The sequence below is a fragment of the Phyllobates terribilis genome, unplaced genomic scaffold (assembly GCF_046119375.1).
Source record: "Phyllobates terribilis strain yellow unplaced genomic scaffold, ASM4611937v1 Scaffold_3__8_contigs__length_932513732, whole genome shotgun sequence".
NCBI classification, from domain to species: Eukaryota; Metazoa; Chordata; class Amphibia; order Anura; family Dendrobatidae; genus Phyllobates; species Phyllobates terribilis.
This window is the reverse complement of record NW_027362763.1, coordinates 838,369,780-838,441,868: the sequence shown is the minus strand read 5'-3', so window position 1 is coordinate 838,441,868 and position 72,089 is coordinate 838,369,780.

The window sequence follows — 72,089 nt, the reverse complement described above, 5'->3', positions numbered from 1 at the left end:
CTCCAAACAGATCAATTTTCTAGACACATTAGTCATCAAGGATGACCAGGGTCTCCTACAAACCGATATCTATCGGAAGCCGACTGACCGCAACACTCTTTTACATTTCTCCAGCAATCACCCGGAGTCAGTCAAACAAGCTATCCCCAAATCCCAGTTCCAAAGGGTCAAAAGAATCGTTACCGACCCAACATTACGAGATCAGCGACTTCGTGAGATGTCTATTAAATTTCAGGAACGGGGTTACCCACTACAACTACTAAAACAACAACAACATCCTCATACACGTCCAAAAATGGACAACTCCAACCGCATCCCCTTCGTGCATACGTTTCATCCTACAGCTTTCATATTACACAGAACGATCCGTAGACATTGGAATATCCTCAGGACAGGATACCCCACCATTATTGAATTTCAGAAACCGTTTTTACCTTGCTTTAAAAGAGCGCCCAATTTAAAAGATTCACTAATACCAGCTGATGTGGGCTCAACTGCTCCCAGCACACGCCAGAGACTGTTGCAAACACAAAAAAGAGGCACATACCCTTGTCTTCAGTGCCATCAGTGTAATAACGTCCAGAAAGGTGACATGATCAATCATCCCCACACCAGCAAAAGATACTCGATAAAAGGTTTCTTTACATGAGACACAAGCTTTGTGGTCTATCTCATTAAATGCCCTTGTGGTCTGGTATATGTAGGCGAGACGACACAACCTATCAAAGACAGAATATTGAAACACAAATCCACCATCAGATGTAAACAGTTATTACTATCCATTCCTCATCACTTTCACACATCAGGACACCGTGTCGCGCAATTGAAGTTCCAGATAATTGAGCATGTCCAGCAACCCCGTCGCGGCGGCAACCGCATTCAAAAATTAAAACAACGAGAAGCGTTTTGGATACATGAACTACAGTCCTTAGCCCCAAGAGGACTTAACAGGGACTATGACCTCCTGTCATTTATGTGAACTCGCATACTCGAAAATGTGAACTCATATTATGTCTCAATTGACACCATAAGGATACTGTTGCACTAATCATGTTGGGGTTTCCTGGTGTTATATTATCTGTTTAACCTGCATTATATACTAACATATTTGTTCTTTATTATAGATCAACATCAGGGCCTCCACTCAACTCTCCCCTGCCTCCTCCCCTTCTACTTCATATGCAATCCACAGCTTCTCTCCCACACAAGGTGAAACGCTTCCACATTCCTGTACCAAACGCCTCCCACCTGGTGGAACGCATCGTCACACTCTGTGACACGCAAGGTTCTGAGCATGCGCGCGCTCTGACCAATCACGTTCGCTTCCTGAAGTTCGCTACGACTTCCTGTGGCGTCAACGGAAGACGCGCACTGCTGAGCACCCGGGCGATCAGGCATTGGCCATTTCCCTGTCCTTAAGCCTGCCCCCCTTCTAAATCTTCCTGCACGCCACTCTCCTCACCAGCAGACCTTTTACAAGCGGTGGATACCGCGTTTGTCTGTCTGGAGAGGCATCTGCACAGTGCACCAGGTATACAGGATTAACCAGGTAACTTCCACACCCTTTAGAATACCCTATTCATATTCACCTTGTACATCATATCCACAGGACATCCCTCCAAGGACACTGCGTTCCTCATTCCTCCTTCGTCTCCCAATCTCAATAACATCAGGGTACGTTACTACCTCCTTTGTTATGTCTATATACCATGACTGCTTACATACCATGTCTGATATGCTTTGTGATACTGTGAACCTTTGTCGTTGTTAAATGTGCATACATGCATAGGCACTCTGTTGATCCAATGTGATACTTCGCATTTTATTTCCAATTTTGACCCATGCATATTAATGAATTTATGTTATACTTTTTTCTTTCCCTGCAGTACACTGCCGAAGGTCTGTAAAAGGACCGAAACGTTTGATGTGGACTGCTATAATAAAAATTAACTAATAATCAGCTATTGGTGTGCCGAGATTTTACTACTAATTTCATGGTCTTGGATTCCTCTCGAGCACTCTGGTCCAGTTGTGCTGCGTGTTCTATCTTTAAAAAATAACTAGACTCGGGAAGACCTAACAGTTGTACTGGCAACTTCCGTTGTGTTGGCGTTATGAGGAACGCTTTCCCGCCTTCTTTCTGCAGCCACCACACTGCTTCTTCCTGCCTGTTGCGGTGCTATGCTCCCTCCCCCTGTGTGCTGCTTTCTTTGCTCTGTATGTCCCCCTGCCAGGTTGGGTCAGTTACTATATCATCCACCACCTCGTCTTCCACTTCCGCACCCTGGTTTTCCTCCTGGCTTTCTGGCAATTGTGTCTCATCATCATCATCATCCACCTCTTGCGGCAGTAATTGCACTTTCCCACCATCGCCTTCGTGTGACCGTGGCTGCTCCAATCTTTTGGTATCGCTACAGGCGTTCTCCTGTTGACTTGGTTCAAGCTGGCCGGGCGAGAGGCCCGAATCTAGAAATGGAAAAGTGAACAGCTCTTCTGAGTGTCCAAGTGTGGGATCAGTTGTCTCCGGGCATTTGGCATGGTGGGAGGAAGGAGAATCAGGGTGAGGAATATGCAGTCCAGACTCACGGCTACTGAGACTTGACTGTGTGGAAGACAGGGTGTTGGTGGTGGCAAAGTGACTGGAAGCATTATCTGCTATCCAACCAACAACATTTTGACACTACTCTGTGTTCAATAGTGGTGTTTTGCTGTCCCCTAGTAATTGGGACAGGAAGGTCGAGCGACAAGATGTGGGTGTTTGTTGTGATATAATTTCAGCTTGCCCACGGCCATGTCCTTGGCCTCTGCATGCAATATCACCACCACGTCTACTTCCCCATCCCTTGCCACACACCTTGCCCATTTTAAATGGAGGACAATATTTTCCACGTTCACGAGAAATGGCTGATTTTGGAACGCAGTTATATGTGATACGTCTGACAGAGAACCACAATTTTAAATAACAGGTCTGTAATTTACTAATATTATTCTACACAGAGACCTAGTGTGAATAGCTTGACTGATACACTGCAACAGAATGGAAATGGAAGAAATGTCTGATTTTGGAACAGTCTTAATGGTGATATGTCTGACAGAGAACCACGGTTTTAAATAGCATGCCTGTAATTTGCTAATACTATTCTTAACAGACACCTAGTGTGAATAGCTTGACCAACACACTGTAACAAAATGAAAATGGAAGAAATGTCTGATTTTGGAACAGTCTTATAGGTGATATGTCTGACAGAGAACCACTGTTTTAAATAGCAGGCCTGTAATTTACTAATACTATTCTGCACAGACACCTAGTGTGAATAGTTTGACTGACACACTGCAACAGAATGGAAAAGGAGGCCAATATTTTCCACATTCAGTTTAAATTTCTGGATTTTTATAGCTGAAATATGGAACAGATCTGGCTTTATTCTGAAGTGAGAACAAGCAAATGGAGCAGAAAAATGGTGTACTCTGGATTGCTTTTTAAGCAAATAACCAGGATGAAGGTAAAAAAAAATTTGACCTGGCCCCTGATATCTGGGGCTATGTCTACAATTATCTGTAATTATTACAGCAGCAGACAGGACGTTCTATGGCCCCTCTTGTGCTGTATCATACACTGCAGTTTGCCACATACACTGCCTGCCTGCCTAGCACTGATTATATGCAGCTGGATTATTCCTCAGAAGGACTGTTAGTTCAGATGGATATATATACTGTACATACATATACAGTGCTGGCCAAAAGTATTGGCACCCCTGCAATTCTGTCAGATAATACTCAGTTTCTTCCTGAAAATGATTGCAATCACAAATTTTTTCGTATTATTATCTTCATTTAATTTGCTTGCAAGGAAAAAACACAAAAGAGAATGAAGCAAAAATCAAATCATTGATCATTTCACACAAAACTCCAAAAAAGGTCCGGACAAAAGTATTGGCACCCTCAGCTTAATACTTGGTTTCACAACCTTTAGTCAAAATAACTGCAAACAACCGCTTCCGGTAACCATCAATGAGTTTCTTACAATGCTCTGCTGGAATTATAGACCATTCTTCTTTGGCAAACTGCTCCAGGTCCCTGATATTTGAAGGGTGCCTTCTCCAAACTGTCATTTTGAGATCTCTCCACAGGAGTTCTATGGGATTCAGGTCTGGACTCATTGCTGGCCACCTTTGAAGTCTCCAGTGCTTTCTCTCAAACCATTGTATAGTGCTTTTGGAAGTGTGTTTTGGGTCATTGTCCTGCTGGAAGACCCATGACCTCTGAGGGAGACCCAGCGTTCTCACACTGGCCCTTACATTATGCTGCAAAATTTGTTGGTAGTCTTCAGACTTCATAATGCCATGCACACGGTCAAGCAGTCCAGTGCCAGAGGCAGCAAAGCAACCCCAAAACATCAGGGAACCTTCGCCATGTTTGACTGTAGGGACTGTGTTCTTTTCTTTGAATGCCTCTTTTTTTTCCTGTACACTCTATGTTGATGCTTTTTCCCAAAAAGCTCTACTTTTGTCTCATCTGACCAGAGAACATTCTTCCAAAACTTTTTAGGCTTTCTCAGGTACGTTTTGGCAAACTCCAGCCTGGCTTTTTTATGTCTCGGGGTAAGAAGTGGGGTCTTCCTTGGTATCCTACCATACAGTCCCTTTTCATTCAGACGCCGACGGATAGCACGGGTTGACACTGTTGTACCCTCGGACTGCAGGGCAGCTTGAACTTGTTTGGATGTTAGTCGAGGTCCTTTATCCACCATCCGCACAATCTTGCGTTGAAATCTCTCATCAATTTTTCTTTTCCGTCCACATCTAGGGAGGTTAGCCACAGTGCCATGGGCTTTAAACTTCTTGATGATACTGCGCACGGAAGACACAGGAACATTCAGGTCTTTGGAGATCGACTTGTCGCCTTGAGATTGCTCATGGTTCCTCACAATTTGGTTTCTCAAGTCCTCAGACAGTTCTTTGGTCTTCTTTCTTTTCTCCATGCTCAATGTGGTACACACAAGGGCACAGGACAGAGGTTGAGTCAACTTTAATCTATGTTAACTGGCTGCAAGTGTGATTTAGTTATTGCCAACACCTGTTAGGTGCCACAGGTAAGTTACAGGTGCTGTTAATTACACGAATTAGAGAAGCATCACATGATTTTTCAAAGGGTGCCAATACTTTTGTCCACCCCCTTTTTTAGGTTTGGTGTAGAATTATATCCAATTTGGCTTTATGACAATTCTTTTTGTGTTTTTTTCATTGAAGACAAATTAAATGAAGATAATAATACCAAGGAATTTGTGATTGCAATCATTTTCAGGAAGAAACTGAGTATTATCTGACAGAATTGCAGGGGTGCCAATACTTTTGGCCAGCACTGTATGTTGTGGAATACTTATACTAACTATAAAGAAGCAAATCTCTCCCTGACTCAGCAGCACCTTTCCCTACTCTGCCTGATTCCCGGGTACACTGTGACGAGCATAGTGGCGCCAGGTCTTATATAGACCTGATGATGCTGTGCGGCCAGCCAATCACTGTAATGCCCAAAACCAACATGGCTACAGCATTACAGTGCGTGGCAGGCAATCCCTGCATGTTCATTGGCTCTCTAAAGAGCATCAAACATGCAGGGAGGGGACCGAGTTCCCGCCCGAGCAACCTGGAAATACTCGCCGAGCTTGTCGAGCACAGTGATGCTCGGGAAAGTACCAAGCTGTGGTGAGCACGTTCGCTTATCACTACACATGACATATTCATTTCACTGGATGTGATTTCTTCTCTTCCCACGCACTGACTCTATATACATATAAATTTGCAGATCATTTGCAGCTTTCCTGTAGAACAGTAAACCTGACAGGTAACTTACTCATGTCTCTCATATATCTGTTTAGTTTGTAGCTTTACAGAGGGCTCTTATATTCCAGGGCCTATATCTCCCTACTTGGACGTGGATACATCGTGGTGTCTATGTATGTGTACATATGTACAGTACAGTCATGGCCAAAAGTATTGAGAATGAGACAAATAGTAATTTTTCCAAAGTTTACTGCTTCATTTTTTGTAATGGCAATTTGCATATACTCCTGAATGTGAAAGAGTGATCAGCTTAACAGCAATTACTGTACTTGCAAAGTCAATATTTGCCCAGAAAATGAACTTTAACCCCCAAAACACATTTAAACATCATTGCAGTCCTGCCTTAAAAGGAGCAGCTAACATCGTTTTAGTGATTGATCCATTAACACAGGTGTGGGTGTTGATGAGGACAGGGCTGGTGATCAATCAGTCATGATTAAGTAAGAATGACATCACTGGACACTTTAAAAGGAGGCTGGTTCTTGGTATCATTGTTTCTCTTCAGTTAACCATGGTTATCTCTAAAGAAACACGTGCAGCCATCATTGCACTGCACAAAAATGGCCTAACAGGGAAGAGTATCGCAGCTACAAAGATTGCACCTCAGTCAACAATCTATCGCATCTTCAAGAACTTCAAGGAGAGAGCTTCCATTGTTGTCAAAAAGGCTCCAGGGCACCCAAGAAAGACCAGCAAGCGCCAGGACCGTATCTTAAAACTGTTTCAGCTGCGGGATCGGACTACCAGCAGTGCCGAGCTTGCTCAGGAATGGCAGCAGGCTGGTGTGAGTGCTTCTGCACGCACTGTGAGGCGGAGACTCTTTGAGCAAGGGCTGGTTTCAAGGAGGGCAGCAAAGAAGCCACTTCTCTCCAGAAAAAACATCAGGGACCGACTGATATTCTGCAAAAGGTACAGGGAGTGGACTGCTGAGGACTGGGGCAAAGTCATTTTCTCTGATGAATCCCCTTTTCGATTGTTTGGGACATCTGGAAAACAGCTTATTCGGAGAAGAAGAGGTGAGCGCTACCACCAGTCTTGTCTCATGCCAACTGTAAAGCATCCTGAAACCATTCATGTGTGGGGTTGCTTCTCAGCCAAGGGAATCGGCTCACTCACAGTCTTGCCTAAAAACACAGCCATGAATAAAGAATGGTACCAGAATGTCCTCCAAGAGCAACTTCTCCCAACCGTCCAAGAGCAGTTTGGCGCCCAACAATGCCTTTTCCAGCATAATGGAGCACCTTGCCATAAAGCAAAGGTGATAACTAAATGGCTCATGGAACAAAACATAGAGATTTTGGGTCCATGGCCTGGAAACTCCCCAGATCTTAATCCCATTGAGAACTTGTGGTCAATCATCAAGAGACGGGTGGACAAACAAAAACCAACAAATTCTGGCAAAATGCAAGCATTGATTATGCAAGAATGGACTGCTATCAGTCAGGATTTGGTCCAAAAGTTGATTGAGAGCATGCCAGGGAGAATTACAGAGGTCTTGAAGAAGAAGGGGCAACACTGCAAATATTGACTTGCTGCATTAACTCATTCTAACTGTCAATATAACCTATTGGTACTCATAATATGATTGCAATTATATTTCTGTATGTGATATAAACATCAGACAAACACTAATAAAAACCAGAGGCCAGCAGATCATGTGAAAATATAATTTTGGTGTCATTCTCAATACTTTTGGCCATGACTGTACAGACCAAGAGTTTGGACACACCTTCTCATTTAAAGCTTTTTCTGTATTTTCATGACTATGAAAATTGTACATTGACACTGAAGGCATCAAAACTATGAATTAACACATGTGGAATTATATACTTAACAAAAAAGTGTGAAACAACTGAAAATATGTCTTATATTCTAGGTTCTTCAAAGTAGCCACCTTTTGCTTTGATGACTGCTTTGCACACTCTTGGCATTCTCTTGATGAGCTTCAAGAGGTAGTCACCGGAAATGGTTTTCACTTCACAGGTCTGCCCTGTCAGGTTTAATAAGTGGGATTTCTTGCCTTATAAATGGGGTTGGGACCATCAGTTGTGTTGTGCAGAAGTCAGGTGGATACACAGCTGATAGTCCTACTGAATGTTAGAATTTGTATTATGGCAAGAAAAAAGCAGCTAAGTAAAGAAAAACGAGTGGCCATCATTACTTTAAGAAATGAAGGTCAGTCAGTCCGAAAAATTGGGCAAACTTTGAAAGTGTCCCCAAGTGCAGTTGCAAAAACCATCAAGCGCTACAAAGAAACTGGCTCACATGAGGACTGCCCCAGGAAAGGAAGACCAAGAGTCACCTCTGCTTCTGAGGATAAGTTTATCCAAGTCACCAGCTTCAGAAATCGCAGGTTAACAGCAGCTCAGATTAGAGACCAGGTCAATGCCACACAGAGTTCTAGCAGCAGACACATCTGTACAACAACTGTTAAGAGGAGACTTTGTGCAGCAGGCCTTCATGGTAAAATAGCTGCTAGAAAACCTCTGCTAAGGACAGGCAACAAGCAGAAGAGACATGTTTGGGCTAAAGAACACAAGGAATGGACATTAGACCAGTAGAAATCTGTGCTTTGGTCTGATGAGTCCAAATTTGAGATCTTTGGTTCCAACCACTGTGTCTTTGTGCGACGCAGAAAAGGTGAACGGATGAACTCTACATGCCTGGTTCCCACAGTGAAGCATGGAGGAGGAGGTGTGATGGTGTGGGGGTGCTTTGCTGGTTACACTGTTGGGGATTTATTCAAAATTGAAGGCATACTGAACCAGCATGGCTACCACAGCATCTTGCAGCGGCATGATATTCCATCTGGTTTGCGTTTAGGTGGACCATCATTTATTTTTCAACAGGACAATGACCCCAAACACACCTCCTGGCAGTTTAAGGGCTATTTGACCAAGAAGGAGAGTGATGGGGTGCTACGCTAGATGACCTTGCCTCCACAGTCACCAGACCTGAACCCAATCAAGATGGTTTGGGGTGAGCTGGACCGCAGAGTGAAGGCAAAAGGGCCAACAAGTGCTAAGCATCGCTGGGAACTCCTTCAAGATTGCTGGAAGACCATTTCCGCTGACTACCTCTTGAAGCTCATCAAGAGAATGCCAATAGTGTGCAAAGCAGTCATCAAAGCAAAAGGTGGCTACTTTGAAGAACCTAGAATATAAGACATATTTTCAGTTGTTTCACACTTTTTTGTTAAGTATATAATTCCACATGTGTTAATTCACAGTTTTGATGCCTTCAGTGTGAATGTACAATTTTCAAAGTCATGAAAATATAGAAAAATCATTAAATGAGAAGGTGTGTCCAAACTTTTGGTCTGTACGGTATATGTATATGAATGTGTGTATTTGCGCCTCTCTCTTTCATTATACAGTGGGGGAAAAAGTATTTAGTCAGCCACCAATTGTGCAAGTTCTCCCACTTAAAAAGATGAGAGAGGCCTGTAATTGACATCATAGGTAGACCTCAACTATGAGAGACAAAATGAGAAAACAAATCCTGAAAATCACATTGTCTGATTTGGAAAGAATTTTTTTTTCAAATTTTGGTGGAAAATAAGTATTTGGTCAATTACAAACAAGCAAGATTTCTGGCTCTCACAGACATGTAACTTCTTCTTTAAGAGGCTCCTCTGTCCTACACTTATTACCTGTAGTACTGGCACCCGTTTGAACTCGTTATCAGTATAAAAGACACCTCTATAAAAGAAACCATGTGTTGACAGAGAATGACCTACTGTTTTAATCAAGTTTTTGTCTTAAATGTATTTTAGAACAATAAATGGACAATGTCTTTTTTATACATCGTAATGTGTAGAGATATTAAGAATTTTATTTTTAGTAGACTCATAATTACTGTTGTTTCAGGAAATTCACATATACGGTATATTAACAGCAATAAATGGCCCCGACCCTATCTTTTGTATTGAAGCATCCAGCATGAAGCGTGTGCAAAGGACATTGTGAATGGAGGGGAGCAGGGTGGGCTATGATATTACATATTGTGAGTGGTGGATCCTTTATCAGCTGTGTATAGAGGTGTTATCTGTCATTGTAATCCTGCCTGTGATGATAATAAGCAGAAAACTCTTCCCGAAAAGACTGGAAGTATAAAATCTAAAATTGCCCCAATAGCCAGTGCTAGTAGGATACAATGTGTTAGTAGGATACAATGGTTCCTGTACATAGGACTTAACTAAACTGACAGACTGTTCCTCACACAAATCCCTCGAAAACTTTTTACTGTAACTTTAAAATGAAGGTCAAATCTGTGATTTAGTCACTGCAAGATGTTGGAATATGACAGTATTAGCTCATCTTAATTAAAAAATTTCCAGTGAGAGAAATGCTTCCCCTGAGCTGAACATAGGCACAATCTGTATTTTAATTAAATGTCAATTAATTTTTGAAAACATGGTTTTAAGTTTGAAAATTAACATCTGAACAAGTTATGGCATTTGTTTGATTTGTTTCCGTATCTCCAGTGACTTTTCCAGATTAGTCATACTTCATATGCCCTTTATCTGTTCTCCTCTATCTAATTATGGAAATATCCTGGCTGCATGGATCATTGGTGCTGCTTAGATCTCGCTGACCAGTGTGCACGTGAAACATGATTTTCCCTCAGTGAAACATTGTAGTCAGGCCATTAATATCAACCTCTTGAAAATATCCCTGTGTGCATGACCATTTGTATCCTTTTGACATATTATTACATGAACACATCATAATATTTATTGCTTTAATTATGCTGATTTGGCTGAGGAAATGTGTGACAGTTACCCGACAATCTTATTTTCCAACTCCTGTTTCAGATGCTGATCATTTCTAATCTTTTTATTCTTGCTGTTATGAAATCAGCTCACAATGGATTCTCGGGGAGCTTGTGACAATACAAAGCAGCCAATCTAAAGAGGCAGAGCTGCAGTGTAAGGCCACAGCCCCACTATCAGTTTCAGGTCAGTATTCGGTCAGTATTTTTTCTCAGGAGTGGGAGCCAAAACCAGGAGTGGGTGATAAATGCAGAATTGGTGACTTGTTTCTATTATACCTTTTCTCTTATTGTTCCTCACCTGGTTTTGGCTCCCACTCCTGATAAAAAATACTGACCGAATACTGATAGTGGGGCCGTGCTCTAAAGTTTCAGGTAAGAACTGGACTTCAGAATATGGATTTCACACTTCCTCAGATAATCTTTATATAATGAAGTTAAACTATTATCGCTGAACATGTTGTGTTCAAGTGGAGAACAGCCGTGCAGACAGAAGTGTTCCTTCAAGCTCCTGAACCCTGAAGGAAAATCAGTATTAGATCCCCCAACAACCATTTGACATTTGTAATACTGGTATAAGAAAAGGAGTCAGAGGAATCTTCAACCCTCAACAGGCACAGGGATCGAGGGAGGACTGTTCTCCACATTCCCTATAGCTAAGCCCCTGCAAGTATCCTTTACTGAACCTGGTAAATAAAGCTTAGGCCACATTCACATATTCAGTATTTGGTCAGTATTTTACATCAGTATTTGTAAGCCAAAACCAGGAGTGGGTGATAAATACAGAAGTGGTGACGTGTTTCTATGATACCTTTCCACTGATTGTTTCACTCCTGGTTTTGTCTTACAAATACTGATGTGAAATACTTAATGTTTGAACGTGACCTTACACTGATGTACATATATCTTAATTGCTGTTAAAGATATACATAATTATATAGATCCGATTGACTTCAATCCTAGCTCTACAAATCTGTATACAATTGTCACCTACTATTGGTGGCTGTAGATATGCTGAAGTAGTATAGATTATGGGAATGGAGTAATTGAAAATTTTAAGTTTTCTTAAGGCTCTTTTGAATACCCTTTCCCCCTATACATCAAAGAGGTTTTGCCAGCTTTCTGGCATAAAACACTTTGAAATATTTTTTGCACACCTCAAAGTTTAAAGATGCACTCTCACTAAAATTTTTACCCTCTTAATATTTCATAGTTTTAAGGTTGAAGGTAGAATTAAATGGGTATTCTCAACTCCAAGATCTTATCCCAATATGTAGTAGGTGTAATAATTGGTGCAAAAACCGCCAATTAGAAATGTACTATAGTTTTTTCTGATTCGCTGTGTCTCTTTCCTCATGTGCAGACATTGCAGGACCTTAGGTATCCATGGTTATGACCACTGGCAACTAGCTAAATAACTGTCACAATATCAGTGGTCGTAGCCATGGATACCTAAGGTCCTGCAATGCCTGCACATGAGGAAAGAGACATTGCTAATCAGAAAAACTTTACTACATTTCTAATTGGAGGTATTTGCTAATATTATTATTATTATTATTACACCTACTACACATTAGAGTAGAAGCTCAACCTATAGCCTAAAATGTTGATCCAGAGGAAGGCAAAAACACCATGGGGCAGGCATATATTGCAATCATATTATATGGCACTGTGTACTTACAATTGCTCATTTTGCCCTTCTACTCAGATAATTGTTCTCATTTCCATTGGGTCTACGACATTACAATTAAAAACAGACTAGCTGAATCCTTTTAAGCTCTATGTAGAGACATGAAGTCTCTCTTCCATGCATGAGTCATGAATCACTGCAAAAGTCATTGACAGAGGGAAGAAGCGGAGCAGCTGAGTCAGGGATTAAAGAGTTGAAGAGGGGGATGACTCATGGAGGGAAAAAAGACTTCCTGTTTCTACATAGAGCAGAGAAAAGAGAGGCATTTGCTGGGTAGAAAGACAAAATGAGCAATTGTAAGTACACAATGTTATGTAATATGATGACTGCAATATATTAAGAGAATAAAACCTTTGATGGGAGTGCTCCTTTAACAAAATTTTTGTGACTTTTTGTGTTTTTACAGCAGCCCTGCCCAGATAGTGGCATAGCTCATGTCGGAAATGTACTCCAATCCATGACTGAAGCCACATTTTCTCGCAATAAGCATGGAGGCGCACACCAGTGATAATTGATGTAATTGATGTATTAAGCACATCTTACTCTAGCACGTAATAAACGATAGTCTTAATGAATTGGACACTATATTTCCAAATTTTGACATGCAGATATAAAAAAAAATATGTATTTTAAGCAGTTTTTGTCATTTTTGTATGCATTTTTTTGTGGTTTGTGCTTTTAAAGTTCTTTGTAGAAGTATATGGAGAAAAATACCAGAAATAATGCTTCTGACGCTGTATACAAAAGTGCAAAAAGCCTCAAAAATGTTACTGGAAAAATTGCTGTTTAAAGGCAGTCTTACATGAAAATAGAGCTCATCTCCTATATTCACCCCCACCTCCACACACAAAACAAACAAACAAAAAACAAAACAAGACAGCAGAGAAGTTTGTAAAACTTCAGTCAATAACATGACACATCAATGGAAGAAACAGTAATTAATTTATGTAATATTAATAATAATTTCTACTTAATCCTATATGTCTTAATGGTATGCTAAATCAATAAGATAATCTCTAATGCAAAACAGTCTATTGCATTTAGTTCAAATGTATTCAGTGGTGTATGTTATTTGTTGCAAGTTGTAAATAATTTGAATTATTTGTACAAAAGGCTATCAGAAGCTTCCCAACTGGGTAAAGATAATACACCAAACTGACAATGTGTGCTACATTTTTTACATGTTGAAACAAGTGAGAAAATAAAGAATCAAAAGTCATTGAGATTTTTTTTCCTCTTTTTTTTATTCTTTTTTTTCTGGCCAGATGACTAAAGAAAACAGGATTCTGCTAAACAAGACACAAGACTGTTTGGAGAATGTGCTGGTGGTTCATTATCACTAGCTAAACACTTTCATAACAAAAATTTCTTAACTTAGCAAATCTCACTTGGGGATTTTCCACTGCATATGCCAATGGAAAAAAATGTAAGAAAAAGCACAGTGTTTCGATTTTCTTCTTTTGCTTAGAATTTGTAAGTCTGTAAAATGATAAAAATAAAAATAAGTAAGAGTTAGAAAACTTTACCAGTGGCATTCATTTAAAACCAGGTATAAGCTGGGAACTTATTATTTATTTTAGAAAAGGTCAAGAGATTAAAATGTAAATCTAATAGATAAAGCTGAATGTGTGTGTGTGTGTGTGTGTGTGTGTGTGTGTGTGTGTATGTATGTATGTATGTCCGGGATTGGCATCTGCACCGTCACAGCTACAGCCACAAAATTTTGCACAGTCACACGTCTGGACCCTGAGAGCGTCATAGGCTATGTTGTGAGGCTAAATTTTAACCCTGCGCGTTCCAATTCACCAAACAATTTTGCCCCTATCTACATAATGGGGAAAAAGTGAAAGGAAAAGTGTTGGAGGCAAATAGACAGCTGCCACATGTGAACAAGGGAGAATTAAAGAATGAGGGCGATGGCACCAAAGAGTATATACCATACAGTTGCTAAGGTGGGGCCCCGACATGGGATACTCATACTCACCACACACGGGGATATGAACACACACACAAAATGCGCAACACACTACCACGTGCTTGAACACATACACCACCCTCAGCACACACAAAACTCATCTCACAAAGATTTATCAGGCTGCCAATAGCAACCAATCACAGCTCAGCTTCTATTTTGCTACAGTCAATTAATCTGAGCTGTGATTGGTTAATATAGGCAACAAAGGACATTCTCAGTATAACAAAGCTTGTGTAAGGTAATAAGATGTCAGTTAGGGTGTGTTGGTGGAAAGGCTGATGTCAGTCACATTACTTCTATGTGAGAGGATATAGAAACTGCCAGTTACAGACTATTTTTACCACATTAATGCCTCATAAGAAAAGGAATTTCATGGCACGAATGTCAGCTGATGCGAAAAGAGAAGCTGCATTATGGGCCAATGAAAAATGTGAAGACCGAGAAACAAGGCTGATACACATGAGAACAGCAGCTGCTTCCTCAAGAGCCAATGAACTTTCTGAGCAGAGGGAAGCGAGGCTTGCAGACAAGAGAACAAGAGCTGCTTCCTCAAGGGCCAATGAACTTTCTGAGGAGAGAGAAGCGATGCTTGCAGACATGAAAACAAGAGCTGCTTCCTCAAGAGCCATTGAACTTTCTGAGGACAGGGAAGCAAGGCTTGCAGACATGAAAACAAGAGCTGCTTCCTCAAGAGCCAATGTACTGTCTGAGGAGAGGGAAGCGAGGCTTGCAGACATGAAAACAAGAGCTGCTTCCTCAAGGGCCAATGAACTTTCTGAGGAGAGGGAAGTGAGGCTTGCAGACATGAAAACAAGAGCTGCTTCCTCAAGAGCCAATGAACTTTCTGAGGAGAGGGAAGCGAGGCTTGCAGACATGAAAACAAGAGCTGCTTCCTCAAGGGCCAATGAACTTTCTGAGGAGAGGGAAGCGAGGCTTGCAGACAAGAGAACAAGAACTGCTTCCTCAAGAGTCAATGAACTTTCTGAGGAAAGGGAAGCGAGGCTTGCAGACAAGAGAACAAGAACTGCTTCCTCAAGAGCCAATGAACTTTCTGAGGAGAGGGAAGCGAGGCTTGCAGATAAGAGAAGAAGAGCTGCTTTCTTAAGGGCCAATGAGTCATCTCAGCAGAGAGAAGGCCGACTTGCCACTAAGAAAATTGCTATTTCTTCCACCAGGGCACAGGAAATGGTTGGAGATTTGAAACATGCTGCCTTTTGTTACCAGTCAGACATAAACTATCAGGATAGTCCTAAAGTTCAGATAGGAAAAATGGATGTGGTCTGCATGTACTGCAGTGCCCTGAAATGGAAAGATGAACAACAAGGTTTATGCTGTGCAAATGGCAAGATAAAACTTCCATCTCTCCTGTCACCACTAGATCCCCTATAGTCTCTGATGACAGGTACCAGTACAATATCAAAGCATTTCTTGGACATTAGGAAGTACAACTCCTGCTTCCAAATGACATCATTTGGTGCAACAAAAGAAATGTTTACAACAGGATTTATGCCGACATTTAAAGTTCAAGGACAGGTTTACCACTCAATTGGCTCACTGCTTCCATTACAAGGAGAAGAACCTCAATTTCTTCAACTCTTCTTTATGGGAAATGCAGAAGCAGAGGCTCAGCGGAGATGCTCTTTAATTCCTAACACTCACCTTGATATTGTCACTATTTTGCAGCAGTTCCTTCACTCCAACAATCTATATGTTCAACTTTTTAAGACTGCACTTGAATGCATGCCAAATGACGATTACAAGGTTGTCATTCGAGCTGACTAAACACCACAAGGTGAACATCAGCGACGTTTCAATGCTCCCACATTTGATGAGGTAGCCATCTTGATTGTAGGTAATGATTTTCAAAGCCGTGACATTGTGCTTCAGAAAAGGAACAATAGTTTGCAACGAGTAGCAGAAACACACAGGTCCTATGATGCTCTGCAATATCCAATCATCTTTTGGCAGGGACAGAATGGCTATCACTTTGGAATACCTCAGACAGATCCTACAACAGGCAACCCTTCAGGAAAAAAAGTGTCTGCCATGGACATCTATGCATATAGGATCATGACAAGATTTGCTGAGGAAAATCACATCTTGAAATGCAAACACCTCTTCCACCAATTTATTGTTGACATGTATGCAAAGATTGAGAGTGAACGTCTTTTATATATCCGACTAAATCAAAAGAAGCTCAGGGCAGAGGAATATATTCACCTTAGAGATGCTGTTGCAAATTATGCTGATCCAAAAGAGTTGGGGAAAATGGTTATTCTTCCATCAACTGTCACTGGAAGCCCACGACACATGCATGAATACACACAGGATGCAATGACTTATGTGAGAAAGTATGGCCGTCCAGATCTTTTCATCACCTTTACTTGCAATCCTGCCTGGGAGGAAATTGGAGGGCACCTGTTGCCGGGCCAAAAAACAGTGAATCGCCATGACCTTATTGCTCGGGTTTTCAAACAGAAACTTTCAAAAATTACTAATCTCATCACAAAATCACAAATTTATGGTGAGACGCAGTGCTGGATGTATTCAGTTGAATGGGAAAAAAGAGGCCTTCCTCAATCCCACATCTTGATTTGAGGAACCAGGAAGAACCAGCTGAACAAATCTTCTAAAATCCATATTGCAATGATTAAGAACTTATAGTTCGAAACGCGTTTGCTGTTCCTCTCCAAGGTGGACTTTTAATATTTTTTGCATGACCCAATAAAATATGGATTTTAGAAGATTTGTTCAGCTGGATCTTCCTGGTTCCTCATGTTCGTCTGGTAGCACTCCTGGCTCCGTGCTGTTGATCTTCTAGGTGGGTGAGCTGATTTTTCCCTTTCTTTTTCTGCCACATCTTGATTTGGCTGAAGCAAAAAATACAGCCTACCGAAATTGACAATATCATCAATGCCGAATTGCCAGACCCTCAGATTGACCCATTGCTGTTTGACACCATCACAAAAAACATGATCCATGGTCCGTGTAGGAGTCTGAACAAAAATTCTCCCTGTATGATTGATGGCAGGTGTTCAAAGCATTACCCACGATCCCTGGTCCAAGAAACCCAAACAGGACAAGATGGATATCCAGTCTACCGAAGAAGAAAGCCAGGGGATGGTGGTTTCATAGCAAAGCTCAAAATGCGTGTTAGATCATCACTCCAAGAGACAGAAATTGACAACAGGTGGGTAGTGCCTTACAACCCTTTGCTCTCAAAAATCTTCCAGGCCACATAAATGTCGAATCTTGCCACTCTGTGAAATCAATCAAGTATATCTGCAAATATGTCCACAATGGAAGTGATCAAGCAGTTTTTGAACTCCAGAAAAATGGACCTATTAATGATGAAGTGGAGGCATTCCAGATGGGCAGGTACATAAGCAGCAATGAAGCTGTTTGGAGAATACTAGGATTCTCCATTCATGAGCGCTACCCACCAGTTGTGCATCTGAGTGTGCATTTGGAAAATGGACGGAGAATTTACTTTAACCCAGCAAACTTGCAGCAGCAGCTCCTAACACCACCTAAGACCACCCTCTTGGCATTTTTTGAGCTGTGTCAACAAGACCCTTTTGCAAAAACAATTCTCTACTGTGATTTACCAAAGTACTACACTTGGAATGCCTCCAGAAAAACACTGGAACGGAGGAAACGGGGGCTTGGTATTGAAGGCTATCCAGGGGTGAATGCAACTGATACTCTTGGTCGCGTCTACACTGTTCGTCCGTCAAATGCAGAGTGCTTCTACTTGCGCATGTTATTTCATGTTGTCAAAGGCCCTACATCATTTTCTGACCTGAACACTGTCGGAGGCCATGTGTGTGAAACATTCAGGGAAGCTTGCCAAAGAAAAGGACTTTTGGAAAATGATGGACACTGGGACATGACCCTCAGTGAAGCAGCAGCCACACAAACCCCAAAGCGACTAAGACACCTCTTTGCTATTATTCTAACAACCTGTAGCATTTCAAATCCTCTTGAGATTTGGACAAAGTACAAAACTGATCTCAGTGAGGACATCCTCATGCAGATTAGAAGGGAAAATCCTCAGCAACTCATCAACTTCACTGAGCAAATGTTCAATGAAACTTTAATGCTCCTTGAAGATCAGTGCATAGCAATGTCAGGGAAAGCCTTACAGTGGTTTGGTTTGCCTGCTCCAATAAGAAATCCTGAAGGCATCCAAATGTGTAGGGAGATTTTCCTAGAAACAAACTACAATATTGATGAACTGACAGCATTTGTGTCTCAGAACGAGCCAATATGGGTACCAGATCAAAGGGACGCCTATAACTACATTTTAAGTTTTAAACCAACAAAAGTGGGATTGTCTTCCTTGATGCTCCAGGTGGAACAGGAAAGACATTTGTAATCAACCTGCTCCTGGCAAAATTTTGACAACAAAAAAAGATTGCACTTGCAGTGGCATCTTCTGGAATTGCAGCTACGCTTTTAAAAGGTGGCAGGACAGCACATTCGACATTCAAACTACCACTTAACCTGTCTCATAGTGACAGCCCCATGTGTAATATTGCCAAGGGATCAGGACTGGCCAAATTGCTTCAAAAATGCAGTGCCATCATTTGGGATGAATGCACCATGTCACACAAAAGGGCTCTAGAAGCAGTGGACAGACTGCTGCAAGACCTGCGTAGCAACAAATATATCATGGGAGGAGTAGTTGTTGTTTTGGCAGGTGACTTCCGCCAAACACTACCTGTTATTTAAAGATCAACCCCTGCAGACGAACTGAATGCCTGTCTCAAAGCATCGTACCTTTGGAGAAAAGTAAAGAAAATGTCACTGAACACAAACATGAGGGTCTACATGACAGGCGATGTTTCTGCTGGACTGTTTTCAAGCCAGCTGTTGACTATTGGAGATGGCAAGGAACCAGTAAACTCAACCACTGGACAGATCACCTTCCCAAGCAACTTTTGTTGCATTGTGACTTCCATTGAGCAGTTGAAAGCAAAGGTTTTTCCAACCATTCAACTCCACTTCAAAAATTGTGGCTGGCTGTGTGAAAGGGCTATTCTAGCTCCCAAAAATGACAATGTCAACAAGATCAATCTTCAAATTCTAAATCTCCTTCCAGGTGTGTGCACAACCTACAAGTCAGTGGATACAGTAATAGACCCTGCTCAAGCATTATTTTATCCAACTGAGTTCCTCAATTCCTTGGAGCTACAAGGACTTCCTCCTCACAACCTCTTTCTAAAACCTGGATCACCTATTCTGCTATTGAGAAATTTGGACCCACCAAAGCTGTGTAATGGAACAAGACTATTGATTAAGAACCTGTTTCCACATGTAATTGAGGCAACCATTTTGACAGGATGTGCCACAAATGGTGGAAGATGTTTTCATTCCAACAATTCCTCTCATTCCATCTGATTTGCCTTTTGATTTTAAGCGCCTCCAGTTTCCTGTTCGACTGGCATTTGCTATGTCCATCAACAAGGCTCAGGGACAGTCCTTGAAAGTAGTTGGAGTCAATTTACAATCTCCATGCTTTTCTCATGGTCAACTTTATGTGGCCTGTTCAAGAGTTGGAACAGCCAAAAATCTGTTCGTGTTTGCACCTGAAGGAAGAACTAAGAATGTCGTTTATCAAAACGCTCTCGAATAAGGAGAAGAAGATTACTTCACATTACTTGGCCAATTTAGTTAAATCTGTGTGGAATATCTCTGGTGTTGAAGTATATGTTGTGAAATGCTACTATTAGCTTAGTTTTTGCCTTTTAATAATTACATTTCTATCTATTTGTTTTGTGGTTTTTGTGTGGAGAATAAATTTTTGTTAACACATTCTATTTTGCTAACAGCAGTTATTAACCCGGGCGAAGTCGGGTAGTACAGCTAGTATAGTATAAATGCAGTGAAACGTCTTATATTTATGAGAAATGCAAACCCCATCCAGATCAGATTTTTATTTTATATACAAAATACAGATTTTTTTTATATTGGTATTGTATTTGAGAGAACCTGTCTTCTGGGAAATAAAGATAAAACATCTTTTAACTATAAGCAATTTTGGATGGTTGTTTTTAAAAAATAGTTATGGTTGTACAGCCTCTGCCCATACTTATTTATAACCTGCTTACTATAAATATTCACCATATTGTTTTTTGATTTAATTACTCAATCACACTAAGACACATTTATGGTATTATGAAGTTGAGAATGGTGCAAGCACATGCGTCATATTTGTAAAGTGTGTGTCTGATATTTATTCTTATGTCTAAAAGAGTGCGCTTCAAAGTTGTTCCTCACTTTATAATATATTGTAATGTAGCCATACACATTATTCTAAAGTTTTTCAAAATGGTGAATTTTAGACAAAGGGATGATTCCATTGGGTAAAAAATAAAAATGAACAGTCAGGTTAGCTGACTAATAACAGCCCTTCAACATCTGGAAAGAAGTCAGCCATGCTTAAGATGTTTCTTCGATAGTTGCTAGTCTAGAAAGAGCTGTCCTTGAGAAAATGTATCCAGAATGTTGCCAGACAGATGCCTGATGTGAACAAGTATAAGAGCCTGTTCACGCATCATTTTTACCCACGTTCGTTGGTTCCATCGGAACTTTCGTCCAGACACCTTGCAAATTGTGATTCGGGCGTATGTGCTGAAAGGGGCCATGGACTATAATGGTGCTAACATAGTCTACGTGTGCTCTGACATGCATCATTTTGGGGTTTATATGCCTGCTGGAGGTGGACTCTCAGAAGCAGTCTGTTACATCTTGATGTTTGCCTCTAGTAGGCGTATATGCCTGAAAATGACTCACGGTACAGCACACGTTGACTCTGTTGATACCTTTATAGTCAATGGCCCCTTTCAGTGCATACAACCGAATCCCGTTTGGCAGGTGGTCTGGATGAAAGCCCCAATGGGACCAACAAACATGGGCAAAAACGCTGTGTGAAAGGAGCCTAAGAAGTTAAAAAACTGTAATGGCTAATATGGACTAAAATGTGTACGGCTGCTTCATCATTCTTCAGACAATCTTTCATTCAGGTGTTCTTCATCCATCAACCTAGATCACCAGTCTATCCAATGTATATTGCCACCTTTACAAAACATAAACATCTCACAAGTGGGAGTATCCAAAAGGAAGCTGAATGAAGAAATTTCTAGACATGCTTTATTTTCTCCTTATAAGAACAATACATTTAAGGAATTGTCTCATCTGGAACATTTATGGCATATTGAAACCTTCCTCTATCTGAAGTCCATTGGCGGCTTTCAGGAATAGAGAGGTGGGTATGCATGTAAAGCTCTCTCCAATCAATTATATGGGACTGCCACAAAATTGACAAGAAAGCATGTTTAGGAATTTTTATAGATCCTGTTCTTAACAGCATGGTTCTCCATGTGAATGCAGGTTCTACTTGTTAATATGCCATGGATGTCACATATAGAGACACTTCTTTTAACAGAACTATTTAAAATGAATCAGGTCATGGTAACTCCTTGTACAATGCGCAATAAAATGAACTGAGTGAGAGATCGGCTGACATCTATAGAAGAACTGTGTATGAGCATGGTAAGAACTTACAACAGCAACAATTTTGCATGTGGACAATTTCCAGGTAGTAAAAGAAGATCATCTTCTACGCTGAGCAGAAGGTAATGAAAACATATTACAAAGCTGGTTTTCAGCTAACACCATCTGTCATCTACACTCTGTTGCAGATACTTTGTGTTCAATCATTTTTTAATTCCATTGCTCAAGATATGGAAAATATTTTAAGCAAAATGTGACTTCTCATAGTAGAGTTGGATGGATTGTTTGGAATTCAAGTTTGCCAGCACCGCCAAATAAATTTGCCGCAAATCGCAATACAGAAAAGCTACTAATTGCACGGAAAGTAGAGAGAGAGAGACCAGATTAGCACCAACGAGTTTCATATTGCCCTCCTTGTTTGAAGGACGTGAGGAATAAGAATAAAAAAGGCTGTTATTAAAGGGGTTGTCAGGGATTTTAACATTGATGGCCTGTACTTAGAATAGGTCATCAATGTCTCATCGGTGGGGATGTGACACCCAGCACCCCGCCGATCAGCTGGTCTCGTTGGCAGCGGCCAGAACTACTCAGTTATGGAGCTGCACAGCTACCCCTTATTGATTTGAATAGGGGGAATATGTGCAGTACCCTGCAGCTGCTATTGCACTGCATATGGAGCTGTGCTGTGCACCTCCGTAACTTAGCAATTCCGTTTGCCGCTAATATCAGGAACAGCTGATCGGCGGGGTTCTGGTTGTCACACTCCCACTGATCAGATATTGAAGACCGATCCTAAGGATAGGCCATCAATGTTAAAATCCCAGACAACCCTTTAAGATGCTCTTACTGCATTATATCACAGATCAAGCTAATCAGTCACTACACAGCTACAGAACCTCCTTGTAATCACTTAAATTTTTGGATTAGTATCCACAGAATAAGACTAGCCCTCCCATTATCATTCTGCTGCAGCACTGCATGAGCACACTACAATTAGATTAGGCCTCTTTCTATCCCCAGATGGAATGAGCTGTGCGCTCTGACCTCCTATTGCTAGGCTGTAAAATCCTAAAACGGTGCTGTTTGGTCAGCCTCAAACTTTTATACTTGTTGTGATAGCCCCCCCTGAGATAACAGTAGGGCATTATAGGGAAGCCCGCCTGGCCACGCTGGATGCTATTAGCCCATTCTCTGAGCCTTCAGCAATCTGTGAAATGGTGCCACAAATTATTTTGGGGGGTAAGATTTTCCTCACAAATCGAATCGGAGAGTTCTTGAATTCATGTGGACCAGCAAATTTCAGGAAATTTGATATCAAGTTGATCCTCTGTGGATTGATCCACTCATCTCTAGTTATCACCATATAAAGTGACACATGTCAGATTTGAAAAATGATGGTTCTGTCAAGAAGATTAACCCCTTCACCACCTTGGGATTTTCTGTTTTTGTGTTTTAATTAGTGATGAGCGAGCATGCTCGCTACTGCTCGGTGCTCGACCGAGCATCTCACTGCTCGAGATGCTCGGCGCTCGCCGAGTATTTCCGGGTTGCTCGGGCGGGAACTCGGGTCCCCTCTCTGCATGTTTGGCGCTCTTTAGAGAGCCAATGAACATGCAGGGATTGCCTGTCATGCACTGTAATGCCGTAGCCATGTTGGTTTTGGGCATTACAGTGATTGGCTGGCCGCACAGCGTCATCAGGTCTATGTCAGACCTGGCACCACCATGCTCGTCACAGTCACTCCGGATCAGACAGTGTAGGAAGAGCTGCTGCTGTGTCAGGGAGAGATTTGCTTTTGTATTAAGTAGTGTAGGGAGAAAAACCGTACATTACACATATCTATCTTAACAAACAGTCCTTCTGAGGATTAATCTATCTGCAGAGATATCAGGCAGGCAGGGTGTATAGGCAGGCAATGTATATAGCAGACTGCAGTGCATATAGCACTAGAGGCTCCATTCCAATTCTGCCTTCTGCTGCTGTTAGATATTTCTATACAAAGGCCCAGGTCTCAGGGGCCAGGAATACTTTTCTTTGGATCCTAATCCACATTATTTGCTTAAAAAGCAATCCAGAGAACACCATTTTTTCTGCGCCATTTGCTTGTTGGCACTGCAGAATACAGCCAGGTCCTTTCCATATTAGAGAGCTAGAAATCCAGCTATTTATAACAGTGCTTTCTCCGTCAAACGGATGACATATACGTTGTCAGAAAATACTGCCATTTCTGGCCTCTATTAAAAATTTCCTTTAGTGTGTCATTGAAGCAATTCACCGCAGTTTGAAGTTCAAACTACTTACCTACAGGCCAGGTATTTAAAACTGTGTTTTCTCTATCACATGGATCACATATAAAACTCCAAACTCAGTCATTTGTAGTGAGCGAGGAAGATACTGTCCTCCATTTAAAATTGACAAGGCACGTAGCAAGGGACGAGGAACTGGACGTGATGGCAAAGGACAAGGTCGTGGCCAAGCCGAAATTGTGCCTCAACAAACACCCACATCTTCTCGCTAGAACTTCCTGTCCCAATTTCTAGGGGACCGCAGCACACCACTGTTGAACCCAGAGCAGTGTCAAAAGGTTGTTGGTTGGATAGCGGATAATGCTTCCAGTCACTTAGCCACCACCACCACCACCCTGTCTTCCACATGGTCAAGTCTCAGTAGCCATGAGTCTGGACCGCATATTCCTCACCCTGATCCTCCTTCCTCCCACCATGCCGAGTACCCAGAGACAACTGATCCCACACTTGGACACTCTGATGAGCTGTTCACTTTTCAATTTATAGATTCGGGCCTCTCGCCCTGTCCACTTGAAGCGGGGCAAGAGGAGATCGCATGTAGCGATGCCCAAATATTTGAGCAGCCACGGTCACACGAAGGCGACGGTGGGAAAGTGTCACAAGAGGTGGACGATGATGAGACACAATTGCCAGAAAGACAGGAGGAGGACCAGGGTGCGGAAGTGGAAGACGAGGTGGTGGATGATATAGTAACTGACCCAACCTGGCAGGAGGACATGCAGAGCAAGGACAGCAGCACACAGGGGGAGGGTGGCAGAGCACACCAACAGGCAGGAAGTAGCAGTGTGGTGGTCACAGAAGGCAGGCAACCATTCCCAGTAACACCAGCACAAAGGAAGTTGCCAGTACAACTGTTAGGTCTTCCCGAGTCTGGTAGTTTTTTAAAGACTCTGCCGATAACCCCAAAAAGGCCATTTGCACCACCTGCCAGGCCAGCATCAGCAGGGGTGGCAAAACGACCAGCCTGACCACCACCAGCATGATCAGGCACATGGCAGCAAAGCACCCGACTTTGTGGGCCAAACCCCAGGGTCCAGAAACAGTGTCTGCGGGTGGCACCAATGCTTCTTCCGCTGTTGTGCATGCAAGCCAATCCCCTGTCCATGGTGCATGCGAAGATGCCTCCTGCCCTGCACCTGTCATTGCACACTCTCAAGTAGCAGCATCAGGAAGCACGTCCATGTCCTTGTCCCAGCGCAGTGTTCAGTTGTCCATACCCCAGTCCTTGGAACGCAAGCACAAATATGCAGCCAACGCCCCACAGGCCACACTACTAAATTCTCACATTTCACGACTGCTTGCTCTCGAAATGTTACCTTTTAGGCTCGTGGAGACGGAAGCATTCTGCAACCTGATGGCGGCGGCCGTACCTCTATACTCGGTCCCCAGCCACCACTATTTCTCCGGGTGTGCCGTCCCCGCATTACACAAGCACGTGTCCCAAAACATTAGCCGTGCTCTCAACAACGCAGTTACCGGTAAAGTCCACCTAACCACGGACATGTGGACAAGTGCTTGTGGGCAGGGATGGTACATCTCGCTGACGGCACACTGGGTTAACATAGTGGAAGCCCCGGGACCCAGTCGGACATTGGGAGGGAACACGTCCTCCCGGCGCCAAGGATTGCGGGCCCTAGGTCAATCAGGGTTGCCCCCACGGTCTACAGCTCCTGCACCTCATCCTCTTCAGCCTCCTCCTCCTCCTCTTCAGCCTCCATCTCCGAAATTACCACATCAGTCACAAGCTGGAAGCACTGCAGCACTGCCTCGGCCAAGCGGCAACAGGCTGTACTGAAGCTAATATGCTTAGGTGAAAAACCGCACAATGCTGAAGAGTTGTGGACAGCTCTGAAAGAGCAGGCAGATCTGTGGCTCACACCTCTGAACCTTCAGCCAGGCATGGTCGTGTGTGACAATGGCCGGAACCTGGTGGCGGCTCTGAGGCGAGGCAAGCTCACACACGTACCATGCCTGGCCCATGTGCTTAATCTCATGGTTCAGCGGTTTCTCAAATCCTACCCAGAGCTGCCGGATCTGCTTGTTAAAGTAAGCCACCTGTGTGCCCATTTTAGGAAGTCAGCTACAGCTTCCGCCGCCCTTGCCGTGTTTCAGCATCCGGCTCACAGACTGGTGTGTGATGTCCCCACGCGTTGGAACTCTACACTGCAGATGTTGGAAAGGATTTGTGAGCAGAAGAGGGCAGTTGTTGAGTACCAGCATCAACAAGGCCGTCAGTATTCAATTCAGACTCCACACATAAGACCTCAGGAGTGGATATGGATGTCAGACATGTGTACCATCCTCCAAAACTTTGAGGACTCCACCAAGATGGTGAACGGCGATGACGCCATAATTAGCGTCACCATCCCGCTTCTCTGTCTTCTGAAACGCTCTCTGCTCACAATCAAAGAGGATGCATTGCAGGCGGAGTACGATGAGATGGAGCAAGGAACCATACTGGGTGATTACACACAGCCAAGCCTCATCTCATCCCAACGTGGATTGGGTGACAATGAGGAAGAGGAGGAGGAAGGACAGGAGCTAGTTTCATGCACTATAGATGGTACTACCTGCACAGCTGTCATACCGTCTGTTCAGCGTGGATGGCCAGGAGACAGAGAGGAGGAGGAGGAGGAGAGCATGGTCAGTCATCCTCTTTGTGAGGACATGGAAGTCTTGCCTGTTAGTAGTCTGGCATGCATGGCTGAGTTTATGTTACGCTGCCTTTCCCATGACCCTCGCATTCTCAAAAGTTTGGGTGACAGTCATTACTGGTTGGTGACACTTCTAGACCCACGCTACAAGGAGAACTTTATATCTCTTATTCCTGAGGTGGACAGGTCTACAAAAATGGTGCAGTACCAGAAGGCCCTTGTTGCCGAACTATTAAAAAAATTCCCATCTGAAAACACAGGCAGCAGAGGGCACACTTCGTTGGACAACCAAGGAGTACAGGTGAGAGAGACACAACTTCAATCCAGCAGAGGCAGGGGAACACTGTCAAAGTTCTAGGAGAGTTTTCTCAGACCCTCCCATCTCACAGGCCCTGAGGCGCGGGGTACTCTCACAAGGAGTGCAAAGTTTGGGAAGATGCTGAGGGAGTACCTTGCCAACTGTACCAACATCCTCTGTGATTCCTCTGTGCCTTATAATTATTGGGTATCCAAGCTGGATACGTGGAATGAACTGGCTCTCTATGCCTTGGAGGTCCTGGCCTGCCCTGCCGCCAGTGTTTTATCAGAGCGGGTTTTTAGTGCCGCTGGTGGAATTATAACTGATAAGCGCATCCACCTGTCAACTGAAAATGCTGACAGGCTGACTCTTATAAAAATGAACAAGGGCTGGATTGGGCAAGACTTCTCAACACCACCGAATGATAGCAACGTAACAAACTCAAATCCATTGTCTTTTCTTGGGAGGTGTATTCCCATGCACTTTTTCACACCCACACATGGGTATGCGCTTCCTGATTTTGTCTATTTGCTCTTGTCCTCCTCCTTCTCCTCATCCTCCACCACCATATCACCAGGGTGACCGTGGTCCGTGATGCAACACTCACATAATTTTTTTAAAGGGTGTTTATTATGCCCGTGAAAATTTTTTTTTATACAGTATGTTCATGTATACCCCCAGGAGTAAATGTTTGTCAGCCCATACACTTAGTGCATCGGCATTACAAGTATAGGAGGCCCGCTCCTTTCTAATGGGAACATTTTTTTAAGAGGCCCTCCTCCACGTCTCTTCCAAGGGGCATTGAAGTGCCTCCAAATATTTGGCAGCCCTTGCATTCACTGCATAGGCCAACACTATGGGAGACTCCTCAATCTAATGGGAATTTGTCATTACTGTAGACCTGCTCTGTGTGTTTTTAAATTCTTAGTGGGGTTTTTCCTAAAATTGGTCAGCCGTTGGACTCACTGCATACCCTATAACTGTATAGCAGACCCTCTCCTTTCTAATGGGAACATGTCGTACATTGTTACTGTGGCCCTGCTCCGTGAGTCTTTAAATTCTTAGTGGGGTTATTCCTAAAATTGGTCAGCCGTTGGAGTCACTGCATACCCTATAACTGTATAGCAGAAGCTCTCCTTTCTAATGGGAACATGTCGTACTTATTACTGTGGCCCTTCTCTGTGTGTCTTTAAATTCTTAGTGGGGTTTTTCCTAAAATTGGTCAGCCGTTGGACTCACTGCATAACCTATAACTGTATAGCAGACCCTCTTCTTTCTAATGGGAACATGTCGTACCTTGTTACTGTGGCCCTGCTCCATGTGTCTTTAAATGCTTAGTGGGGTTTTTCCTAAAATTGGTCAGCCGTTGGACTCACTGCATACCCTATAACTGTATAGCAGACCCTCTCCTTTCTAATGGGAACATGTCGTACCTTGTTACTGTGGCCCTGCTCTATGTATCTTTAAATTCTTAGTGGGGTTTTTCCCAAATTTTGGCAGCCCTTGCAGTCACAGCATGGGGAATTACCACTATAGGAGACCCGTTCCTTTATAATGGGAACATTTTTTTTACTGAGACCCTCCTCTATGTCTCTTCAAAGGGGTATTGGGTTGCGTCCTAATTTTTGGCAGCCCATGCAGTCACTGGATACGCAAAAACAGTATAGGAGACCCACTTGTTAATAATGGGAACAACAAAGCATAGCCGACTGATGGCTCTCTAACAATAGCTAGGGCCGACTGCTGGCCTTTTAAGAATAGTAAGGGCCGTCTGAAGTCCCTGTAAAAATAGGCTTTATGACTTTCAGAGTCCCTCCATCATAAATAAAAAAGGATGTGTCTGATGATGTGTCACACACTACATTGTCAGATAAGGTTGTAAAATGTTAAAATGACATTTCCCGGTGAATGCATTTGTCTTAAAAAATAGCGTAAAAAAAAAGAAAACAATAGGATCTTTCTTTAGTATAAAAAACAGCGTCATCAATTTAACCTCAAAGTAATCACATTGTTCAGCTCATGCACCTCCTCCTCCATCTCTGAAAAGATCACATCAGTCACAAGCTGACAGCACTGTCCTTACAAAATCCTTGCAGATGTTGTCCTTGCTGGGATTTGAACCCAGGATCTCAGCGCTGCAAGGCTTCAGTGCTAACCACTGATCCAATGTGCTGCTATTCACCCTCTAATATCTAACAGGCTGGAGAAACTTGCACCTACTGCCACTCTATCTTCAGCTCCTTTGTGAGAAAATGTATTTGGGCAGACATTCAGTCTACCAAATAAAATTCCTGAGAAGGAAATTGGGGATGGCTTCGCTACTGGTACTGGGGGCAGTGATAATACCATGGCGTCGTACCATAGTTTGCTGTAAATATTCCAGGCTGGTAGGAGGCAAGCAAATTCCCACAGAAAATTACCAGCAGTAATGTTCAGGCCACATTTCAAGTGCAAGCAGATTTAGAGGACTTCCTGGGAGAAATGACACGCAGGGTACATACGGTTTCCCTCTATGCCAGTCCTTTCACCGAGCTAAATACAACTCTTAGCAAAAAAAGTTGTGGACTGGCTCCGTACCGTCCCGGGCCACATTCACCTGTCCACGTGTTTGTGGTTAGGCGGTCTTTCCCAGTAAGTGCACTGGGGAGGGCACTGGTAATGTTGTGGGACCTGTGCTTATGGAAGGCGGAGGCGATACCGGGAAATATAGTGGCGGCTGAGGACCGAGTATGGACACGTCGCAGCCGCCGGAATGAGGTTGTGAAAAGCTTCCGCTTCCACGAGCTTAAAAGGCCATATTTCAAGTGCAAAGAGCTGCCCAGAAATCTGGCAGTTTAGTGTTGCGGCCTGTGGGTGGATGGCTGCATACTTGCACTTGCATTCCAAGTAACAGAAAACGAAGCAGATGGTGGCCTCTATCATCATCATGGCCTCACCTCGGCACTATGAGCTCTCCTGAAGGAGAAGCCAGGGCCCACCGGAGGAGTCTCTGGTTCTCTGGTGAGCCCATCCAACCATGCCAAAAAGCAGCCCTGGCTAAGAAAAATGTAGGGGAAGGTTCCCAGACACTCTATGGCTGCTTTTTTAATGTGGATCGGCCATGCTTGCGCATGTTATTTCTCAAAACGCTTTACAGATCAGGCCATTGTCCAACTCTGTATTCAAAAAATTAAATGCGCAAAGAAAAATGTGTGTGTGTGTCAAAGCACCACCGACAAGTGAGAGATGATGTTAGATGGGCTGCCATTGCTTCTGCAACAAGCTCAATTACAGGACTTCCTGGGAGAAATGACAAGCTGGATACATACGGTTTCCCTCTATGCCAGTCCTTTCACCGAGCTAAATACAACTCTTAGCAAAAAAAGTTGTGGACTGGCTCCGTACCGTCCCTGGCCACATTCACATGTCCACTTGTTTGTGGTTAAGCGGTCCTTCCCAGTCAGTGCACTGGGGAGGGCACTTGTAATGTTGTGGGACCCGTGCTTGTGGAAGGCGGAGGTGAAACCGGGAAATATAGTGGCGGATGGGGACCGAGCATGGACACGCGGCCGCCGCCGGCTTGAGGTTGTGAAAAGCTTCGGCCTCCACGAGCTTAGAAGGCCATATTTCAAGCACAAAGAGCTGCCCAGAAATCTGGCAGTTTAATGTTGCGGCCTGTTTTGGCTGCATATTTGCACTTGCATTCCAAGTAACAGAAAACGAAGCAGATGGTGGCCTCTATCATCATCATGGCCTCACCTCGGCACTATGAACTCTCCTGAAGGAGAAGCCAGGGCCCGCCGGATGAGTCTTCGATTCTCTGGTGAGCCCGTCGAACCCTGCTGAAAATCAGCCCTGGCTAAGAAAAATGTGGAAGAAGGTTCCCAGACACTCTATGACTGCTTTTTTAACGCGGATCGGCCATGCTTATGCATGTTATTTCTCAAACGCATTACAGATCAGGCCATTGTCCAACTCTGTTTTCAAGAAATTAAATGAGCAAAGAAAGATGTGTGTGTGTGTCAAAGCACCACCGACAAGTGCGAGTTGATGTTGGATGGGCTGCCATTGCTTCTGCAATAATCTCAATTACAGGACTTCCTGGGAGAAATGACAAGCTGGATACATATAGTTTCCCTCTATGCCAATCCTTTCAACGAGCTAAATACAACTCTTAGCAAAAAAAGTTGCAGACTGGCTCCGTACCGTCCCTGGCCACATTCACCTGTCCACGTGTTTGTGGTTAGGCGGTCCTTCCCAGAAAGTTCACTGGAGAGGGCACTGGTAATGTTGTGGGACACGTGCTTGTAGAAGGCGGAGGCGATACCGGGAAATATAGTGGCGGCTGGGGACCGTGTATGGACACGCGGCCGCCGCCGACATGAGGTTGTGAAAAGCTTCCGCCTCCACGAGTATAAAAGGCCATATTTCAAGTGCAAAGAGCTGCCCAGAAATCTGGCAGTTTAGTGTTGCGGCCTGTGGGTGGGTGGGTGTCTGGCTGCATACTTGCGCTTGCATTCCAAGCAACAGAAAACTAAGCAGATGGTGGCCTCTATCATCATCATGGACTCACCTCGGCACTATGAACTCTCCTGAAGGAGAAGCCAGGACCCGCCGGAGGACTCCGCTTCTCTGGTGAACCCGTCCAACCCTGCCGAAAAGCAGCCCTGGCTAAGAAAAGTGTGGTGGAAGGTTCCCGGATACTATATAGCTGCTTTTTTAATGTGGATCGGCCATCCTTATGCATGTTATTTCTCAAAACACATTACAGATCAGGCCATTGTCCAACTTTGTATTCAAAAAATTAAATGAGCAAAGAAAGATGTCTGTGTGTGTCAAAGCACCACCGACAAGTGCGAGTTGATGTTGGACGGGCTGCCATTGCTTCTGCAACAAGCTCAATTACAGGACTTCCTGGGAGAAATGACACGCAGGGTAAATACGGTTTCCCTCTATGCCAGTCCTTTCACTAAGCTAAAAACAACTCTTAGCAAAAAAATTGTGGACTGGCTCCGTAACGTCCCTGGCCACATTCACCTGTCCACGTGTTTGTGGTAAGGCGGTCCTTCCCAGTAAGTGCACTGGGGAGGGCACTGGTAATGTTGTGGGACAAGTCCTTATGGAAGGCGGAGGCGATAGCGGGAAATATAGTGGCGGCTGAGGACCGAGTATGGACACACGACCGCCGCCCGCATGAGGTTGTGAAAAGCTTACGCCTCCATGAGCTTAAAAGGCCATATTTCAAGTGCAAAGAGCTGCCCAGAAATCTGGCAGTTTAGTGTTGCGGCCAGTGGGTGGGTGGCTGGCTGCATACTTGCGCTTGCATTCCAAGTAACTGAAAACTAAGCAGATGGTGGCCTCTATCATCATCATGGCCTCACCTCAGCACTATGAACTCTCCTGAAGGAGAAGCCAAGGCCCGCCGGAGGAGTCTCCGGTTCTCTGGTGAACCCATTCAACCCTGCCGAAAAGCAGCCCTGGCTAAGAAAAGTGGGGGGGAAGGTTCCCGGAAACTCTATGGCTGCTTTTTTAATGGGGATCGGCCATGCTTATGCATGTTATTTCTCAAAACACATTACAGATCAGGCCATTGTCCAACTCTGTATTTAAGAAATTAAATGAGCAAAGAAAGATGGGTGTGTGTGTTAAAGCACAACCAACAAGTGCGAGTTGATGTTGGAAGGGCTGCCATTGCTACTGAAACAAGCTCAATTACAGGACTTCCTGGGAGAAATGACAGGCTGAGTACATACGGTTTCCCTCTATGCCAGTCCTTTCACCGAGCTAAATACAACTCTAAGCAAAAAAAGTTGTGGACTGGCTCCGTACCGTCCCTGGCCACATTCACCTGTCCACGTGTTTGTGGTAAGGCGATCCTTCCCTGTAATTGCACTGGGGAGGGCACTGGTAATGTTGTGGGACCCGTGATTGTGGAAGGCGGAGGCGATACCGGGAAATATAGTGGCGGCTGGGGACCGAGTATGGACACGCGACCGCCGCCCGCATGAGGTTGTGAACAGCTTCCGCCTCCACGAGATTAAAAGGCCATATTTCAAGTGCAAAGAGCTGCCCATAAATCTGGCAGTTTAGTGTTGCGGCCAGTGGGTGGGTGGGTGGCTGGCTGCATACTTGGGCTTGCATTTCAAATATCAGAAAACTAAGCAGATGGTGGCCTCTATCATCATCATTTCCTCACCTCGGCACTATGAACTCTCCTGAAGGACAAGGCAGGGCCAGCCGGAGGAGTCTTCGGTTCTCTTGTGAACCTGTCCAACCCTGCCGAAAAGCAGCCCTGGCTTAGAAAAGTGTGGGGGAAGGTTCCCGGAAACTCTATGGCGGCTTCTTTAATGTGGATCGGCCATGCTTATGCATGTTATTTCTCAAAACACATTACAGATCAGGCCATTGTCCAGCTCTGTATTTAAGAAATTAAATGAGCAAAGAAAGATGGGTGTGTGTGTCAAAGCACCACCGACAAGTGCGAGTTGATGTTGGACGGGCTGCCACTGCTACTGCAAAAAGCTCAATTACAGGACTTCCTGGGAGAAATGACAGGCTGAGTACATACGGTTTCCCTCTATGACAGTCCTTTCACCGAGCTAAATACAACTCTTAGCAAAAAAAGTTGTGAACTGGCTCCGTACCGTCCCTGGCCACATTCACCTGTCCACGTGTTTGTGGTTAGGCGGTCCTTCACTGTAATTGCACTGGGGAGGGCACTGGTAATGTTGTGGGACCCATGATTGTGGAAGGCGGAGGCGATACCGGGAGATATAGTGGCGGCTGGGGACTGAGTATGGACACGCAACCGCCGCCCGCATGAGGTTGTGAAAGACTTCCACCTCCACGAGCTTAAAAGGCCATATTTCAAGTGCAAAGACCTGCCCAGAAATCTGTCAGTTTAGTGTTGCGGCCAGTGGGTGGGTGGGTGGCTGGCTGCATACTTGCGCTTGCATTCCAAGTAACAGAAAACTAAGCAGATGGTGGCCTCTATCATCATCATGGCCTCACCTCGGCACTATGAACTCTCCTGAAGGAGAAGCCAGGGCCCGCCGGAGGAGTCTCCGGTTCTCTGGTGAACCCGTCCAACCCTGCAGAAAAGCAGCCCTGGCTAAGAAAAGTGTGGTGGAAGGTTTCCGGAAACTCTATGGCTGCTTTTTTAATGTGGATTGGCCATGCTTATGCATGTTATTTCTCAAAACACATTACAGATCAGGCTATTGTTCAACTCTGTATTTAAGAAATGAAATGAGCAAAGAAAAATGGGTGTGTGTGTCAAAGCACCACCGACAAGTGCGAGTTGATGATGGACAGGCTGCCATAGCTACTGCAACAAGCTCAATTACAGGACTTCCTGGGAGAAATGACAGGCTGAGTACATACGGTTTCCCTCTATGCCAGTCCTTTCACCGAGCTAAATACAACTCTTAGCAAAAAAAGTTGTGGACTGGATCCATACTGTCCCTGGCCACATTCACCTGTCCACGTGTTTGTGGTTAGGCGGTCCTTCCCTCTAATTGCACTGGGGAGGGCACTGGTAATGTTGTGGGACCCATGATTGTGGAAGGCGGAGTCAATACAGGGAAATATAGTGGCGGCTGGGGACTGAGTATGGACACGCGACCGCCGCTGACATGAGGTTGTGAAAAGCTTCCGCCTCCACGAGTATAAAAGGCCATATTTCAAGTGCAAAGAGCTGCCCAGAAATCTGGCAGTTTAGTGTTGCGGCCTGTGGGTGGGTGGGTGTCTGGCTGCATACTTGCGCTTGCATTTCAAATAACAGAAAACTAAGCAGATGGTGGCCTCTATCATCATCATGGACTCACCTCGGCACTATGAACTCTCCTGAAGGAGAAGCCAGGACCCGCCGGAGGAATCTGCTTCTCTGGTGAACCCGTCCAACCCTGCCAAAAAGCAGCCCTGGCTAAGAAAAGTGTGGTGAAAGGGTCCCGGATACTATATAGCTGCTTTTTTAATGTGGATCGGCCATCCTTATGCATGTTATTTCTCAAAACACATTACAGATCAGGCCATTGTCCAACTTTGTATTCAAAAAATTAAATGAGCAAAGAAAGATGTCTGTGTGTGTCAAAGCACCACCGACAAGTGCGAGTTGATGTTGGACGGGCTGCCATTGCTTCTGCAACAAGCTCAATTACAGGACTTCCTGGGAGAAATGACACGCAGGGTAAATACGGTTTCCCTCTATGCCAGTCCTTTCACTAAGCTAAAAACAACTCTTAGCAAAAAAATTGTGGACTGGCTCCGTAACGTCCCTGGCCACATTCACCTGTCCACGTGTTTGTGGTAAGGCGGTCCTTCCCAGTAATTGCACTGGGGAGGGCACTGGTAATGTTGTGGGACAAGTCCTTATGGAAGGCGGAGGCGATACCGGGAAATATAGTGGCGGCTGAGGACCGAGTATGGACACACGACCGCCGCCCGCATGAGGTTGTGAAAAGTTTCCGCCTCCATGAGCTTAAAAGGCCATATTTCAAGTGCAAAGAGCTGCTCAGAAATCTGGCAGTTTAGTGTTGCGGCCAGTGGGTGGGTGGGTGGCTGGCTGCATACTTGCGCTTGCATTCCAAGTAACAGAAAACTAAGCAGATGGTGGCCTCTATCATCATCATGGCCTCACCTCGGCACTATGAACTCTCCTGAAGGAGAAGCCAGGGCCCGCCGGAGGAGTCTCCGGTTCTCTGGTGAACCCGTCCAACACTGCCGAAAAGCAGCCCTGGCTAAGAAAAGTGTGGGGGAAGGTTCCCGGAAACTCTATGGCTGCTTTTTTAATGTGGATCGGCCATGCTTATGCATGTTATTTCTCAAAACACATTACAGATCAGGCCATTGTCCAACTCTGTATTTAAGAAATTAAATGAGCAAAGAAAGATGGGTGTGTGTGTCAAAGCACCACCGACAAGTGCGAGTTGATGTTGGACAGGCTGCCATAGCTACTGCAACAAGCTCAATTACAGGACTTCCTGGGAGAAATGACAGGCTGAGTACATATGGTTTCCCTCGATGCCAGTCCTTTCACCGAGCTAAATACAACTCTAAGCAAAAAAAGTTCTGGACTGGCTCCGTACCGTCCCTGGCCACATTCACCTGTCCACGTGTTTGTGGTAAGGCGATCCTTCCCTGTAATTGCACTGGGGAGGGCACTGGTAATGTTGTGGGACCCGTGTTTGTGGAAGGCGGAGGCGATACCGGGAAATATAGTGGCGGCTGGGGACCGAGTATGGACACGCGACCGCCGCCCGCATTAGGTTGTGAAAAGCTTCTGCCTCCACGAGATTAAAAGTCCATATTTCAAGTGCAAAGAGCTGCCCATAAATCTGGCAGTTTAGTGTTGCGGCTAGTGGGTGGGTGGGTGGCTGGCTGCATACTTGGGCTTGCATTCCAAATAGCAGAAAACTAAGCAGATGGTGGCCTCTATCATCATCATTTCCTCACCTCGGCACTATGAACTCTCCTGAAGGAGAAGGCAGGGCCAGCCGGAGGAGTCTCCGGTTCTCTTGTGAACCTGTCCAACCCTGCCGAAAAGCAGCCCTGGCTTAGAAAAGTGTGGGGGAAGGTTCCCGGAAACTCTATGGCGGCTTCTTTAATGTGGATCGGCCATGCTTATGCATGTTATTTCTCAAAACACATTACAGATCAGGCCATTGTCCAGCTCTGTATTTAAGAAATTAAATGAGCAAAGAAAGATGGGTGTGTGTGTCAAAGCACCACCGACAAGTGCGAGTTGATGTTGGACGGGCTGCCACTGCTACTGCAAAAAGCTCAATTACAGGACTTCCTGGGAGAAATGACACGCTGAGTACATACGGTTTCCCTCTATGCCAGTCCTTTCACCGAGCTAAATACAACTCTTAGCAAAAAAAAGTTGTGGACTGGCTCCGTACCGTCCCTGGCCACATTCACCTGTCCACGTGTTTGTGGTTAGGCGGTCCTTCACTGTAATTGCACTGGGGAGGGCACTGGTAATGTTGTGGGACCCATGATTGTGGAAGGCGGAGGCGATACCGGGAGATATAGTGGCGGCTGGGGACTGAGTATGGACACGCGACCGCCGCCCGCATGAGGTTGTGAAAGGCTTCCGCCTCCATGACCTTAAACGGCCATATTTCAAGTGCAAAGAGCTGCCCAGAAATCTGGCAGTTTAGTGTTGCGGCCAGTGGGTGGGTGCCTGCCTGCATACTTGCGCTTGCATTCCAAGTAACAGAAAACTAAGCAGATGGTGGCCTCTATCATCATCATGGCCTCACCTCGGCACTATGAACTCTCCTGAAGGAGAAGCCAGGGCCCGCCGGAGGAGTCTCCGGTTCTCTGGTGAACCCGTCCAACCCTGCAGAAAAGCAGCCCTGGCTAAGAAAAGTGTGGTGGAAGGTTCCCGGAAACTCTATGGCTGCTTTTTTAATGTGGATCGGCCATGCTTATGCATGTTATTTCTCAAAACACATTACAGATCAGGCCATTGTTCAACTCTGTATTTAAGAAATTAAATGAGCAAAGAAAAATGGGTGTGTGTGTCAAAGCACCACCGACAAGTGCGAGTTGATGATGGACAGGCTGCCATAGCTACTGCAACAAGCTCAATTACAGGACTTCCTGGGAGAAATGACAGGCTGAGTACATACGGTTTCCCTCTATGCCAGTCCTTTCACCGAGCTAAATACAACTCTTAGCAAAAAAAGTTGTGGACTGGATCCATACCGTCCCTGGCCACATTCACCTGTCCACGTGTTTGTGGATAGGCGGTCCTTCCCTCTAATTGCACTGGGGAGGGCACTGGTAATGTTGTGGGACCCATGATTGTGGAAGGCGGAGGCGATACCGGGAAATATAGTGGCGGCTGGGGACTGAGTATGGACACGCGACCGCCGCCGACATGAGGTTGTGAAAAGCTTCCGCCTCCACGAGTATAAAAGGCCATATTTCAAGTGCAAAGAGCTGCCCAGAAATCTGGCAGTTTAGTGTTGCGGCCTGTGGGTGGGTGGGTGTCTGGCTGCATACTTGCGCTTGCATTTCAAATAACAGAAAACTAAGCAGATGGTGGCCTCTATCATCATCATGGACTCACCTCGGCACTATGAACTCTCCTGAAGGAGAAGCCAGGACCCGCCGGAGGACTCCGCTTCTCTGGTGAACCCGTCCAACCCTGCCGAAAAGCAGCCCTGGCTAAGAAAAGTGTGGTGAAAGGTTCCCGGATACTATATAGCTGCTTTTTTAATGTGGATCGGCCATCCTTATGCATGTTATTTCTCAAAACACATTACAGATCAGGCCATTGTCCAACTTTGTATTCAAAAAATTAAATGAGCAAAGAAAGATGTCTGTGTGTGTCAAAGCACCACCGACAAGTGCGAGTTGATGTTGGACGGGCTGCCATTGCTTCTGCAACAAGCTCAATTACAGGACTTCCTGGGAGAAATGACACGCAGGGTAAATACGGTTTCCCTCTATGCCAGTCCTTTCACTAAGCTAAAAACAACTCTTAGCAAAAAAATTGTGGACTGGCTCCGTAACGTCCCTGGCCACATTCAGCTGTCCACGTGTTTGTGGATAGGCGATCCTTCCCTGTAATTGCACTGGGGAGGGCACTGGTAATGTTGTGGGACCCATGATTGTGGAAGGCGGAGGCGATACCGGGAAATATAGTGGCGGCTGGGGACTGAGTAAGGACACGCGACCGCCGCCCGCATGAGGTTGTGAAAAGCTTCCTCCTCCACAAGCTTAAAAGGCCATATTTCAAGTGCAAAGAGCTGCCCATAAATCTGGCAGCTTAGTGTTGCGGCCAGTGGGTGGGTGGATTGCTGGCTGCATACTTGCGCTTGCATTCCAAGTAACAGAAAACTAAGCAGATGGTTGCCTCTATCATCATCATGGCCTCACCTCGGCACTATGAACTCTTCTGAAGGAGAAGCCAGGGCCCGCCGTAGAAGTCTCCGGTTCTCTGGTGAGCCCGTCCAACACTGCCGAAAAGCAGCCCTGGCTAAGAAAAGTGTGGGGAAAGGTTTCCGGACACTCTATGGCTGCTTTTTTAATGTGGATCGGCCATGCTTATGCATGTTATTTCTCAAAACACAATACAGATCAGGCCATTGTCCAACTTTGTATTCAAGAAATTAAATGAGCAAAGAAAGATGTCTGTGTGTGTCAAAGCACCACCGACAAGTGCGAGTTGATGTTGGACGTGCTGCCATTGCTTCTGCAACAAGCTCAATTACAGGACTTCCTGGGAGAAATGACACGCAGGGTACATACGGTTTCCCTCTATGCCAGTCCTTTCACCAAGCTAAATACAACTCTTAGCAAAAAAAGTTGTGGACTGGCTCCGTACCGTCCCTGGCCACATTCACCTGTCCACGTGTTTGTGGTTAGGCGGTCCTTCCCAGTAAGTGCACTGGGGAGGGCACTGGTAATGTTGTGGGACCCGTGCTTGAGGAAGGCGGAGGCGATACCGGGAAATATAGTGGTGGCTGGGGACAGAGTATGGACACGCGGCTGCCGCTGGCATGAGGTTGTGAAAAGCTTCCGCCTCCACGAGCTTAAAAGGCCATATTTCAAGTGCAAAGAGCTGCCCAGAAATCGGGCAGTTTAATGTTGCAGCCTGTTGGTGGGTGGGTGGCTGGCTGCATACTTGCACTTGCATTCCAAATAACAGAAAACTAAGCAGATGGTGGCCTCTATCATCAGCATGGCCTCACCTCGGCACTATGAACTCTCCTGAAGGAGAAGCCAGGGCCCGCCGCAGGAGTCTCCGCTTCTCTGTTGAGCCCGTCCAACCCTGCCAAAAAGTAGCACTGGCAAGAAAAGTGTGAAGGAAGGTTCCCGGATACTCTATGGCTGCTTTTTTAATGTGGATCGGCCATGCTTATGCATGTTATTTCTCAAAACGCTTTACAGATCAGGCCATTGTCCAACTCTGTATTCAAGAAATTAAATGCGCAAAATAAGATGTGTGTGTGTGTCAAAGCACCACCGACAAGTGCAAGTTGATGTTGGACGGGCTACCATTGCTCCTGCAACAAGCTCAATTACAGGACTTCCTGAGAGAAATGACACACAGGGAACATATGACTCGCCCCCTGGGCCTAGTGTGGACGTGTGTGGGATACCCGGAGCCAGGTCTCTGGGGGTTGTAGAATCCGTGGCGGTGACCCAGTCCCGTGGCTCAGGGTGGTCAGGCCGATGGCGGTATTTTGTGGGGGTTTTAGGTTAATTGTCCGACTACGCCACCCGTGGATTGTGGTCAGGGTGTACCGCCGCTGCGAGGCAGTCCGCTGAGGCTGGTGTGGTGTGCGCAGCAAAAGATGGGATATCTCCCCACGGGAGGAGTATAGCCTCAGGGCAGGGAATGTGGATGAGAGGAGTGATGGTGCGCGGGCGTCCCAGCACTAGTAGTGCTGGTGCGGCGATGAAGCAGGAACGACTCAGAGTCTTTGCAGTGCAGTTCAGGGTCTTTACTGGTGATATTAAGGCAGACCCTCCCGGGAGTACTGGCTAGCATAAGGGGGCTGGTCAGGCTGCGAGCAAACAGGAGTTCCCCTGGCCAGGTGAAGTTGTAGGCCTCCCCGTCTATCTGCACTCTTTCTGGCTACCTTGCTGTAAGCGGGTAGAAGTAGCCCACGTCCCTGAGTATACCGTGTGGTGCTCACCCGTATGGCTGGTGACTTGGGGCCTTCTGTTAGCCTCCGCTCCTGGATGGCGGTGCTGGTCCCTTCTTTGTGACTGAGCCTCCGGGCTTCTATGGCCAGAGGATGTGGAATTCCCTGCCGGCTGGTGTCTGCTGCTGGGTGAATATCAGTCCCCACAGCCTCGGACTCCTGTGTCCGGTTCCTAGATTCTTCTGCCAGGGCGAGCTATATCTCTGCTTAGCTTCCAGCCCCTGGTCTTCTGCTCCTAGCTCCTACAGAGCTCCTGCTGTTTCTTTCCCTGTGTCTGGAACTGTCTCCAGGCTCTGACTCTACTGACTAATCCCGCCCCAGACCCAGTTTATAAGGGCAGATTCCTCCCCTCCCTGGTCTGGGCAGGAAGCGTTGCATGCTTAAGGGCTCCTGACCAAAGAAACCTCCCACTTGCTCTCAGACGTAATATTTCTATTACTGTGGCAACCAGACCCCTGGGGTGCCACATTCCCCCCTTGTGAATTTTAGTACTCCGGGACTAAACATATTTTTAAGAAAACACAAATACAGGGTATAAACAATAATACATCAACATATATACAAGAAGCTTTAGTCTTTAGAGGTCACGGCGTGTCCGCAACCATGTGTCCATATCACCCAACAAGGTGAAGTCTTGGCACAGAGTAGGGGACCTGTCCAAAGCAAACCCCAAGCATTGGCCCTGGGCGTGGCTGCAAGGCTGAGGCTAGCCACAAGGAGGCCACGCCAGACAGGTTTTCTCTTCCGCGGCCATCTTTGCAAGAGGCACCAAGATGCAACTATCTACATTGTAGTTCTGGTTACTCAGCGTCCATAACCTGTCAGTCCAAATAAACCTGAAGGGTAACTAGAGAAACATAATTAGTAACCAGGCAAAAAACATAAACCATTTTCAACATTTACGTATGTAGAGGTAAATATATATTACATTTTAGATTCTCCAGCGAGCGGGCATTTGTCCTCCAGTGCTCCTGGTGGACCTACGTGACCCACTATCTGGTTCTGCACTACAGGGTGTAGAAGGTGTTGTGGGTAGGCCTGGCAGCTTTCTGCGTACTCTTTGGCTTACTAGGGGCACGGCAGACTCACTACTAGCAGAGGGTTTATTCTCCTGGGCTGCTGGTATGGATTCTTCTGCCTCCTGGGCCGGCTGCTCTTCTGACACTACCTGTTCTTCTGTAGGCTCTTGAGGGGCTGGCTGGAGAAAGGTGAGGACGGGTACCACGACTGCGTTGTTGATCTGAGTCCAGGACCGGGGAAAGTCTCCGAGTACGGTACTGATCATTTCTTCCCTTTCCTCTGCAGGTTGAGGGTTTTCTCGATCTTCTTCAGGGCTTTGCAGCTGCTCGGGACACTTCTTCAGGTGGTCTCTGGAGACAATGGCCGTGGTCTCTCCTCCATCCTTACTGATGAAACATACTTTTGGGTTCTCATGACTTGAGGGCAGTACGGTGTACGGTTCCTTCTCCCACTGGTCATCCAACTTGTGGAGCCGTCTCTTTCTCTTCAAGACCTGCTCTCCAGGTACCAGGGGAACAGCGGGAGCATACTGGTTATATGCCTTCTCTTGCCTTTCTCTTGCTTGAGACAGACTTCGCTCAACGCTCTCCTGTACTTTCCGATACTGCTGCTGCCGCTCTGTATCCCAGTCTGCCTCTGGCGAGGTGTCCTCAGGTGTCAGGACTCCCATATCCAGGTCAATAGGCAGCTTACCAGGTCTTGCTCTCATTAGGTAAGCCGGGGTACAGTTGGTGGAGCCTACGGGGATGTGATTGTACAAGTCCACCAAATCAGGCAGTTTTTCAGGCCACAGACTGCGTTCCTCCAGGGGCAACGTTTTCAGCAAGTCCATCACCACCTGGTTCATTTTCTCACATAGTCCGTTGGTCTGAGGGTGATAGGGCGTTGTTCTTATCTTCCTGCAGCCATACTGATTGCAGAACTCCTGGAAGACCTCCGCTTTGAAGGCTGGTCCTTGGTCCGTCAGCACTTGCTCCAGATACCCGTGTGGACGGCAGAAGTGCAGCTGGAAGGCCCTGGCTGCTGTTTGGGCCGTTAAGTCCTTGACAGGGACCACCACTAGGAACCGGGAGTAGTGATCTAGGATGGTGAGGGCGTAGACGTACCCAGATTTGCTTGGAGCCAGTTTCACATGGTCCAGGGCTACCAGTTCCAGTGGCTGCCTGGTGATGATGGGCTGCAGGGGACTCTTCTGGCTGGCATGGTCCTTTCTTCTTAGGTTGCACGGGCCACAGTCTCTGCACCACCTCTCGATGGCTCCTCTCATGCCTACCCAGTAGAACCGTTCGCACAACAAGAACTCCAGCTTTTTCCATCCGAAGTGTCCTGCTCCGTTGTGGTACGCCTCCAGAACCATAGCCGCGTCTCGTCTTGGTACCACTACCTGCCAGGTCAGCTCATGTGTTCTAGAGTTGACCATTCTCCGGCACAGCTTCTCCTTGTAAAGAAACAGCCTGCTTTTCTCCTTCCACAGTTGCTTGGTCTCCTCCGGAGCATCTGGGTCAAGACGGGCATCAGCCTGTGTCAGCATTTCCTTCACCAGACGGACTGCGGGATCACTGTCTTGTGTCTCCGCCCAGCTGTAGTGGGGTAAGGGATTGAACGTGGCAGAGCGCCTGTCCCTTACACAGTGGGAATACAGGGTAATCCCATGACGGTGGAATGCAGGGAGTTCGACTTCTTCCAGTTCTTCTGGATCTTCCCCTACGTCCGGTAAGTTTGGCATTCTGGACAGGGCATCCGCGTTGGCATTTGAGCGTCCCGCCCGCTATTTGATGGTGAATTCGTAGCTGGACAGGCGGGCCATCCATCTCTGCTCCAGGGCACCAAGTCTTGCAGTGTCCAGGTGTGTCAACGGGTTGTTATCCGTGTACACGGTGAACTTGGAAGAGGCAAGGTAATGCTTGAAACGTTCGGTCACTGCCCACACCACTGTCAGGAACTCTAGCTTGAATGAGCTATAATTCGCAGGGTTTCTCTCTGTGGGCCGTAGTTTTCGGCTGGCGTAAGCGATTACCCGTTCTTTCCCCTGCTGGATCTGGGACAGTACGGCTCCTAGCCCGATGTTGCTCGCGTCCGTGTGGAGGATAAAGGGCTGGCTGTAGTCAGGGTACGCCAGGATTTCATCCCCCGTGAGGGCCATCTTCAGCTGGCAGAAGGACTCCTCTTCTAGCTTTTCCCATCTGAAGGGCGGCTTCTGGTTTTTGGCCTTCCTGGATTGGCTCATCAGGAGGTCCTGAATAGGGGCTGCCATTTTGGTGAAACCGGGAATGAATCTTCGGTAGTAGCCTACCAACCCGAGGAACTGCCGCACTTCCTTTATGCTGGAGGGTCTTGGCCAGTCCTTAATCACGGTGATCTTATCGGGGTCGGGAGCCACTCCGTCAGCACTCACCACGTGTCCCAGGTACTGCACCTTTGGTTTCAGCAGGTGACACTTGGAGGGTTTCACCTTTAGGCCGTAGCTTGCCAGGGCGTCAAACACTTCTGCCAGGTGTTTTAGATGGTCCTCGTAGGTTTTGGAATAAACGAAGATATCGTCCAGGTATAACAGGACCGTCTCGAAATTCCGGTGTCCCAGACAGCATTCCATCAACCGCTGGAAGGTTCCTGGTGCGTTGCAGAGCCCGAACGGCATACAGTTGAATTCGCTGAGACCCATCGGGGTGATGAACGCAGTCTTCTCCTTGTCCGCCTCTGCTACAGGAACCTGCCAGTACCCGCTAGTAAGATCCAAAGTGGAGAAGAAGTTAGCAGATTTTAATGCAGCTAAAGATTCTTCTATTCTAGGTAACGGGTACGCATCTTTGTGTGTGATACGGTTGACCTTTCTGTAGTCTACACACATTCTAATTGTGTTGTCCTTCTTTTTCACTAGAACTAGTGGAGCTGCCCAGGGGCTACAGCTGTCCCTGATTACCCCAGCCTCCTTCATGTCCCGCAACATCCCCTTTGCATGCTGATAGTGTGCAGGGGGTACAGGTCGGTATCTTTCCTTTATGGGTGCATGGTCTCCTGTTGGGATGTGATGTTCTACCCCCTTTACTCGCCCGAAGTCTAACGGGTGTTTACTAAAGACTCTTTCATACTCCTGAACCACCTGGTAGACTCCCTGTTTTTGGTGTGAGGGAGTGGAGTCAGTACCCAAATGCAGTTGCTGACACCAGTCCTCCATTTGTTTCTTGGAGCCGTTACCTTCCTCTGGTTGAGATGGAGGCAAGGGTTCCACGGCCCTTACAGAATTTTGGTTTATGGTGAACAATTTGGCTAGCGTGGCATAAAGGGGCAGGTATACTTCTCTCTCCTCGATATTTATGATGCGGACGGGCACCCTCCCATGGCGTACATCGACCACCCCCCGTGCTGTCAAAATGGTGGGCCTACTGTCTGAGTAGACGGGTTCTACCATTGCTTGGTAGTCTCTACCTCTTAGACCAAAAGCTGTCCGGCACCAGATCATCATCTCACTTTTCGGGGACATGGCAATAGGGAACGGGTCACACATTCTCACGCTACCTATCTTACCACCAGATAGTTCCACTTGTTGCCGCTTCATCAGTGCCCGGATCTATTTTTGGAGCACATGCTGCTGGCTGGAACTGGCGTTCTTGGCAGCCTGCTGTAAAATTATTCTAGGGTGGCTCTCATGACGGTGTATGTCCACAATAATCAGTCCTTGTGCCGCCAGTTCGACTTTACCGACCTTAATGGTCACCTCCTTGAATCCCACCTGCAGCACGGGCTGACCATTGCTGGCGATGATACTCAGGTCGTCATCTGGGTAGCGGATTATGTCCGAGTCATTCCAGCACCGCTTAAAGAGCACGTACGGGATGGTAGTCACTTGTGACCCAGTGTCCAGTAGGGCACTCATAGGAATGCCATCCAGTACCACAGACAAGACCGGACGTCCCCCTACGTATTTATCATGCCAGTTCGATGGGCCTGATGATCTTATGCCTGGGGGTTGGCCCTCTACCCCAGGTTGTGCCCGTTTAAATGACAGTACCTTGCCAGGTGTCCGGGTTGATTGCAGCGGCGGCAGATGGGTTGTCCGTCCTCGTTGTATCTGTCGCTGGGTCTTCCTCTGGACGTTGGGATCCTCCTCTGTCGGCGCCATGGGACGTCCTCCGGTCCGGACGCCAGCTGGATCTTCCCTGGAGGGGGAACCTGTAAAGACTGCACAGTTCTGGTTAGCGCGGCTACGCTTTTGGTTAACTCTTGGACCTGATGGTGCAGGTCTGTAGCCGGGTTGTTATCCAAAGCCTGCACACCAGCTCCTACAGACTCTGTAGACAAGGGTGCCGCCTCCTGGTGATAGGTAATAGCAGGACGCCAGTGGGTTACAGCGCTACCCGGTGCCGGTTCTCGGAGCACCCTGATGGCCCTGTCTTTGACCTTTGCAAAGTCTAAACCAGGGTTCTGCAAGGCCATTGCACGTAACTGGGTTCTGTGAGCGTTGGACAGCAGAACCTCAATGAATTGCTCAGTTAACAGTTCATCTGCATTCCACACACTGTCAGGGTCTGCCTGTTTAATGGCTCCCAGGGCCTCTTGCAAATTCAAAGCATAGTCTCTTATACTGTCTTGGGCCCGCTGCTTGCACCCATAGAATTTCATTTTGAGGTACGGGTATCAAAAGTGTCCCTCAGACGAGTTAAGATTTCTTTTACAGTCTCCTTGTCCCGGACTGACCAGGACTTTACTTCACGTTGGGCTGCCCCGGTTAGCTGGCCTACCAATATGCTCACTTTTTGTCCTTCTGTCAGGTGGTATACCTTAAACAGGCTGTACAGTCTCTCTCTAAAGTCGCTTAGGGTATGCGACTCCCCTGAGTACTGTGGCAGCCAGGCCGCTCCGGGGATATAGGGCATTGTAAATGGCATTACTGCGGCAGCGGCCGCGCTGGTAGTAGAGGGTCCCTCCGTATCCGTCATCTTCCTCCCCCCTAGTTAAGTGTGGCCAACCTTCTGTTGCTTCTTCTCCGTAGGCCGCGGCTCCGCAGACGATCGTCAGGGTGGAGGACCTTGCGTCGCACTCTGGTGACGTCAGCGTCGCTCTCTCTCCCTTCCAGGACCTTGCGCAGCGTCGATGCGTGGGGCGGAGCTTCGAGTCTCGCGCGCTTTCGGCGTCCACGCCCCTCTTCCCGCGCGGCGTCCCGAAGATGGCGTCCGATGGCGGGAAAACGACTGCGGATGGCGGGAAACTTTTGAAGATGGCGGGAAACTTTTGAAGATGGCGGGAAACAGCTCCGGATGGCGGGGACCTTCACCACGGCAGGTATGACAGTCTTTTGATGGTGCGCAGTACCCGTTGGTTGCGGGCACGAAATCCTGCCGACTACACCAAAGCTGACTCACCCCCTGGGCCTAGTGTGGACGTGTGTGGGATACCCGGAGCCGGGTCTCTGGGGGTTGTAGAATCCGTGGCGGTGACCCGGTCCCGTGGGTCAGGGTGGTCAGGCCGATGGCGGTATTTTGTGGGGGTTTTAAGTTAATTGTCCGACTACGCCACCCGTGGATTGCGGTCAGGGTGTACCGCCGCTGCGAGGCAGTCCGCTGAGGCTGGTGTGGTGTGCGCAGCAAAAGATGGGATAACTCCCCATGGGAGGAGTATAGCCTCAGGGCAGGGAATGTGGATGATGGGAGTGATGGTGCGCGGGCGTCCCAGCACTAGTAGTGCTGGTGCGGCGATGAAGCAGGAACGACTCAGAGTCTTTGCAGTGCAGTTCAGGGTCTTTACTGGTGATATTAAGGCAGACCCTCCAGGGAGTACTGGCTAGCATAAGGGGCCTAGTCAGGCTGCGAGCAAACAGGAGTTCCCCTGGCCAGGTGGAGTTGTAGGCCTCCCCGTCTATCTGCACTCTTTCTGGCTACCTTGCCGTAAGCGGATAGAAGTAGCCCACGTCCCTGAGTATACCGTGTGGTGCTCACCCGTATGGCTAGTGACTTGGGGCCTTCTGATAGCCTCCGCTCCTGGATGGCGGTGCTGGTTCCTTCCTTGTGACTGAGCCTCCGGGCTTCTATGGCCAGACGACCTGGAATCCCCTGCCGGCTGGTGTCTGCTGCTGGATGAATATCAGTCCCCACAGCCTCGGACTCCTGTGTCCGGTTCCTAGATTCTTCTGCCAGGGTGAGCTATATCTCTGCTTAGCTTCCAGCCCCTGGTCTTCTGCTCCTAGCTCCTACAGAGCTCCTGCTGTTTCTTTCCCTGTGTCTGGAACTGTCTCCAGGCTCTGACTCTACTGATTAATCCCGCCCCAGACACAGTTTATAAGGGCAGATTCCTCCCCTTCCAGGTCTGGGCAGGAAGTGTTGCATGCTTAAGGGCTCCTGACCAGAGAAACCTCCCACTTGCTCTCAGACTTAATATTTCTATTACTGTGGCAACCAGACCCCTGGGGTGCCACACATACGTTTTCCCTCTATGCCAGTCCTTTCACCGAGCTAAATACAACTCATAGCAAAAAAAGTTGTGTACTGGCTCCGTACCAGCCACATTCACCTGTCCACATTGGTGTTTAGGCGGCCCTTCCCAGTAAGTGCACTTCGGTACCCTTTACTGGTGGTAATTCAGGCACATCCCGGAGCACTGTAGGGTGAAGGGTGCATATCAGGATCCTCCCCAATGAGCGGGTATAGGGCCTCCAGTTTCTTGCCTCTGCGTAGTAAGTTTCTGACCTGCCTGAAGCTAGGCCTAACTTTGTCTCTGTCCTGCACCGGCTAACGTTGTGGTAGGGCCTTCTCTTGGAGTGCACGCTCCCAGCTTACGGGGCCTATGTCTCTTCTGGCACTGTTACGTATCAGCTCTCTGGTGAACCTGGAACCTGTAGTTCTCCAGGGATTCTGGTTATGCCTTACTGGGTCGTAGAGATCCCCGTAAGCTCGGACCCGGTGTCTGGTATAGGTTTCGGGGTGAGCTGAATAAGCTCCTCTGCCCCCACTGCTACTTACTTTCCACTCGCCTTCGGCCAAGCTCGGGCCCTCGCTAGGCTACTCACACTAACAGCAGCTTGCCGCTCTTCACCGCTCTTACAGGCGTCGGCACGCTTGGGCTCACTTACTTGAGCTCCAGAGTCTAGCTGGGTTCCACTGCAGACTGACCTCTCACTGGCTCATCTTCTGCAGGAACTCTCCAGAGGAACTCTCTCACGGACTGCTTCCAGACTAGACTCCACTGCCTGGCTCCACCTTCCCTATATATATATCCCTAACGGGCTCCCTCTGGTGGTCTGAGGTGGTAAGGTGGAGATGTGTGAATGCTTATGGGGGCCTCTTGTGGAGGAATCCATTCATGCACCCTTCTAGGATCTGTGGTACCAAGCGCAGCTGGGCGTCACATTCCGCCCTAGCAAAGCTCAGCACTCCCGGGCTAAAGTACCTTTTAAAACAACAATAGTAAACATGACCAATAACAATAACTCTTCCCTTTATGGGAGGCACTTCTCTTAAACGTTGCATAACAACATAAACAAGTACAAAGCGTCCTCAGAATTCAAGTCTCTTGTGGTGAGGTTACCAGACAGGATGTCCATCTCACAGGGTAGAGTACTTGGTAGTTTGAGGGACCTGTCCCAAACCCTCAACGTAGGCCCTGGGGTGGCTGCAGGGTATGGAGATCCCGAGTTGGACCTCCAGGAGAGCCACTCCAGACAGGTTTTCCTTCTGAGGTCACCTAAAGGGGGCACTCCAGGGAGTGCAATTATTTACAATAAATAGTTTTTGGGCTGCACACAGTCCTCAGCCACGGAGTTCTTAGATAAATAAGGAAGTCATTAGGCAAAGTGTCCATATCACTTCAACTGTTCAATAATAAAGCAAAGCACAAAATAATATACATACGCATGACAAATACAGTACAATAATATACAATACCCCAGGGGTAACTATTTACACTGTCAGAGTTTTACCTATTTTACTCAGTGTATCTGACAGGGGGTTGACCTCGCGTGCTACGTGTTGATCTGCGTAGGCCTGGGATGCGTGAAGCGCTAATAGGTGCACTACCTCCCAATGTGTTAAGACTAGGTGTGGAGGGGCTGCAAGACTGCATTGACCTCTCTACTGGACTAGCAAGCATACCATTGGCTGGGCCTTCTTGCTCTGCTCCAACCGGGGACTCTTCTTGAGCAGGCTCTTCTGCAGCACTTACAGGTTCTTCTTGCTGTGGGTAGAAGGTGAGTACAGGGATGATTATTGCTCCTCCTAGTTGGGGCCAATCTGCCGGGAAATCTCCTAAGTCAGTGTGTATTACTGCTTCTTTAGGTTCCTCCGGTACTGTGAGAGGCACTCCTTCTTGGGGCTTCAGTAGATCTGGACACAACTTTAGATGGTCCCTGGATACTGTCGCAGACGTTCTTCCTCCATCTCTACTGATTAAGCAGGTCTTCTTATTGTCAAATCTTGACTTCAACACAGTGTAGGGTTCCTTCTCACACTGGTCATCAAGTTTGTGGTTCCTTCTCTTCCTTTTTAATACTATTTCACCAGGTGTGAAGGGTGCTGCGGGCGCACTTTTGTTGTAGTGGGCCTCCTGCTTATCCCTCACCCGAATGAGACTGTCCTCGACACAGGCTTGTACCCTTTTGTACTGCTCTTGTCTGGTCGTTTCCCAGTCCTCAGTGGTCACATCCGCTTCTGGTTCTACTACACCAAGCTACAGATCCATGGGCAACGTCCCTGGTCTTGCACGCATGAGGTATGCCGGAGTACAATTGGTGGAACTCACGGGTATGTGGTTGTACAGATCCACTAGGTCAGGTAGTAGGTCTGGCCACTGATTTCTCTCCTCAAGTGGTATGGTTTTCAGCAAGTCGATGATGTTGTTATTCATCTTTTCGCAGAGACCGTTGGTTTGTGGGTGGTACGGTGTAGTTCTTATCTTTGTACACCCGTACAGATGGCAGAACTCCTTAAACAATTCAGCCTCAAAGGCCGGGCCTTGGTCCGTCAGCACCTGCTCAGTGTATCCATGGGGTATGCAGAAACACGCCTGGAAGGTTTTTGCTGCTGTCTCTGCCGTCAGGTCCTTGACGGGAGCGACCACCAGGAACCTAGAGTAGTGATCAACCATGGTCAGGGCGTAGGAGTACCCTGACCTGCTGGGTGACAACTTGACATGGTCCAGGGCCACGATCTCCAGGGGTCGAGTCGTCTTGATGGGTTGCAGGGGTGCCTTCTGGCTGCTGTAGTCTTTTCTTCTGAGGCTACAGGGTCCACAGTCTCGGCACCACCGCTCAATGGAGCTGCGCATTCCTACCCAGTAAAATTGACACTTCAGCAGGCTCTCTAGCTTTTTCCAGCCATTTGGATGTCTGTCTTCAGGACCACTATCTGCCATACCATCTCATGGGTTTTTGGATTGACGTACTGTACCTCCGGCACAGCTTCTCAGGGTAAATAGACAGCCGGCTCCTCTCGTTCCACAGCAGCTTTGCTTGGAGAGACGCTTCCTTCTCCAGGGAGGAACCTTCTTGGGTTATCAGTTCTATAATACGGCTGACAACCGGGTCACTGTCCTGGGTCTCTTTCCAGCTGTGGTGTGGCAGAGGGTTTAATGTCTTCCCACGCTGCTTCCTGGAGGCTCGTTGCTCGTGGATCATCCCATTCCGGTGAAAGGCAGGTAGCTCAATCTCCTCCAGGTCATCCACTTCCTCTTCTGTGTCTGACTGGTGAGGCATCCTGGACAGGGCATCGGCGTTGGCGTTCTTGCGGCCCGCCCCATATTTAATTGTGAATTGATAGTTTGACAGCCGAGCCATCCATCGTTGTTCCAGTGCTCCTAGCTTGGCGGTTTCAAGGTGGGTCAAGGGGTTATTGTCAGTGTAGGCAGTGAAAAAGCTGGGGCTAGGTAGTGCTTGAACCTCTCAGTGATGGCCCAGACCAAGGCCAGGAACTCCAACTTAAAGCTGCTGTAGTTCTCTGGGTTCCTCTCGGTCGGTCGGAGTTTCCTGCTTGCGTATGCGATCACCTTCTCTTGGCCATTCTGCTTCTGACTTAGGACAGCGCCCAGCCCTTCGTTGCTGGCCTCTGTATACAGCAGGAACAGTTGGCTGTAGTCAGGGTAGGCCAGGATCTCGTCGCCTGTCAGGATCTCCTTTATCTCCTGAAATGACTCGGCTTGCTCCTTACCCCTGTGGAATGGGGGGTTTCTGCCTTTGGGGGACTGCCCTACCAGGAGGTCTTGCAGAGGGGCAGCTTTCTTAGTGTAGTCTTTTACGAACCTCCGGTAGTATCCAACTAGTTCCAGGAACTGACGCACCTCCTTTTGGTTCTTCGGCTCTGCCACTTCTGGATGGCAGTAACCTTCTCCGGGTCTGGTGCTACCCCTTCCAGACTGACAATGTGCCCCAGGTACTGTACCTTTCTCTTGAGCAGGTGGCACTTTGAGGGCTTCAGCTTCATCCCGCACCGGGACAGTGACTCAAATACCTCCGCCAGGTGCTTCAAGTGGTCCTCGTACATCTTGGAGTACACTATCACATCATCCAGGTAAAGTAACACAGTCTCGAAGTTGCCGTGCCCCAGGCAGCACTCCATCAATCTCTGGAACGTCCCGGGGGCATTGCAGAGTCCAAATGGCATACTATTGAACTCACAGAGTCCCATCGGGGTGGTAAAGGCCGTCTTCTCCCGATTCTCCTCAGCCACAGCTACTTGCCAGTACCCACTAGTGAGACCAAGGGTGGAAAAGTAATTTGCAGACTTTAAGGCAGCCAGGGACTCCTCTATGCGTGGTAAAGGGTATGCATCTTTATGTGTAATGCGATTTACTTGTCGGTAATCTACACACATTCTCATGCTCTCATCCTTTTTCCTGACTAGCACTAGGGGAGCTGCCCAGGGACTACAACTATCCCTTACCACCCCCGCCTTTCTCATGTCGTGCAGCATCTCCTTTGCCTTCTGGTAGTGAGCTGGTGGTATCGGCCTGTACCGTTCTTTGATGGGTGGATGGTCACCTGTGGGGATATGGTTTTGAACCCCCTTAATCTTCCCAAAGTCAAGTGGGTGCTTACTGAACACCTGCGCGTATTCTTGAACCACCCGGTGTACACCCTGTTTCTGATGGGCAGGAGTGGTGTCTGTCCCTACATGGAGCTGTTGACACCATTCATCCACCTGTGTTGCAGGGTCATTATCTTCCACTTCGTCTGGAGAGGTTAAGGACTCTGCCGTGTGAATGGAGTTGTTATTTACAGCATGTAACTTCACAACGGTGGCATAGCGTGGTAATCTGACCTCATCTTCCCCACAGTTGAGAAGACGGACGGGCACCCTCCCATTGCGTACATCCACCACTCCTCTGGCGGTTAAGAGCGTGGGTCTGTGCTCGGAGCAAAGGGGTTCTACTACCGCCTGGTAGCTCTGTCCTCTAAGACCTATGGCGGCTCTACACCAGATAAGCATTTCACTCATTGGGGGGATCACAATGGGTATAGGGTCTGTCACCTGCACATTACCGATTTCACCATCTGTTAACCTTACTTGCTGTTGGTACATCAGGACTCTGATCTCCTTCTGCAACTCCCTCCTCTGTCCTGGTCTGGCAGTGTCAGCTATCTGTTGGAGCAAGAACACAACCTCTCCCAAACAGTTACCAACAATGTTAGTGCCAATTACCATATACGGATTGGTATAATCAGGATTAGTCTCTACTACATTAGTCCCTGGTCCTTCAGCTCCACTCTCCCCACTTTTACTGTCACATCCTTAACCCCAATTAGGTTAAGGGGGAGTCCATTGGAGGCATAAACAGAAAGATTGGAGCTGGCGGACTTAGGTCGTCCATGGACCAGAACCTTTTGTAGAGGACATCAGGCATTATGGTTACCTGAGACTCTGTGTCCAGCAGGGCGTGCGTCGGGATGCCGTCCAGCACAATGGACAGGAAAGGTCTTCCTCCCACGAACCTGTTGTACCAGTCTGATGGGCCTGGGAAATCTACTACTGGGTGTCGGCCCTCGACCCCAGGGTTTTCTCGCTTAAAGGACAATTCTGGGCGGTGTGACCTGTCTTGCGGCAGCGGTAGTAGGCAGGGTCCCTCTGTGGACGGCGCTGGTCGCTGATCCTCATAGAGGGTGGTGTTGTTCTCCTCCTCCTTTGCATCCAGGGGACATCCTCAGGGCTATCGGCTAGCAGGATTTTCCCTTCTTCCTCGGGTTCCGTCCGCAGCTGCAGGGCACTCAGCATAGTGGTCAGGGTTTTGCTCAACTGACGCACTTCAGAGCGCAGGCTGTCCAGCTCTCTAGGGGGTGTTGCTGGAACCTTGGCTTCAGCAGCCACCGGGGAGAAGGTGGGTGTAGCAGGCACTGGGGTCGCTCCACCCTGGTAACATTGGAAGGCATTTGTTTCCAGGGGCTGCAGTCCTTTTATAGCCATGTCCTTAAGATTGTCAAAGGTGGCATCTGGATGATCCAGGGACCACCAACGCACAGTCCTGCTCTCCTCAGGAGACTTCTGTCCCCGGACAAACTGTTCCTTCAGCATTTTGTTTCCATTGTCGATGCTGGTTGGACTAACCTGCTTCAGAGCTCGCAGGGCCCCTTGTAGACGCCAGGCATAGTCCCGAACATTGTCCTCCGGCTGTTGAGAGCAGTTGTAGAGCCTCATCCTGAGGTTTGCCTCAGTATGATCCTCAAAAACAGTCTGTAGCTTTTTAAAGATTGCGGACACTGACTCCAGGTCTGCGGCCGACCATGTTTCCACTTCCCGCTCCGCAGCACCAGTCAATTGTCCTAAAACAACAGCGGCCCTCTGCTTGCCTGTCATAGAGTACATGTCTTTGCCCCTGGAATACACGGTAGAGTTATGGGGATGACAGGAGTGACAGGGCTTGCTGATGGGGCGGCTGCTCCGCCCTGCGCGGCATCGGGTGTGGGTTCATTATCAGGGACGTTAACCGGTGCTCCGGCTAGTTGCTGTACCTCGGACATTCTGGCGCCCCCCCTAGAAAACCGTGGCCTACCTTCTTTTCTTTTTCTTCCGGTAGGCCGCAGCTCCGCAGGTGACGGTCTTCTTCAGGGTGTCGTCTTGCGTCCTACGTCAGCGCGCTCACCGCCGCTCCTTCCAGGACCTGGCGCTTCCTGGTTTGACGTCAAGGCGTAGGGCGTGTCCGGGGCTTCGCGCGCTTTTGCAGGTACGCCCCTCGGTTTCCCGCGGTTACGCCCTTCTTCTTCCTGCACTACAGCACAGATTGATACACAGTTTTTATTAAAGGTGCACAGTACCCGGTGGCAACGGGCATAACACTCCGTCGTTGCAGCGGGCACGGAATCCTGTTCGTGACGCCAGGGAAAGAGACATGTAGAGCCCAGGGGGGATATGGGGGGACGACTCGGTACCCGGGCCTTTCGCCTAACCTTGGGGATGTCGCGGTGGTCGGCTCCCGGGCCCGTACTCTGGGCCTCTCTTTTAAAAAAGGGTGGTTTGGTTGCTAATTAAATGGAAGTTCGTTACGCCACCTGTGGTTTCTGGTGAGTATCACCAGCGCTGCGGCAGTCCGCTGAGGCTGGTGATAAGGCAGCTCGATGGTATAGCTCCCCACAGGTGGAGCTAGGCCTCAGGGCAGTGTATGGAGAGGGGGATGCAGGACAGGCGAGACCCAGACGGGTCAGAGCAAGAACAGGGACAGACACGACAGTCACTTCAGTACCTTTTACTGGTGGTAATTCAGGCACATCACGGAGCACTGTAGGGTGAAGGGTGCATATCAGGATCCTCCCCAATGAGCGGGTATAGGGCCTCCTGTTTCTTGCCTCTGCATAGTAAGTTTATGACTAGTGTTGAGCCACCCCCGTAGTGTTCGAGTTCGGTTCGGTTCGTCGAACACCCGTGTGTTCGCCGAACTGTTCGTCGAACTGTTCGTCGAACACCTTCGAACACCGTTAAAACCAATGGCAGGCAAACAAAAACACATAGAAACACATAGAAAACACCTTCAAAGGTGTCCAAAAGCTGACAAACTGCTCAGAAGACATAACTAACACATGGAAAAGTGACAAGTACATATAGTCATGCGAAAATAATAGAGGTGGAGGAGTAAAAGGAGGGGGAGACACAGATATAGGCATGTCATGCCCTTCTAAAATCCAAAAAGTGAGAAGCCGACACGGCCAGTCCGCTCCTGCCCGTGCCACCTCCGTGTCGCCGGGTTTGTGCCAGAGCCGCGGTGAACACTGACGGCCAGCCCCCCTCTCCCAATACTGGTGCCTGTCCGCTGGTGGGTCGAGCGAGCCCCCCTGTGGTGGAGGCAGCTCTAAGCTTTTTAATTTAAATTGTCTCTATAATTTGAATGAATACACTTTAAATCCATTTACAAGGATCTATTGGAGGGCAAGTCTCATGCCAGCAGCCGCGGTAATTCCAGCTCCAGTAGCGTCCACTAAAGCTGCTGCAGTTAAAAAGCTTTTATAAGGATCGAGCTCGGCTGTCCACCGCAAGGCATCCTACTGCCAGTCCCAGCCCCTATGCCTTGGGGTGCCTCCTGATGCTCTTCACTAAGTATCCCATGGTCCCGAAGCATTTCCTTTGAAAAAATTAAGTGTCTAAACTACAGGTGGTGTAGCTTGCTTAACAGCCGGGATAATCCGCTGACTAGCAGACACTGCTACTAGGCACAAAGTATTTCCTGGGCTAGATGCAGTTAAAAATTTGTAATTAGATACTCTCGTTGGATGCTGAGAAAGCATTCCAAAGAGTCTCCTGGCACGCCATATATGATTCTCTTAAAAAGCTTGGGGTAGGGGTCTAGGGGACCCTTTTATAGCCAAAATCACGGCCCTGTATCGCAATACGTCACCTAGGCTGAAGATAAATGGAACTGTAGCACCCTGAGGGCTCGGTTGCTACAGACGTATTGCACCTCACCCAGAGGTGTGATATCTCACTCTCAGGTAAGGATGGCGTGTGGATCAGGACCCGACACCTGCATGCATTACACCACATTGCCATGGGGCAGGGCGACCAATATGCCCCTGAGATGGGCACGACAGTCCCTGTCCCTGGCTGGAGTGGGGGGAGGGAACACTGAGGAAGGGGAACCCTGTAGTGCAGGAGCAGGGAGGAAGCAGTTCCTGGGTGCATTGAGAAGGGAGTATAAAAGGTGGGCACCATCTTAGTTCAGTGCAGAGAAGTCTGAGCAGAAGTGGCAGGGAGCAGGGGCTCTGCATGAGCTCTGCTCCGGAGGTGGGCCTAGTAACAGAGGCCCAGGCCTGGAAGAGGGAGAAGGAAGGAAGAGGAGCGGAGAAGGCTCCAGGAACGAGCAATGAAGGGATCCCAGGGGTGCGGACGGGCGAGTCGCCACCGCACGCCCGAATCCACCTGCGTGGAGGGGTCAGGCCAAAGGGGGAGACCGGTCCCCGAACTAGTGGAGGCAGGAAACGACCCTCAGCTAGAAACCGGAGGCTCTGACATTTTATGTGGCGCAGCCCCTCGCTACACCCACTAGGAAGGCACCACATAGGGTCAGGGAAACTGGCGCCAAGTTTACCAAGAGGAGGCCCGAGGCAGCCGGACAGAAGTGTTGGTAAGAAAGGCCAGACAAAGGACACACAAAGGGGGTCCTGTGAAGTGCTCCAAAGTTATCTGGGAGTTGTCTGAGCCCCTCACCTGGTGAGCACAGTACGACGTGGGCAGCCGTTACCTGCAGACGTGGTCTGGATAATAAGAACTGTGAGTAAAGGCCCTGGACTGCATCACTGACTCCGTGTCGTTACTGCTGCTGCCCTGCACCATCACCCCCATCCTCCGCATACACTGCCCTGAGGCTATACTCCTCCCGTGGGGAGTTATGCTACGCTCTGCTGCACCCACAACACCAGCCTCAGCGGTCTGCCCTGTAGCGGCGGTTCACTCTGACCGCAATCCACGGGTGGCGTAGTTGGACATTTAAACATCAAAACCACATAAATAGTTCCGCCACTGGTTTGACCGCCCTGAGCCACGGAACCGGGTCGCCGCCACGTAGACTACAACCACCAGCATCCACCAAAAAGGGTCCAGCTCCGGGTGTCCCAAGGCCCAGGGGGTGCGTCAGAACATTTTCATCACCTTTCACAATCACCAATGGGACAAGGCAGGGATGTCCTCTGTCCCCTCTCTTATACATCCTAGTGACGGAGCACCTGCTCTCATCAATTCGCCATAACCCCAATATTAGGTGGATTGAGGTGGGAGGCACCGAGTACAAGTGCTCTCTATTTGCTGATGATGTCCTAGTATATATCACTCAATCACATATATCCATCCCTGCTGTTATGGCTGAAATAGATCACTTTGTTACATGGTAAAATTTTATAATCAATGCAGCGAAGTCTGAGGCCCTCGATGTCTCCCTCCCCAAATCCATATAGGATTCCATCCAGTCCAACTTTCCCTTTGCCTGGCCCTCACAGGGTATCAAATACTTAGGAATTCCTATTCATAGAGACCTCTCCCATCTATGTTATCTTAATTTTGGGCCCTTTATTGAACAATTCCATACAGACCACGGGTGGCAAGTTAGAACTGTAAGATTCACTACGTGAACCACTGGTGTTTTGTGGAAAAGCACATGTACACTGCGTTCCAAATTATTATGCAAAAAGTGTTTAGGAGTGATAAGGGAAGAATTTGTTTGTTTGTCAGTTAAACTCATTGATGGTGATGTGTGTCAGGGCTCTTTATATCACTGTAAGCAATTGCAGACACCTGTGCTAATTAGTTTGGCAGGTGTGTCCAATGAAAGGCAAGACTACTTAAGAAGGCTCTCTCACATTATTAAGCAGCCTACATTTTCTGCCAAAATGGGAAAGAAAAAGGATGTGTTGGCTGCTGAGAAGCAACAAATTGTGGAGTGTTTAGGTCAAGGCATGACTACAATCAACATTGTGCGATGATCAGGATGAAGTGTCTTGGCAATCAAGAAGTATGTAGCTGATTCACAGTACACACGTGTGCGTGCTGATAAGGGCAAATTGAGGACTCTTTCCTACAGGCAATTACGTCAGGTTAAAAGAGCAGTGGCAAGAAAGCCTTGTCATAGCAGCAGACAAGTTTTTGAAGCTGCTGGTGCCTCCAACGTCCCCCGAACAACAAGATGCAGGGTCCTTCAGAGGTTTGCAGCTGTGCATACGCCATCCTGTCGACTACCTCTATCCACTTCACACAAGCAGAAACGGCTCCAGTGGGCCAAACATTACATGAAGACTGATTTCAAAACTGTTTTGTTCACGGAAGAGTGCCGTGCAGCGCTCGATGGTCCAGATGGATGGAGTGGAGGATGGCTGGTTGATGGACACCCCACGCAAACACGGCTACAGCGCCAACAAGGAGGAGGTGGAGTAATGTTTTGGGCTGGAATCATGGGGAGAGAGATTGTCGGCCCCTTTAGGATCCCTGAAGGCGCTAAAGATGAACTCCATAATGTATGTGGATTTTCTCAAACAGCACTTCCTGCCATGGTTCAAGAAGAAGAACCGTGTATTTCACAGCAAGATCATTTTTCTGCATGATAATGCACCATCTCATGCTGCACATAAAACATCTGCATCTCTGGCTGATATGGGCATAAAAGGGGACAAACTTATGGTGTGACCCCCATGCTCCCCTGACCTCTACCCTATTCAGAACCTTTGGAGCATCATTAAAAGGAGTGTCTATGATGGCGGGAGGCAGTTCACATCTAAGCAACAGCTCTGGGAGGGTATTCTGTCCTCATGCAAAACAATTGAAGCAGAAACCATCCAAAACCTGACAAATTCAATGGACGAGAGAGTTCAGAAGCTCCTTTCGAACAAGGGGTCCTATGTGAAAATGTAACATCACCTAGAATAAAGTTTTGAGTTGAAAACTGTTTGATTTCAGTTTCTAACAACCTGCTAATGCTTATAATTTCAAAAATGACCATTTTTTTGGTCTTTATTAAAATGAAAAGGTTGATCGAAAAGTTTGGGGGATCTAAGAGTGTGGCAACCCAGTAGTCATGATTACTTCGAATTCTGACAATATGAGGGTCATGCTGCAGGTAGTGCAGCAAGAAGGCACTTATGTGTCTTGCGCATCTCGGAGCCCCAAAATTATTTTCCGGGCTAGATGCAGCTAAAAATTATTTTTAATTTTAAATCTGGTGGAGCTTATTATAGATGGCCTAATAGGATCAGTGCTGCACACTGCTACAAAGCCCAAATTATTTTCCAGTCAAGATACAGATAAACATGATTAGTAATTTGAAAGCTTAAAACGGTTGGTAGGGTGATTTTAACCAATCATCAAGCTTTTACTCTCCCCAGGATGACACAGGGGTAGAAAAGTCGTTTCGGATCCATGATTTGTTCATCTTTATGAACGTGAGTCTGTCTACATTATCAGTGGAGAGCCGCGTGCGCTTATCTGTCAGCACACCACCAGCAGCGCTGAACACACGTTCAGACAGAACGCTGGCTGCGGGGCATGACAAGATCTCCAAGGCGTAAGTGGCTAGCTCCGGCCATTTATCCAGATTGGAAGCCCAAAAAGAGCAAGGGTCCAGTGACACAGTCGTGGCTTCAATGTTTACTTGGAGATACTCCTGTACCATCGTCTCTAGGCGTTGACTATGTGTCAGACTTCTTGTCTCCTGTGGCCTTGCAAAGGATGGGCTAAAAAAGTGGTGAAATGATTCCGCAAAATTGATGTTACCAGCAGATACTGTGGTTCTGTTACGGTTTGAGTGCTGAACACTTGACGGTCCCACGGTTGGCAAGTTGGAACTGTGAGATTCACTACGTGCACCACTGGTATTTTGTGGAAAAGCACATGTAAGATTCTGCAACAGTCTCTGCTGATACTCCTGCATGCGTGCATCCCTTTCTATGGCAGGAATAATTTCTGCAAATTTACTTTTGTACCGGGGATCTAACAGTGTGGCAACCCAGTAGTCAGGATTATTTCTAATTCTCACAATTCGAGGGTCATGTTGCAGGTAGTGCAGCAAGAAGGCACTCATGTGTGTTGCGCATCCAGGAGCACCAAGTCCCTGTTGTGTTGATGGCGAGGTAACAATCATGCTTCCTTCCTCTGTCCTCTCCCCCCAACCTCGCACAACAGAAATGTGATCAAGGTCTCCCTCATCTGATGAGTCTTCCATCAGTTCGTCCTCCACTTCTTCCTGGGCTCCTGCACCTTCCTCACTAGTTTGGCTGCTACCATGCGCCCTGGTAAAATCATCTCCCCCACCCTCACATGCCTGCCGCCTTGGTGCTGCCGACCGTCTGGACCTTGCAGATGTTAGCCCTTCCGCATACAACTCCTCCTCCTCTACTTCCTCCACCTCCTCTTGTGCCACCACCTGACTCCGAATTCTGTTTAACATGTGCTCCAGCATGTAAATCACCGGAATAGTCATGCTGATAATGGCATCGTCAGCACTAAACATCTTCGTCGCCATTTCAAAACTGTGCAGAAGGGTGCATAGGTCCCTGATCTGAGACCACTCCTCCAGCGTGATTTGCCCCACCTCTGAATCTCGTTGGCCCAGGCTATACGTCAGAACGTATTGCACCAGGGCTTGTCGGTGCTGCCACAGTCGCTGCAACATGTGCAGAGTTGAATTCCACCGGGTAGGCACATCGCATTTTAGCCGGTGAAGTGGCAGGCCCAACGACTTCTGTAGAGATGTAAGTCGCTGAGCTGCGGGATGCGAACGGCGGAAGTGAGCACACAGCGACCGTGCCCTCTGCAGAAGGCCATCTAGTCTGGGATAGTGGGCTAAAAATTGCTGGACAACCAGGTTCAACACGTGAGCCATACAAGGCACGTGTGTGACATTGCCCCGGCGAAGGGCCGCACCCAGGTTTGCAGCATTGTCGCACACGGCCTTCCCTGGTTTCAGGTCCAGTGGAGACAACCATTCATGAAATTGGTTCTCCAGAGCTGACCACAACTCCTCAGCTGTGTGACTCACATTTCCCAGACATTTCAAAGTAAAAACCGCCTGATGACGTTGAGCCCTACTGCCAGCATAGTAAGGAGGTGTGCAGGATCCCTTCTGCGCAGTTAGAAAGCTTGTGGCATGACCAGACAGGCTTTGGGTGCAGGTGGAAGACCGAGAGGAGGTTGAGGAGGCAGAAGCAGTGGAGGAACTTTGACATAAAGAGGATTGACGCACAACTCGTGGGGACGGCAAGACTTGGACAGCAGCCCCTTGTCCTGCTGTCACCATAGTTACCCAGTGCCCAGTCAGCGACATGTAACGCCCCTGTCCATGCCTACTCGTCCAAGTGTCTGTGGTGAAATGCACCCTGTCACACACAGAGTTTCTCAAAGAAGCGGTGATGTTGTGTGCGACATGCTGGTGGAGCGCAGGCACACCTTTCTTTGAGAAGTAGTGCCGACTGGGCATCTGGTACTGGGGCACTGCGACGGACATAAGGTCTCGAAAATCCTCTGTGTCCACCAGGCGGAAAGGCAGCATTTCTGTAGCCAAGAGCTTGCAGATGGTGAAATTCAACCTCTTAGCTTTCTCATGGCTAGGAGGAAATGGTCTTTTACTTGTCCACATCTGAGGGACCGAGGGCTGGCTATTGTGCTTAGACGGGGTTGATAAGGGTGTCCCCGGCAAACTGCCGGTCTGTGAGGAAGATGCAGGCGGACATGTTAGGTTGCCTTGATCCAAAGGTGGTGCTATCGATGTCGGACAGCGCTCAACACCAGCTGGTGTTACCACCTCCAAAGAAAATGATGACCTGCCAATCACGCTGGCTGTTGTGGGTAAAGAGGTGGCAGGTCTGCGCCCCAAAACAGGTGTGACTGCTGTCCCCCCAGTCACAGAGGATGAAGAGGCCGCAGATGCACAAGATATGGCAGACGGTGGTTGGCCCGGCCGGCTAGGCCGCATTGTAGCACACTGAGCTTCCCACTGCAACTTATGCTTCATGTCCATGTGCCGGTTCATGCATGAAGTACTCAAACTATGTATTTTTTGGCCTCTACTTAGCTTTTGCTGACAAATGTTACAGATAACACGAGTTGGGTCATCTTTATCGATCTGAAAAAATGCCCAGGCTATGCAAGCCTTAGCACCCATGCGACCTGAAGAGCCACCACGACTTGTGGTGAGAGGCAGAGTTGTGTTTGAGGATGCAGTTGTTGACGTGCTTCCAGTACTACGTCTCTGTCCAGGAAGGCGCAACCTGACCTCGTCGTAACTAGCATCTTCCTCCACCTCCTCTGCTGACCTCATCTCTTGGCTGACTGTGGGTTGACAGTAAGTGGGATCTCCAACCTCATCATCATCACCCTGTGTGTTATCACACCCGTCGTCCTCAGAGCCAACCTGTTCCTGCCCTGACAAAAAACTAAAGTTGTCGCTCCAATCAGGTATTTGAGTCTTATCATCGTCTTCCTCATTGTCTCCACCAACAGGAGTTACAGTTTGGGAATGAGGGTCTACATTATGGTCAGAACCTTCTGCGTCTGGTCCTGGATCCGACTCATAAAGATTCTGGGCATCAGTGCAGATCATTTCCTCGTCTGGATTCACAGAAGCGCTGGAGTCGACCTCTGATTCCCAGGCTATAGTATGAGTAAACAGCTCTGCAGACTCAACCATCTGTTCTACCTCATACTCAGACAGGCAGCTGGAGATTTGGGAGCTGTGAGGAAGCAAGTGCGATTTGGGTGACACCTTTGAGGACTGGAGTATTTGTGATGTTGAAGTTGATGTGGAGGAGAGCCCACTTAAAGGAGCACTTGATATCCATTGAAGCACCTGCTGTTTTTGTGCCTCATCTGGAATTTGTAGCGATTGGCGTGGCCGTAAGAAAGGGATCTTATCACATTGTCCGCTAAAAGAAGTAGACATTTTAGTTTGGCTGGAAGATGGTCTTTCTTCTGCAGATGTTACTGTTGCTTTAACACCTACCCCACGGACACAACCTTTTTTCCCCTTCCCAACACGCCTATTCCCCTTTCCACCAGCAGCAGGCCTTTTTCCACTCATTTTGGTGGTTAACTAATTCACAACTCTGGAGTTGTTTGCACAAAAAAACAATGGATGGTAACCGAGCAGAGCTGAGTGGCCAAACTGTGGTATTAGGCCAAAACTATTGGCTGGGTTAGATGCAGAAAAAAATTATATTCAATTTGCAACCTGATGGAGGTCAGTATAGATGGACTAATACAACAAGTCCCACACACAGCTAGAAGCCCAATATTTTTTCAGAGGTAGATGCAGAAAAAAATATATTCAGTTTGCAACCTGATGGAGGTCAGTATAGATGGACTAATACAACAAGTCCCACACACAGCTAGAAGCCCAAATATTTTTTCAGAGGTACTGTAGATGCAGATAAAAATTATTTTGAATTTGCAACCTGATGGAGGTCAGTATAGATGGACAAATAGAGAAAGTCCGACACACTGCTAGAAGGCCAAATATTTTTTCAGAGGTACTGTAGATGCAGATAAAAATTATTTTGAATTTGCAACCTGATGGAGGTCAGTATAGATGGACTAATAGAGAAAGTCCGACACACTACTAGAAGGCCAAATATTTTTTCAGAGCTAGATGCAGAAAAAAATTATATTCAGTTTGCAACCTGATGGAGGTCAGTATAGATGGACTAATACAACAAGTCCCACACACAGCTAGAAGCCCAATATTTTTTCAGAGGTAGATGCAGAAAAAAATATATTCAGTTTGCAACCTGATGGAGGTCAGTATAGATGGACTAATACAACAAGTCCCACACACAGCTAGAAGCCCAAATATTTTTTCAGAGGTACTGTAGATGCAGATAAAAATTATTTTGAATTTGCAACCTGATGGAGGTCAGAATAGATGGACTAACAGAGAAAGTCCGACACACTGCTAGAAGGCCAAATATTTTTTCAGAGCTAGATGCAGAAAAAAATTGTATTCAGTTTGCAACCTGATGGAGGTCTGTATAGATGGATTAATAGAACAAGACCCACACACAGCTAGAAGCCCAATATTTTTTCAGAGGTAGATGCAGAAAATAATATATTCAGTTTGCAACCTGATGGAGGTCAGTATAGATGGACTAATACAACAAGTCCCACACACAGCTAGAAGCCCAAATATTTTTTCAGAGGTACTGTAGATGCAGATAAAAATTATTTTGAATTTGCAACCTGATGGAGGTCAGTATAGATGGACTAATAGAGAAAGTCTGACACACTGCTAGAAGGCCAAATATTTTTTCAGAGGTACTGTAGATGCAGATAAAAATTATTTTTAATTTGCAACCTGATGGAGGTCAGTATAGATGGACTAATAGAGAAAGTCCGACACACTACTAGAAGGCCAAATATTTTTTCAGAGCTAGATGCAGAAAAAAATTATATTCAGTTTGCAACCTGATGGAGGTCAGTATAGATTGACTAATACAACAAGTCCCACACACAGCTAGAAGCCCAATATTTTTTCAGAGGTAGATGCAGAAAAAAATATATTCAGTTTGCAACCTGATGGAGGTCAGTATAGATGGACTAATACAACAAGTCCCACACACAGCTAGAAGCCCAAATATTTTTTCAGAGGTACTGTAGATGCAGATAAAAATTATTTTGAATTTGCAACCTGATGGAGGTCAGTATAGATGGACTAATAGAGAAAGTCCGACACACTGCTAGAAGGCCAAATATTTTTTCAGAGCTAGATGCAGAAAAAAATTAGATTCAGTTTGCAACCTGATGGAGGTCAGTATAGATGGACTAATAGAATGATGCTATGCCCAAAAGATTTTACTTCACTAGGTGCAGTAAAAAAATTGGTATTCTATACACAGGTGGTATATCTTGCAACACAGATAGGCTACTCCACTGACTAACACACTCTGCAATAGGCCAAAAAGGATTAGCTTTGCTAGATTCAGCCAAATGCTGTGAAAAAAACTTGCACAGCACTGGCACAGACCTGCCTAGCAAAAACTGATAGGAACTGATGTAACCTAGTCCTGAAAAGGACTCCAATTACAATTAGTCTTTACTCCCACAACCTATCTATTTAAGAGCACAGACCTGCCTGATAAAAGTCGTAGGAAATGCTGTAACCTAGTCCTTAAAAGGACTGCAATCACAACTATTCCCTACTCCCAAGCTATCTGTATATTTGTGCGAAAATTGGTTTGAAATTAACAAGGTATAGCGCACACAGCAACAGCGGTGCCGTCTAACATGCAGCTGCAGCAGTGAGAAAATGGTGGCGACGGGGAAAATGGCTTGGTCTTATAGGGCAAGGACATGTGACATACACTGCCAATGACACATGCCCTTGCTTGTGTGAAAAAAAGCACTTCGCTCCGTGTGTGCGCTGCTGATAGGCTGACAGATTGCACCTCCCCACTGTAAATGCGGGAAAGAGAAAAAAAAATGGAGATCTTCATTGTTCCTGCAGAGATCCATCCCCTGCCCCTCCCCCCACCCCGCTGTACACTCAAACTGCGTATTAACATTAATTTTCATCATTACTGAGAAAAAATCCAGTTATGATTTTGGTGCACGAACAGTTATCGAACATAACCTCGAACAGCCGAATTTTTCTCAAATTGTTCGTGTTCGCCGAACGGCTCGAACACCGCCCAAAACAGCTCGAATTTGAGATTGGCGAACAGTTCGAGTAGAACAACGCTCATCTCTATTTATGACCTGCCTGAAGCTAGGCCTAACTTTGTCTCTGTCCTGCACCGGCTGACGTTGTGGTAGGGCCTTCTGTTGGAGTGCACGCTCCCAGCTTACGGGGCCTATGTCTCTTCTGGCACTGTTACGTATCAGCTCTCGGGTGAACCTGGAACCTGTAGTTCTCCAGGTATTCCGGTTATGCCTTACTGGGTCGTAGAGATCCCGGTAAGCTCGGACCCGGTGTCCGGTATAGGTTTCGGGGTGAGCTGGATAAGCTCCTCTGCCCCCACTGCTACTCACTTTCCACTCGCCTTTGGCCACGCTCGGGCCCTCGCTAGGCTACTCACACTAACGGTAGCTTGCCGCTCTTCACCGCTCTTACAGGCGTTGGCATGCCTTAGCCTCACTTACTTGAGCTCCAGAGTCTAGCTGGGCTCCATTGCAGACTGACCTCTCACTGGCTCATCTTCTGCGGGAACTCTCCAGAGGAACTCTCTCACGGACTGCTTCCAGACTAGACTCCACTGCCTGGCTCCACCTTCCCTATATATATATCCCTAAAGGGCTCCCTCTTGTGGTCTGAGGTGGTAAGGTGGAGATGTGTGAATGCTTATGGGGGCCTCTTGTGGAGGAATCCATTCATGCACCCTTCTGGGATCTGTGGTACCAAGCGCAGCTGGGCGCCACACTTATGCATGTTATTTCTCAAAACGCATTACAGATCAGGCCATTGTCCAACTCTGTATTCAAGAAATTAAATGCGCAAAATAAGATGTATGTGTGCGTGTAAAAGCACCACCGACAAGTGCGAGTTGATGTTGGACGGGCTGCCATTGCTTCTGCAACAAGCTCAATTACAGGACTTCCTGGGAGAAATGACATGCAAGGTACATACGGTTTCCCTCTATGCCAGTCCTTTCACCAAGCTACATACAACTCTTAGCAAAAAAAGTTGTGTACTGGCTCCGTACCATCCCTGGCCACATTCACCTGTCCACATTTGTATTTAGGCGGCCCTTCCCAGTAAGTACACTGGGGAGGGCACTGGTAATGTTGTGGGACCCGTGCTTGTGGAAGGCGGAGGCGATACAGGGAAATATAGTGGCCGCTGGGGACCGAGTATGGACACCCGGCCACCTCCGGCATGAGGTTGTCAAAAGCTTCCGCCTCCACGAGCTTAAAATGCCATATTTCAAGTGCAAAGAGCTGCCCAGAAATCTGACAGTTTAGTGTTGCGGCCTGTGGGTGGGTGGCTGGCTGCATACTTGCACTTGTATTCCAAGTAACAGAAAACGAAGCAGATGGTGGCCTCTATCATCATCATGGCCTCACCTCGGCACTATAAACTCTCCTGAAGGAGAAGCCAGGGCCCGCCGGAGGAGTCTCCGGTTCTCTGGTGAGCCCGTCCAACCCTGCCGAAAAGCAGCCCTGGCTAAGAAAAGTGTGGGGGAAGGCTCCCGGATACTTTATGGCTGCTTTTTTAATGTGTATCGGCCATGCTTATGCATGTTATTTCTCAAAACGCATTACAGATCAGGCCATTGTCCAACTCTGTATTCAAGAAATTAAATGCGCAAAGTAAGATGTGTGTGTGTGTCAAAGCACCACCGACAAGTGCGAGTTGATATTGGACGGGCTGCCATTGCTTCTGCAACAAGCTCAATTACAGGACTTCCTGGGAGAAATGACACGCAGGGTACATACCATTTCCCTCTATGCCAGTCCTTTCACCGAGCTAAATACAACTCTTAGCAACAAAAGTTGTGGACTGGCTCCGTACCGTCCCTGGCCACATTCACCTGTCCACGTGTTTGAGGTTAGGCGGTCCTTCCCAGTAAGTGCACTGGGGAGGGCACTGGTAATGTTGTGGGACCCGTGCTGGTGGAAGTCGGAGGCGATACCGGGAAATATAGTGGCGGCTGGGGACCGAGTATGGACACGCGGCCGCCGCCGGCATGAGGTTGTGAAAAGCTTCCGCCTCCACGAGCTTAAAAGGCCATATTTCAAGTGCAAAGAGCTGCCCAGAAATCTGGCAGTTTAATGTTGCGGCCTGTGGGTTGGTGGGTGGCTGGCTGGCTGCATACTTGCACTTGCATTCCAAGTAACAGAAAACAAAGCAGATAGTGGCCTCTATCATCATCATGGCCTCACCTCGGCACTATGAACTCTCTGTAAGGAGAAGCCAGGGCCTGCCGGAGGAGTCTCCGGTTCTCTGGTGAGCCCTTCTAACCCTGCCGAAAAGCAGCCCTGCCTAAGAAAAGTGTGGGGAAGGTTCCCGGACACTCTATGGCTGCTTTATTAATGTGGATCGGCCATGCTGATGCATGTTATTTCTCAAAACGCATTTAAGATCAGGCCATTGTCCAACTCTGTATTCAAGAAATTAAATGCGCGAAGAAAGATGTGTGTGTGTGTCAAAGCACCACCGACAAGTGCGAGTTGATATTGGACGGGCTGCCATTGCTTCTGCAACAAGCTCAATTACAGGACTTCCTGGGAGAAATGACACGCAGGGTACATACCATTTCCCTCTATGCCAGTCCTTTCACCGAGCTAAATACAACTCTTAGCAACAAAAGTTGTGGACTGGCTCCGTACCGTCCCTGGCCACATTCACCTGTCCACATTTGTGTTTAAGCAGTTGTTCCCAGTAAGTGCACTGGGGAGGGCACTGGTAATATTGTGGGACCCGTGCTTGTGGAAGGCGGAGGAGATACCGGGAAATATAGTGGCGGCTGGGGACCGAGTATGGACACGCGGCCGCCGCCGGCATGAGGTTGTGAAAAGCTTCCGCCTCCACGAACTTAAAAGGCCATATTTCAAGTGCAAAGAAATGCCCAGAAATCTGTCAGTTTAGTGTTGCGGCCTGTGGGTGGGTGGGAGGCTGGCTGCATACTTGCACTTGCATTCCAAGTAACAGAAACTAAGCAGATGGTGGCCTCTATCATCATCATGGCCTCACCTCGGCACTATGAACTCTCCTTAAGGAGAAGCCAGGGCCCGCCGGAGGAGTCTCCGGTTCTCTGTTGAGTCCGTCCAACCCTGCCGAAAAGCAGCCCTGGCTAAGAAAAGTGTGGGGGAAGGTTCCCGGATACTCTATGGCTGCTTTTTTAATGTGGATCGGCCATGCTTATGCATGTTATTTCACAAAACGCATTACAGATCAGGCCATTGTCCAACTCTGTATTCAAGAAATTAAATGCGCAAAGAAAGATGTGTGTGTGTGTCAAAGCACCACTGACAAGTGTGAGTTGATGTTGGACTGGCTGCCATTGCTTCTGCAACAAGCTCAATTACAGGACTTCCTGGGAGAAATGACACGCAGGGTACATACGGTTTCCCTCTATCCCAGTCCTTTCACCGAGCTAAATACAACTCTTAGCAAAAAAGTTGTGGACTGGATTCATACCGTCCCTGGCCACTTTCACCTGTCCACGTGTTTGTGGTTAGGCGGTGCTTCCCAGTAAGGGCACTGGTAATGTTATGGGACCCGTGCTTGTGGAAGGCGGAGGCAATACCTGGAAATATAGTGGCGGCTGGGGACCGAGTATGGACACGGGGCCGCCGCCGGCATGAGGTTGTGAAAAGCTTCCGCCTCCACAAGCTTAAAAGGCCATATTTCAAGTGCAAAGAGCTGCCCAGAAATCTGGCAGTTTAATGTTGCGGCCTGTTTTGGCTGACTGCATACTTGCACTTGCATTCCAAGTAACAGAAAACTAAGCAGATGGTGGCCTCTATCATCATCATGGCCTCACATCGGCACTATGAACTCTAGTGAAGGAGAAGCCAGGTGTCATGGGTGTGTCGCCACGAAGATCGTCGCGACTACACAGCCTGACTTCTCGCAGCTGAGTTTTTGGTGCTTTGTGTTTTTTGGTTGTGAGGGAGTTAATTCTCTCTCTCTGTGCTTGACGAGGCTCAGCCTCGCCCAGCTGCAGTTAATGCTGCAGTATTGGGATTCCTTCAAATACCTGCTGGTCTGATAGGGAAGTTGTCGGTGAAAGCATTTCTTGCAGACCTTCAGAGTGGATCGTTGTTTGTTGGAGTTCGGAGCGAGGAGTATGCGGTGTGGTTTGTTCCCTTCCTCCCTTTATCATTTATCTCCTAACCTGTTGTTGTTCCCTCTGTAATTGTGGTGTTAGTTTTTGTATGCAAGGTGGTTTTTGGTTTTCCCCTTGTACTGTCTCGTTTGTCTAGTACTGTGTTTTGGGCATTTTCCATCCTGTTCCCCATTGTTGTGATCGGGGTCCTTCTCAGGACTAGATTACTTAGGTTCAGGGATATTCAGGAGTTTAGGGTTACGCTGGCGGCCTGGACCTCTGTACCATTAACAGTACCTCCAGGTTGAGGGATTAGTCAGGGCCCCCGTCTAGGGTCAGCTCAGGCCCCTGACCACCTGCACGCTGAGACAGCGTGACACCAGGGCCCGCCGGAGGAGTCTCCGGTTCTCTGGTGAGCCCGTCCAACCCTGCCGAAAAGCAGCCCTGGCTAAGAAAAGTGTGGGGGAAGGTTCCCGGACACTCTATGGCTGATTTTTTAATGTTGATCGGCCATGCTTATGCATGTTATTTATCAAAACGCATTACAGATCAGGCTGTTGTCCAACTCTGTATTCAAGAAATTAAATGCGCAAAGAAAGATGTGTGTGTGTGTCAAAGCACCACCGACAAGTGCGAGTTGATGTTGGACGGGCTGCCATTGCTTCTGCAACAAGCTCAATTACAGAACTTCCTGGGAGAAATGACACGCAGTGCACATACTGTTTCCCTCTATGCCAGTCCTTTCACCAAACTAAATACAACTCTTAGCAAAAAAAGTTGTGGACTGGCTCCGTACCGTCCCTGGTCACATTCACCTGTTCACGTGTTTGAGGTTAGGCGGTCCTTCCCAGTAAGTACACTGGGGAGGGCACTGGTAATGTTGTGGGACCCATGCTTGTGGAAGGCGGAGGCGATACCGGGAAATATAGTGGCGGCTGGGGACTGAGTATAGACACATGGCCGCCGCCTGCATGAGGTTGTGAAAAGCTTCCGCCTCCACGAGCCTAAAAGGCCACATTTCAAGTGCAAGCAGCTGTCAAAAATTTGGAAGTATAGTATTGCAGCCTGTGGGTGGGTGGGTGGCTGCCTGCATACTTGAGCTTGCATTCCAAGTAATGGGGTAGGGACAACTGAACGCTGCTGTGGGACAAGGACGTGGACGGTGATTGTTGCAAGTCTGTAATGACAGTGCATGGCGGGAGGCATTTTCACATGCGCCAAGGATCACTTATGATGGGCACACTTTTAGGCAGTGACCTAGGAGTCAGAAATGCTTCCAGAGGTCTTCCCCATGCTGTCCCCATGTCTTTTCAGCACTGTATGCATGTGTCTGATGATTTGTCACACACCACATGGCCAGATAAGGTTGTAAAATGTTAAAATGACATTTCCTGGTGAATGCATTTGTCTTGGTTGAAAGCAATTCAAAAGTGCAAAAACGCATCAATAATGCTACATGTGAACATAGCCCAAGTTGTGGAGTAGTAATTTTGTTTTTGGCTATTTATTTTGTCTTATATACAAGTCATTACCCTGGAAAGGATGTTCCTTAACATATTTCCGAGGAAAATCCATCTTTTTTTCGTTTTTGTACAGTACAGACCAAAAGTTTGAACACACCTTCTCATTTAAAGATTTTTCTGTATTTTCATGACTATGAAAATTGTACATTCACACTGAAGGCATCAAAACTATGAATTAACACATGTGGAATTATATACTTAACA